This window comes from Hyperolius riggenbachi, chromosome 1, assembly GCF_040937935.1.
Source record: "Hyperolius riggenbachi isolate aHypRig1 chromosome 1, aHypRig1.pri, whole genome shotgun sequence".
In the NCBI taxonomy this organism is placed as follows: Eukaryota; Metazoa; Chordata; class Amphibia; order Anura; family Hyperoliidae; genus Hyperolius; species Hyperolius riggenbachi.
In genome coordinates this window covers 366500314-366561606 of record NC_090646.1, presented here as the reverse complement: position 1 = coordinate 366561606, position 61293 = coordinate 366500314, and the positions used below count along the sequence as shown (strand labels likewise).

General features: G+C 44.8%; 1 protein-coding gene across 1 annotated transcript; it reads right to left on the bottom strand.

The window, feature by feature from the left end:
* Window positions 1–762: 762 nt before the first annotated feature.
* LOC137551175 (uncharacterized) lies at window positions 763–52680 on the bottom strand. The gene is made up of 7 exons (XM_068271325.1): window positions 52633–52680; window positions 30840–30875; window positions 26588–26643; window positions 8396–8613; window positions 5414–5637; window positions 4065–4245; window positions 763–899 (listed from the first exon to the last, which is right to left on the bottom strand). The coding sequence occupies exons 1-7, from the start codon at window positions 52633–52635 to the stop codon at window positions 802–804; spliced, it is 816 nt and encodes a 271-aa protein (XP_068127426.1). The 5' UTR covers window positions 52636–52680; the 3' UTR covers window positions 763–801.
* Between the last annotated feature and the right edge of the window lie 8613 nt (window positions 52681–61293).

The following is a 61293-nucleotide window of genomic DNA, read 5'->3' as shown; positions in this document are numbered from 1 at the left end:
CAGAAGTCGGCCAAAATGGGAAATAGCTGGCCATTTATCAAAATGTCCAATTTAGCTTACCGGCCAAAGTCCAACATTGGGTGCTAATGTGCAAAATGGTGTTTCTGCCATTTTATCATTTGCCTGGTGTTGTGTCACTTTCTTGGACGTGATAGAATCTGAAGAGGTGGGAAGGTTAGGGTTAGGCAGAGGAGAGGAGAAGGTTAGTTGTAGGCACAGAACAGCACAGGTTAATGTTAGGCTCAGGAGAGGGCAGGTACATTTTAAGAAAAGAAGAGTGAAGATTAGCGTTAGGCACTAAAGAGGTGAAGGCCTGTGTTAAGCATAGGCCTGCAGGTCGCACATTTGGAAGAAAGCACCTTTTTTCACCTCATCAGCCAAGGTTTGATGTATTCTCTTACATCTGACCTTTGCCACATCTCTTAGCAACTTCCTACATTGGCCAGCCAATTTGAGAACTAACCATATTACTGGCTTTGGCCATAACACAGATACTGTAGAGAGAAGATCCTCTTGTCAGCATACATTTTTAGGAAAGTGTCTTCCAGAAATAATGTGAGGTCTACCACTGCAAATAATTCTTAGGTGCCTAATGAGTTGGAAAGAAAATCTCTTTCCACTATAAACTACAGGTCAGGTCAATTCTGAGTCTCCTGTTACAGTCACAGAAAACTGTAAATCAAATAAGACTTTATTGAAATATTTGGTGATAGAATTGGGATTCAAACTGTAAAATAAAAATTCACCCAAAACGAATAAAAGTCTTATTCACTCATATCAAGTTTAATACAGAACACAGCATCAGAAGAGAGAAGTCCACTGAAATTTCTGATTCTGGTGCTTTCCCATGGCATCAAAGCTGTCTCTTCCCCATGTATTTCCTATAAGAAACATCTGGCCTGTTATAACGAAAAATAAAGTTCATTATAGTTAACAATGATATCTGTAATACAGTATATTATATTTATTATATTAATATAACAGTTTATAATTTACAAGTGGGCCTGTTTCATTAAAGTACAACTATCAATAAAAACAACGTTTATTTTTTTTTAATACTCTATATTAGGGTACGCATTACCACTAGTGCTAGGAGCAATTTATTTCTTCACATAGCTCTCTTTCTGTGCTTTAAAATCACCATTCACTCTTCACACAGCTCACAAATGCATTCCCCTTTAATCACTGTGACTGAACCATTTACTGCACTTGAAAAGGGGGAGGGGAGGTGGAGCCTGCCTGGCCATGGGTGGGGGTTGCCAAGCTGGAGGGGGTAGAAGCCAGGAAGGGGGAGCAGCAGGCACAGCGCTTTGAGGGGGGTCAGACCCCATCACCTGGGGCTCCCTCGACCACGCTCCCCCTCCAGCTATTTGCCCAGTATTTAAGTGGAAGAAGGAAGGTGAGTCATTGCTGTCCTCCCCGCTCGCTTCTGACTGGGCTTCTAAAACGCTGGGCAAATAGCTGGAGAGGGAGCGAGGTCGGGGAAGCTCCAGGTGAGGGGGGTCTGAGCCCCCTCCCCACAGCTGTGCCCGCTGCTCCCCTTTCTGGCTGCTACCCCCTCCAGGCTACTTATACTGGGGGGCAGTGTAAGGGGGAGGCATCCTCACAAGTTTGCTTTAGGTGGCAAAAAGTCTAGAACCGGCCCTGGGAGAAGGTAATAACCACACATTGCTGGAAACGTAACCCCTTCCCATAATCTGGAGAAATTGCTTTCAGCAAGGTGATTAGTAGACTATAAACTAATGCTGGGAATACACAATGAGATTTTTCAGCAGATTTACTGTAAGATTGTTTATCCGAATGGTTTTTTGATCGATTACCGTTCATTTCTATGACAAATCAATCAGAAAAACAATTGAAAAGCAGATCTGACTTGTCGGAAATTATCTATCGAGCCATCTATCTGCCCCCAAAAATCTCATGGTGTATTCCCAGTATAAGAAGTTAATAGCAACCCCTGTGCATAAATATGGTCCAGTCCCGTCAGTGCCATCAGAGTCTGTATCTGAAAATGTCAGAAGGATTTTTACAGCAGAGAGGCAGAGCTGTGTGAACAAGTAATTGCTCCTAGTACTTGTGGTAATGTGTACCCGAATACATAGCATTAAGGCTCCCTGCACACTGCATGCGATTTCGATTCAGACTCCGATTTTTAATTGTTTTTTACATCCAATTCCGGTTTTTAATCGTTACAGCATGCTGCGTTTTTTTCTCAGTTTTTCTGTTGATTGCATTCAGGGAAAATAGGAATTGCAAATCGGAAACGGAATCGCAAAACAGATTTGCAGTGTGCAGGGAGCCTAAAAAGGTTGTTTTCATCAATAGTTGTCTTTTAAAGATAGATAATTAGAGTTCATAATTGACTAACTAAGACAATTCTCACTAATGTTCACATGACAGCAATCACAAATCACTAGGTCACAAACCCTTCAGCAACCCTCATTATGTTGTGATGTAACACAGGTGAGCATTAGAAACCTTGTCACATAATAGAATGATAATAAATCCATGCCAGGTCTAACTGTGTAAGGCCCAGTGCACACCGTGCGGTTTTTGATGCGATCCGCGGGCCGCATCTGCCTGTCAAACCGTTTGTTTAATGTATCTCAATGAGATGGTGCACACCGGCAGTTTGAGGATTGTAGCAAACCGCAAACGTGCCTCCTGCTGCACGTTTGCGGTTTGCAGAAGCGTTTCTGCCTCAATGTAAAGGATAGGAAAAACGCAAACTGCTCTGAAAAACGCTACTTCAGAGCGGTTTGCCAGGCGTTTTTGTTACAGAAGCTGTAACAGTAACAGCTTTTACTGTAACAATTTGTGTAATCTGCTACACAAAAACGCAGCCAAAACCGCTAGGCATGTTTAGAAATCCGCTCTAAACATACCTAGAATCGCTCTGAAATCTGCTCCCAAAACCGCTAGCGTATTGCAGATGTGCTAGCGGTTTTGGTGTGCACTGGGCCTCAGAGTTACCTTAGTAAACCAGATTTTGTATTCTAGTAAAAATGTACATAATGGAAAATAGTAAAATCATACACAAACATAGGAAGTATCTTTATATTGCTTTATTTACGGAGTGTTTAATTTTCCACATTTGCAAAATTATTTAAATCATCTTGTTGCACCATCTTAGTTCCTCCTACTACTAGAGATGGGCAAATTCATGAGTGTGTGCGTGTGTGTGTGCATGCGTGTGTGCTGTGAGCGATGGGAGGATGGTGGATGTAATCATTATATATTCTATGGGGAGACACCACCAAGGAGTCACACACTCTAACTTTCAGCCAACATGAGGTTGATCCATTTTTATATCTCGTGACAGGTGTATTCCACCAGTGAGACTGGCTACATTCAGAATGAATCAGAAGGTCTGTGGACTGAAATGTCAAGTTTAGCAGTGTCAATACAATAATACAATTTGCTAAATTAGTTTATATTCATAGAAGCTGTCCGAAAAATTCAGATCTGAAGCAAATGATCTGAATTCCCAATTGCTATAGCTGATTGAGCTAAATTGATAAATACAGCAGACAGAGATTGATGTTTCATGAACGGATCAGTGGATCATGAGGATGTTTACTTCTATGCAGTCCCATCTCTATTGCTAATGTTGAGCTATTTTCATAAGCAGGTTGATAGTGATTTGAACAGTTAAAATTACCCTTTTTTAGTTTTGTGTTTTCTATAACAAAAGGACTTCTCACATGTTTACTTAGTAAAGTAAAATTTGCGGCAAATTAAGGAGTGGAAAGTATTATTGGCAATGAAGGGAAGTACTTGTACTCTTTGTGAACAATTTCTCTTTTGAGACAGTATAAATGGAACCCACGCACATTGCATACTGCGATCTAGTCATCTTTATACATTGTATACCTTCTCCTGTGACTCATACCTTTCTTGCCTGGCTATCTCATACTGAATGGATCTTGGAAGTACCCTAAATAAACCGTACTTTTATAGATTATGAAGTCAAATGTTAAAACTGTGAAGCCTGAACCAAGGACAGGTAATTAACCCTTAGGTAATCAGAGTATATGGATTGAATATATACAGTAAAATAATACCTGGTATATATCCAGCATAGTTAGGAAGAAGACCACCATTAGTCCTGTAAATGATTTTCCCTTGTCTTCTTTGGAAATAATCCTCTTTGGTACATAAGCTTGTAGGACGTTCTTTTCCTGTGAATTCATTTCTGATGCTTTTTGTCATCTTTTCATTTCTGAATGTAGCAGGTTTATCGAGCTATACAAAAATATATAGATTATTAGATTTTTAGGAAAACAACCATCCTCAATAATAAAACCCTACTGTCTCTTCGTCCCGTTTTAAACGGGCTTAGGTCCACTAGTTATATAATAATATACAGCCACTTAAAGGAAACCAGAGACAAGAGACACTTACCTTTTTATACCTACCAGGGGCCTACTCCAGCCCCATGAGTATGGATAGCTCCCACGCCGCTGTCCTCCGCTGCATGCAGCTCCGGTCTCGGGTCCCATAACTTCCTCTAGTCGTGGCCAGTCTGCACAGGAGGAAGTGCACTCTTTTCTTATCTCTCCAGTGGCTGCTGGAGAGATACATAAATAGCGCACTTCACTTGCGTCAGACTGGCCGCGACTGGAGAAAGTTATGGGGCCCGGTATCGGATCTGCGGGAAGACTGAGGACGGCGGCATAGGAGCGATCCATACCCATGGGGCTGGAGGAAGCCCCAGGTATGTATAAAAAGGTATGCTTCTCTTGTCTCCGGTACATTTTAAGGTGTCTATAGATGACTCAACTTGGCGGCCGGTCAACCATAGAATTTGATAATTATAATCGAAATGGATGAAAATCAGTGCTGCCAAGAGTATGCCCAATTGATGATGCTGGAAAATGCTCAATCAGGTGTGCAGCGGTAATAGTGTGTGATAACTGCCAATGACGGAAACCACTGGCCGCTGTCCCCCCCCCCCCCCCCCCTCAGGTTTTATGTCCCCCAGGATCCCTTGCCCTTCCATAGTGGAGCTGTGCCATTCATTGAATCTGCTGCTTGTAAAAATGCACACAGTTTTTCACAACAGACACAAATGAAACAGGTCACTGGGAAGTGGTCCATAGTCCTTGGCCTCTCTGTTTTGAGTCCGCTGCCCAGTTTGACTAACTTCAGAACAGAGGCCATAGTGTGAACCTGCCCCTTGTTTCAGCAATTTTTAGTGCTGAACAGAAGGGATCACTCGTTTCTCAACAAAGGAGCAATTTCACATAGTATATAAAAAACTCAATGGCTCAAAGGGCATAGCCTCCCACTTTTAATTCAGTTTCTGCTGTACAAGCAACTACAGGGACAGCTTTCAGTTAGTTTTAGTAGCAGTAAGGAAATAAAAGTAAGACATTTTGGCAGTTGAATGTGAAGAGCAGGAGTGACAAACCTGCTGAGCTCCTGTGACACATTGTGATGGCTGACCTGCAGTTCTCAAGCCTTTTCTTAATGAATCACATCTGTCGATTCCTGACGGCATCTGCACTGATGGCTTGCGCAGTTCATATTTTATTTCCTCAATTGCATTTATTGCTTTTGTGGTCTCAGGATCACCATCCAGAATATGCCTCATCTGGGTAATATGATACTTTCCACTTGCTGGATTGAAATATCCTAGTTTGAATGGAAAGAAAATACACAATTTTCAATATGTTTAGTTGTGAAAGGAACATAATTTAATTTGCTTTCTTTAGCATACCTGCATCAGATCACTGTCAGTTCTTCAATTGCATGCAAACCCTCAAGCCCTAGTTCAGGCAGATGGGTTTTGTAATGCATATTGTATGGAATATGTCCAGTAATTACTTTTCATGGTATTGTGAGATGCATATTGGTTATACTGGATAGCAGACTGTGTTCCGTCCAGACTCCTCCCCTATCTCATTATTACCCATATGAGGTAGTCAGGGAGGAGTTAAAAAGAGGCACAAGTCAATCTTTTCTTCTGAGCTGATCCTGCCTACCTAATCTCTGTGTCCTACAGGAGGAGATGGGTGGAGTCTGGTAATGGCTCTGTACAGAAGAACAAACTCCCACTCTGTTTGCAGCTCTATATTGTGTCATCACTGCAGCCCACTTACTCTGCTGTCGGACTATGACAGTAGAACCATGCACTGGTCAGGACAGGAGCCAATTTCCTTGGCTTCTGACCCCATGATTACTGTGAGCCAATCACAGTAATCACTGTTTACAAAAGTGTCCTGGACACTGCATTAGTCATTTGCTGTCAGCTAAAACAAAGTGGATCCCTTCTACCTACAAATCCTGCTTGTTTCCTTTCCTGTTGGCTTTTTGAAGTCATCCAAACTTTGCCAGTAAGAGGATTTACCGACACCCTATTAACCTTAGCTTATTTTTAACCTTTTCCGTACCAGTAATGTTCTTACTGCTTCATTTTTTGATAATTTTTAAACTCTATTTTGTATCCATTTTCTCTAAGGTGCACCTTTAATTAGTGGACGCCATATAAAATGACTTGCAAAATACCTGGTTAGCAGCCCTGGCAATGCCTACTTGCTACTTCTTGCTATTTCCTGCACCACTAACTGTGGCAGCCCTCTTGCAGTATGAACAGGGGAAACGATGCAATCCAGATACCAAGAGAAGCCACAAAGAGAATCCTTAAACGTGGTTTACTCTTACAACAGCTTGATTTCTAGACAAGATTTTTTGCTCTTGAAAACGCCAATTGCTAAACTATTAGATGTTGTTTTTAGATCTGTACCTAGAGTAGTTTTTACTGAACAAATATAAAAAAGAAAGATGAATTGTAAAACACTGTTATGCAAATAGGGAAACATTGGTAGCTTGTAGGCATCAGGTTCCCCAGTACTCTATGCTATCCATAACTTTGTGACTATCGCACAAGCCCCCAGTGAACCAGGTGTGGAACTTAGTCTCCAAAACACCCATCACTTAGACCACAGCAACATTAAACCTAATTTTACAGCATAAAAGGAATATAAAACTGAAATATCTTACCAGAATTAATAACCTTTTTAAATTACAGACATAGGTAGAACATAGTAGAGAGAATGCAAGAAATTAAAAAAGAAACACAGAAGAGAAGAAGAGAATGAATTTGAAGAAAGAAACATAGCAGCAATTGCGCTTATTTTTGCTTTATGCTCCTTATACTCAACTTTTCCTCTTCTAAGTTCTTATAAATATTATAACTTGCCCAGGTCTCTATGACATGGTATCCCTGTCCTGCCATTTTTTCTTCCATCTCATGATTACATGTAGATTTAACTAACCATTCTGTAGTGCAAAGTCCCAACCTGAACCATTTTTCCAGACATGTGGATTTGTTTTCCATAGAAGCGTATGGTGGAAACACATCTGCCTCCAGACTCCAGTGGACCACTGAAGCAGATACTGCACTGTCTGCAGTTGAAGATCTGTCTCAAATGTGAACTGAGCCTTAAGATAGGACCACTTCTGTCCCCTCTGTGTTACATACAGATATTATTTCACATTTTATATTTTGTTCCCTGCAGTAGCCAGTCATTAGAAAGAGTAATACGTTTACCTTGCATATTACATTTAAAACATAGCTGAAATGCATAGGACCTCTCACCCATCTGCATATAAAGCAAGCACTCCCAGTCTAACCTGATTTTAGCTAACAGATTTTAGGTGATTTCACAATTGAAACTGAAATATGATTTGGTACATCTGAAGAGATACACAAAGGAACTACAGAGTTGTGCTCTTTTTGTTTAAACCTGTTTGTATTTAATTTTCCTCATTTTATCACCAGATTTAGTAGTAATTGCTTCATAGATGCTAACTAAATAATCCTGTCATTGAGTTAGTCTGTCAATCCAGTTCGTTTACGTCTTCACTTACCTTTACAACAAATATGGATAATGTTTTTAAAGGATACCTGAGGTGACATGTGTCATGATGAAACAGACATGTGCATGTACAGTGCCTAGCACACAAACAACTCTCCTTTTTTTCTTTCTCTGCCTGAAAAAGTTAAATATCAGGTATGTAAGTGGCTGACTCAATCCTGACTCAGACAGGAAGCGACTACGGTGTGACCCTCACTGATAAGAAATTCCAACGATAAAACACTTTCCTCGCAGAAAATGGCTTCTGAGAGCAAGAAAGAGATAAAAAGGGGAATTTCTTATCAGTGAGGGTCACACTGTAGTCACTTCCTGTCTGAGTCAAGACTGAGTCAGCCACTTACATACCTGATATTTAACTCTTTCAGGCAGAGAAAGGAAAAAAAAAAGGAGCACAGCATAGTTATTTGTGTGCTAGGCACTGTGCATACACATGTCTATCTCATCATGTCACATGTCACTTCGGGTATCCTTTAATGTTATAGTTTACTGAAGGACATATTGCTCATGATTACCATTCTTATTATTCCAGTTTTCAGCATTTTCTCTGGCCACATTAGAGATGGTCCCTCCGAGATGTAAGGGTAATGCAGTGCTGTAGTTTTCTCTCCAAGCAGACCCAGGCAAGTGTGCAGATCTTTGGCGGCCAGGCTCATAGTCACGTGGTTGCAAAGTCGCATTGCCATATACTGATCCTCTATCGCATCGGAATTTTGGGAGGTAAGCTGTGTAACTTAAAATAATAAAAAAAAAAAAACATTTTATGTCATTTATATACTATAGTTAGAATTTATATTAAGCTACTTTAGAGTGCTTAACAGTAAGGAGTAAAATTATGTTGGCAGTGTTGTGGCATTCATGGGTATTATTTAGTTGAAATTGCTGCAGTCTGGCACCTCAGTGTGTCTTTTATTTGCTTCATGTCAGGGTTGTAGCAATAGCCATAGCAATTGCTGTGGGGCCCTGGAGACGAGAAGAGAGGGGGCATATGGTATTCGATGTGCACACTATTAACTCTCCTGGTTCTCCACTCTCTGACTTTGCCTCAATGCCCATGGACTATACACAGTGTACAATGCATGGGAATGTAAATTGCCCAATCAACTCATATCCATAGGGTAGCATTACTCAAGTGTGCCTAGATCTGATGGCCCCATGGAAATATTGCTATGGTGCCCCATAATCTCTAGCTACGCCACTGCTTCATGTGATACCACTGTGTACTCGGATCATCATGTTTCATGCAAGTTGCCATTTGTACAGGTGCCACAGATAACTGCAAATGCAGCATGATGATTTCATCAGACTACATCTCTGAGTATGTCATTGTGCATGCATTACCACGCAGCACAATATACGCCATAAATAATTGCAACAATGTAAGTAAAGATTCATTGTTTCATGATTTCACTTCTAGTACTATTCTGTTTTGGAAATATAAAATGTAGCTATTTTTATGAATGTAAATGGATATTTGAAATGAACACAATCAAAAGAGAAACAATCTTGCCTTCAGTGAGTTTGCTTCAGTTTGCTTTTTAACCACTTAAGGACCGCAGTCTTTTCACCCCTTAAGGACCAGAGCCTTTTTTCCATTCAGACCACTGCAGCTTTAATGGTTTATTGCTCAGTCATACAAGCTACCATCTAAATGAATTTTACCTCCTTTTCTTGTCACTAATACAGCTTTCTTTTGGTGCTATTTGATTGCTGCAGCGATTTTTACTTTTTATTATATTCATCAAAAAAGACATGAATTTTGGCAAAAAAATGATTTTTTTAACTTTCTGTGCTGACATTTTTCAAATAAAGTAAAATTTCTGTATACATGCAGCGCGAAAAATGTGGACAAACATGTTTTTGATTAAAAAAAACCCATTCAGTGTATATTTATTGGTTTGGGTAAAAGTTATAGCGTTTACAAACTATGGTGCAAAAATTGAATTTTCCCATTTTGAAGCATCTCTCTCATTTCTGAGCACCTGTCAGGTTTCATGAGGTGCTAGAATTCCAGGATAGTATAAACACCCCCCAAATGACCCCATTTTGGAAAGAAGACACCCCAAAGTATTCACTAAGAGGCATGGTGAGTTCATAGAAGATTTTATCTTTTGTCACAAGTTAGCGGAAAATGACACTTTGTGACAAAAAAAATAAATTAAAAAAAGTTTCCATTTCGCTAACTGGTGACAAAAAAAAATGAAATCTGCCACGGACTCACCATGCCCCTCTCTGAATACCTTGAAGTGTCTAGTTTCCAAAATGGGGTCATTTGTGGGGTGTGTTTACTGTCCTGGCATTTTGGGGGGTGCTAAATTGTAAGCACCCCTGTAAAGCCTAAAGGTGCTCATAGGACTTTGGGCCCCTTAGCGCACCTAGGCTGCAAAAGAAATGTCACACATGTGGTATCGCCTTACTCAGGAGAAATAGTATAATGTGTTTTGGGGTGTATTTTTACACATACCCATGATGGGTGGGAGAAATATCTCTGTAAATGAGATTTCTTTTGATTTTTTTTACACACAATTGTCCATTTACAGAGATATTTCTCCCACCCAGCATGGGTATGTGTAAAAATACACCCCAAAACACATTATACTATTTCTCCTGAGTACGGCGATACCACATGTGTGACACTTTTTTGCACCCTAACTGCGCTAAGGGGCCCAAAGTCCTATGAGTACCTTTAGGATTTTCACAGGTCATTTTAAGGCATTTATTTTCTAGACTACTCCTCACGGTTTAGGGCCCCTAAAATGCCAGGACAGTATAGGAACCCTACAAGTGACCCCATTTTAGAAAGAAGACACCCCAAGGTATTCCGTTAGTAGTATGGGGAGTTCATAGAAGATTTCATTTTTTTTTCACAAGTTAGCGGAAATTGATTTTTATTGTTTTTTTCACAAAGTGTCATTTTCCACTAACTTGTGACAAAAAATAAAATCTTCTATGAATTCCCCATACACCTAATTGAATACCTTGGGGTGTCTTCTTTCTAAAATGGGGTCACTTGTGGGGTTCCTATAATGCCCTGGCATTTTAGGGGCCCTAAACCGTGAGGAGTAGTCTAGAAACCAAATGCCTCAAAATGACCTGTGAAATTCTAAAGGTACTCATAGGACGTTGGGCCTCTTAGCGCACCTAGGTTGCAAAAAAGTGTCACACATGTGGTATCGCCGTACTCAGGAGAAGTAGTATAATGTGTTTTGGGGTGTATTTTTACACATACCCATGCTGGGTGGGAGAAATATCTCTGTAAATTAAAATGTTTTGATTTTTTTTACACACAATTGTCCCTTTACAGAGATATTTCTCCCACCCAGCATGGGTATGTGTAAAAATACACCCCAAAACACATTATACTACTTCTCCTGAGTACGGCGATATCACATGTGTGACACTTTTTTGCAGCCTAGGTGCGCTAAGGGGCCCAACGTCCTATTCACAGGTCATTTTGAGGCATTTGGTTTCTAGACTACTCCTTACGGTTTAGGGCCCCTAAAATGCCAGGGCAGTATAGAAACCCCACAAGTGACCCCATTTTAGAAAGAAGACACCCCAAGGTATTCCGTTAGGTGTATCGTGAGTTCATAGAAGATTTTATTTTTTGTCACAAGTTAGTGGAAAATGACACTTTGTGAAAAAAAAACAATACAAATCAATTTCCGCTAACTTTTGACAAAAAATAAAATCTTCTATGAACTCGTCATACACCTAACGGAATACCTTGGGGTGTCTTCTTTCTAAAATGGGGTCACTTGTGGGGTTCCTATACTGCCCTGGCATTTTAGGGGCCCAAAACCTTGAGGAGTAGTCTGGAAACCTAATGCCTCAAAATGACTGTTCAGGGGTATAAGCATCTGCAAATTTTGATGACAGGTGGTCTATGAGGGGCCGAATTTTGTGGAACCGGTCATAAGCAGGGTGGCTTCTTAGATGACAGGTTGTATTGGCACTGAAGTGCAGGAATGTTCTCAAATCGTGACCTGGACATGGCAATTAAGTCGTACCAGCAGTGATCAGAAAAAAAAATTCTGTCACTGCGGTGGGGCGGGTGAGGGTTTGGCCGGGTGATCAGAAGCCCGCAGGGGCATATTAGGGCCTTATCTGATGGGTAGCAGTGACAGGGGGTGACGGGGTGGTTGATAGGTGATCAGTAGGTGATTACAGAGGAGAATATATGCAAGCAATGCACTGGCGAGTTGATCAGAGGGGGTCTGGGGGGCTAATTGAGGGTGTGGGCGGGTGATTGGGTGCCCGCAAGGGGCAGATTAGTGTCTGATCTGATGGGTAGCAAAGACAGTTGGTGACGGGGTGATTGATGGGTGATCAGTGGATGATTAGAGGGGAGAACAGATGTAAACGATGCACTTTCGGAGGTGATTTGAGGGTGGGTCTGCACGCAATCTGAGGGTGTGGGTGGGTGATCAGGTGCCCACAAAAGGCAGGTTAGGGTCTGATCTGATGGGTGGCAGTGACAGGTGGTGACAGGGGGTGATTGATGGGTGATTGACAGGTGATCAGTGGGTGATTATAGGGAAGAATAGATGTATACAGTACACAGGGGGGAGGGTCTAGGGAGGATCTGAGGGTGTGTGTGGGGGGGGGTGTTCAGGAGCCCCCAGGGGGCAGTTTAGGACCTAATCTAAAAAATAGTGTTGAGATAGTGACAGGGAGTGATTAATGGGTGATTAGGGGGGTGATTGGGTGCAAACAGGTGTCTGAGGGGTGGGCAGGGGGGGTCTGATGGGTGCAGTGGGTGATCAGGGGGCAGGATCAGTGTGCTTGGGTACTTACTAGGAGGGCTGCAACCTGCCCTGGTGGTCCCTCAATCACTGGGACCACCAGGGCAGGAGGCAGCCTGTATAGTACGCTTTGTATACATTACAAAGCGTATTATCCGCTTTACTTGCGGCAGATCAGGGGTTAACAACCCGCCGCCGCTGCTAATTGGCTGGAGGGTTGACGTCGCGGGTGGGCACATCCAGCGTGCGATCCCCGGCCAGCTAGCCCGCATGAGCCGCCGCCGATCGGCGTATTGCGGTCGTTGCGGGCTCCACTTTGCCGCCGCCCCTAGGTAGGGGCGGTCGGCAAGTGGTTAAAATCACAATCCAGTAAAATATATACAGATCTATATATATATATATATATATATATATATATAGATCTATATATATATATATATATATATATATATATATATATATATATAGATATATATATATATATATAGATATATATAGATATATATATATATATATATATATATATATATATATATATATATAGATCTTCATATATATATATATAGATCTATATATATATATATATATAGATCTATATATATATATATATATATATATATAGATCTATATATATATATATATATATATAGATCTATATATATATATATATAGATCTATATATATAGATCTATATATAGATCTATATATATCTATATATAGGTGGTTGGGAGGGGATCAAGGGATACATGGGGGGGAGATCTGGATTTTTTTACACTAAAATCGCACAGCCTGTCACGGCTGCAGGCTGTGCGTCTCTCCCTGTCACACAAGATCCACAGTGACAGGGAGAGGGAGGCGGAGAGGAAGGCGGAACGGCAACTATGTTGCCTTTCGGAGGGTGATCGCTGTGATTGGCTCACAGCGATCACACGGCAGGGAGCCAATCAGTGACGGCTCCTGCCGATACCCGGAAGCCTTAGCTGTCATAAGACAGCTAAGTGCAGCCGGTTCGGTGCGCGCGATCGCGGCGGGGAGCGGCGGCGCCGGTGATAGAGATCTACGCCCTGCCAGCCAGGAGCCCATCAAAACAGGGCGTAGATCTCTATCACCTCGGTCCTTAAGTGGTTAAAGGGAACGTAAACTGAGAAGGACATGCATTTTTCCTTTTAAAATAATACCAGTTGCCTGACTCTCCTGCTGATCCTGTGTCTCTAATACTTTCAGCCACAGCCCCTCAACAAGCATGCAGATCAGGTGCTCTGACTTAAGTCAGACTGGATTAGCTGCATGCTTGTTTCAGGTGTGTGATTCAGCCACTGTTGCAGCAAAGAGATCAGCAGGACTAGCAGGCAACTGGTGTTGTTTAAAAGGAAACATCCATTTCCTTCTCAGTTCTCAGTTCCCTTTAACCTCCTTGGCGGTAAGCCGCGCAGGAGGTTTTCTCCGACCCTGCTGGGCCGATTTGTTTAATTTCTTTTTTGCTGCGCGCACCTAGCACTTTGCTAGCTGCGTCAGCACACCGATCGCCGCCGCCCAACGCTCGATCGCCACTATCTGTCGCGCCGCGCCCCCCCCCAGACCCAGTGCGCTGCCTGGCCAACCAGTGCCAGGCAGCGCTGAGGGGTGGTTCGGGACTCCCAATGACGTCCCGACGTCGGTGACGTCACTCTGCCCCGTCGCCATGGTGATGGGGGAAGCCCTCCAGGAAATCCCGTTCTTTGAATGGGATTTCCTCATTGGAGATCGCCGAAGGCGATCGAAGCGGGCGGGGGGATGCCGCTGAGCAGCGGCTATCATGTAGCGAGCCCTGGGCTCGCTACATGATATAAGAAAAAAAAAACAAAAAACTGCTGCGCTGCCTCCTGGCGGAATTTTTTATACTGCCAGGAGGGTTAAGATTCAAATATGGCTTTATTTTCACAATATAGACTAGAGAGGATCTAGATGATTAGAGAGAATCACTTTATCTGCAGGATTTAGCCTTGAGAGGAATTCACAGAGAAGCAGTATTATTAGGTGACTATGACTAAGGTGAAATGGCTGCATCTAATAATGTTGTCACGGCTTTGTTCTGCTTTCATTGTGGAATAAAACAGCAAGACAGAAAATGAGGACTATTCACATGAGTGTGACCTGACATTCAGAGTATGGCCACCACACACTGACAGATATGTTTAGTAGATTAGATTTCATAAAAATCCATGAAATCTTTTAAAAAATCAAGCCCTTTTTGACCAACATTTGATTGATTTGTTGATTAATCATTCATTGGGAAAGGCTGTTCATTGGAAGATTGATATGGCCAGGAATGTTGGGTGGCCGTGGGCAGATGTGGTGCTTGAACAACATTCCCATAGCTTTTTTTATGCACTGAGCAGTACAAAACTAAGAGTGGCAAGATCAACATTACATCCTATGTCTGGCGACATCTAAGGGTGGCCATTAACAGTGCAACTTTTAGCAAACAATCATATTTTTGATAAGATCTTTCAGCTTGAAATATTATTGTATTAAATAGATCCACAGCATTACCTAATTCAACTTGCAGCCATATCTGAACCAGTTGCAATCTTATATGTGGAAACCAATCTGGCATGCCAATTCACCAGTCCTTTAGAGGAAACCTGAGGTGCTCAGTTTGTCTACAATCTTGCCTGGCAATAGGCTCCAGTTGCGCTGCACCGCACAGGTGTGGCCTGACTGCACACGCTCCCCATCGCGCTCCCGGCGGCAGGAGTGCGATTCTGTTCTGATACCTTTACAAAGGGGACCTGCTGTGGCCCTGAAACTGTCGTTGGTTTGTTTTGAATAGACTGTTGTATTGGAATAAACAAAACTTTATTCTGCAAGATTGAGTGTGCAGACCTTTTAAATTGTTAGGTGTGTGATGGGAGCGCGTGCACGCCCAGGCCACGCATGCCCAGAGCAATGCGACTGACAGGACTGAAGCCTATTATTGGGGAAGATCGTAGATGAATTGAACCACCCGGGAAGACAGTGAGGGAATCCATGGACGAAGCCCCAGGTAAGTATAAATGCTTCCATATAGAACAGCTCTGGGACACTTTAAGGAAACAATCAATAATGTGATTATTTAGGATTTATTGGGCCCACCAGCCTTTCTGGTTTTATAGAATATCACTGACTGAAACTGTTTATATTAGTCCTCCTATATATGTAACTGTGTATGTTTGATTTTTAAATAGGCCTTACATAGAGGATTAAGCAACCTGTGAATCCGTAGGGTGGGAGTACAAGGGAGTGTAGGGATCATCAGGTCACCTTATCTTGTTGGCAGGTGAGGATGGTGTTGTTGTAAAGGACTGCCCACATGTAACAGTAACCCCAGTGGTGTGGTCAGACCATCACATAATACAGTTTACTATTGAACATCACCCTATCAAGCAGCTCCCTAAAGAAACAATCAAAACCCGTCCCCTGAGTAAATTAACACCGGAGAGGATAACTGCCAACCTGGATTTTACAAATCTGCTCCACAGTCAAATGGACCCAAACTCTCTAGTAACCCAGTACAACAACACGATATATGAAACACTTGACAGTATTGCCCCATGGCGCACCAAATCAGCAACCAAAAAGCAGAAAGCTAATTGGTTTGACAAAACCATCATGGATCTAAAAAAGAAAGGGCGCAGACTAGAAAGACAGTGGCGTAAATCAGGGTCTGGGGAGCACAAATCTAGCCTAGTTCAACACCTCAGACAATACCAACAAGCAATAACCAAGAAAAAATCAGACTTTATCTCACACAAAATATCTGCAGCCAACAACAGAGCTGCTCAACTCTTCCACACAGTGGAATCACTCTGCAATCCTTCCTGCCTAAAAGCCCCAACCACATACTCCAGGGAAAGGTGTGAAGAATTCTCTGCCTTCTTCTCAAACAAGGTGTCTACCATCCGTGCCAGCATTACACCAACAACATCAATTGACCACTGGACGTTGCATATGCCTACTACCGTACCACCATGGCAAGTCTTTGACACTCTGAGTGTAGAAGATTTTGGAATTCTCATTCAAAGTCTCCGCCCCACTACCTGCGACCTGGATCCTGGCCCAACTGGATCCTTAATGCAGTGCCCAGCGCTGTTCAGGCCAGCACTTCACAAAATCACTCAGTGCTCCTTGCAAAGTGGACTTTTCCTAGAAGAACTAAAGAAAGCAATCATAAAACCCCTCCTGAAGAAACCATCACTAGATCCTGATTCTGTAACCAACTACAGACCTGTGGCGAACTTACCATTCCTATCAAAAGTTATCGAGAAAGCAGTCGCCAACCAGCTAGAAGCCAGGCTTACAGATAACAACATCTTTGATACTTTTCAGTCAGGATTCAGGAAAAGGCACAGCACTGAAACAGCATTAGTCCGAGTAATGAATGATCTACTTACTGCAAGGGACAAGGGTGATTGCTCAATTCTGATTCTTCTTGACTTGTCAGCAGCATTTGATACTGTGGACCATGAAATACTAATCCAGCGACTGAAGAATTACTGTGGCCTAAGGGGTACTGTTCTTAGCTGGTTTCAGACCTTCCTATCTGGCAGGACACAGCAAGTATGTCTGGGCACACACTACTCTAATCCAGTGCCACTTGCCTATGGAGTTCCACAGGGTTCTGTACTATCACCATTACTCTTTGCAGTCTACATGCTCCCACTGGGCAAAATAATCCAGAACTATGGTTTAGGATACCATTGTTATGCAGATGACACACAACTGTATCTGTCCTTCAAGCCTGGCACCCAAGACCCATCAGCATCCATAAATGTGTGTCTAGTGGATTTACAAAATTGGATGAACACCAGCTGGCTGAGGCTGAACTCTCACAAAACAGAGGTGTTGGTGGTAGGTGGTCCACACATGATGGATAAAGTTCAAAACGCTCACCACCTCAAACTAGCAATTGGGGGAGATACTGTACAGTATAAAGACTCTGTGCGAAACCTTGGGGTGATCCTGGATGGAAATCTAAAACTCAGACAGCAGGTATCAGGTGTCGTCAAGTCTTCCTTCTTCCATCTAAGAAATATAGCGAAAATAAAACACCTTATCCCAGCTGAAGACCTACCTGCCCTGGTTCACGCATTTGTATCCTCCCGCCTAGACTACTGCAACACCCTGTTAATCGGATCTACAGATAAGGTTCTGCGCCCCTTACAGCTAGTACAGAATGCTGCAGCCAGACTCCTAGCCAATGCCCCCCGCAGCTCACACATCACCCCAGTACTGCAAACTCTTCACTGGTTGCCAGTAAAATGGAGAATCAATTTTAAGATCTGCCTGCTGACATTCAAGGCTCTACACCACATGGGACCCAAATACATAGCGGATCTATTGGAACTTTATGCCCCTCCACGCACCCTCCGCTCTGCCAACAAGATGAAGCTGGTTATTCCCAGGATACACTTAACATTTGGTGCTCGGGCCTTTTCCTATGCAGCCCCTACTCTATGGAACTCACTTCCACAATCAGTACGAGAGGCTCCTTCTCTGGACAGCTTTAAAAAAAGGCTAAAAACTCACCTCTTTTCCCTAGCCTTTGAGACTGCATAATGCAGGGTCACAGCGCTTTGAGTCCCCAGGGAGAAAAGCGCTATATAAATATTATTGTTATTGTTATTGTTATTGTTACTGAAGTAGATATCAGCAGGCAAGGAAGGTTATTGTTGTATGGCAATTAGGATAGATTACCATTCTGTATAGTCCCATGCCCAGTGCCATGCATATACTGCAGCGCAGCTGCTTCATGCAGCTCTGAAATTGCATAAGGAAGGAACAGATGGAAAGTAGAATTATACTATAACCATAACCAAGGATTGAACTTCATCCCAATCAGTAGCTGATACCCCCTTTCCCATGAGAAATCTATTCCTTTTCTCAAAAGGATCATCAGGGAGCTCTGTATGGCTGATTTGTGGTGAAACCCCTCCCACAATGTAATGTAATGTAGATACCCAGCATAGTGGCATAGTGCAGGGCTTCCCAACCCTGTCCTCAAGGCTCACCAACAGTGCATGTTTTGCAGAAAACCACAAACATGCACCAGTGAGGTAATTAGTATCTCAGCAGAGCTGATTGACTACCTGTGTGGATTTCCACAAAACATGCACTGTTGGTGCTTCTTGAGGACAGGGTTGAAAAGCCCTGGCATAGCAGTTTGCACTCTCGCCTTGCAAAGCTGGGTCTCCAGTTCAAATCCCAGCCAGGGGAGTTTGTATGTTCATCTCGTGCACATAATGTGTATGTTCTCACCGCGTCTGTGTGAGTTTCCTCCAGGCACCTCAATTTCCTCCCACATCCCAAAAACATACAGATAAGTTAATTGGCTTCCCCCTAAATTGGCCCTAGACTATGATACATACACGACTACATGATGCATACATAGACATATGATTATGGTAGGGATTAGATTGTGAGCCCCTCTAAAGGACAGTTAGTGACAAGACTATATACTTCATACAGCACTGTGGACGATGTTGTCACTATATGAATACTAAATAATACATAAAATAAATGCTGTTCAGATTGCTTCAAACACAGGTACATACAGAAGGTGCACACAAACTGTGTAAATGTGTGCATATCCTTAGGTGCCCATTAACCGTACAATTTTTTCACCAACTGCGATTTGCAATTTGCAGTTTATGAAGGCAATCGATACTGAAAGATTCTTTGGTCGACTGCTTTATTGGATATAGAAATCGATCCGAAAGCTGGAAAATATGATTGCATTTGAAGAAAGAATCGTTCAGTAAATGTGAACATTCGATAATTGCCTTCAGATTACTTACGATCATTCAAATCGCATCGAAAGATTGCATTTAGTGCAAAATTGTACCGTTAATGGGCACCTACTTATTACATAGCTCTAAACATCTTCTTGAATACCCCTATGAAATCCTCCTATTATTTTACAATGAACTAATTAGTCCTAATTAATGACACATCAGACGCCTGCAACTATTCCCTCGTTGTTTTCAGTTGCTGTCTTCAAAGCAAGTGAAACAGGAAGTAAGTACAGTCTATAAATAAAGCGTATACTTACCCTGGTTCATATTTTGGGTCATAACTAGAAAACATGCAGTCAGGAGGCTGTGGTAAAATGACAGGCATCTTGAGAGACAGTGCAGTCCCCAGCAGCACAGAGCTCCCAGCACACTCTGCACACAGGCACTGTTCTCTGCCTAGTAACAGTAGCTGCACACACAAAAGTGTTTGTTATCACAACAACCATACACTCTAATAACCAGCCTGTCTACAACAGCAGCAATGAACAATCCCAATATCAACCAGCACTATTCATTTAGCAGTTTTCATCCATTTCACATATTTCAAACTAGAATACTGATTGCTCAGTTACACAATTCTTCTAGAATCAAACGCACCTGACATTAATCTGAACATAAAGAGAATTGCCAATTCCATTATCAACCTGATGATGGTATTTTTATACTCTGCTGTAATTGAATTGTGTATTTTGGAACAAGAGTTATTTTGATTTTATACTGTTTACTCTCTGTATTTGTAGTTGCCATGGAGACACAATTTTACAGACGAAACAACGCAAAATCACTGCCCTCTAGTGGCCGAAAGCCATATAAACATTTTTTTTTCCAACTTTCACAAGAACATTTTCCACTCTTTCCTCTTGCCAACAGTACTTTTATATCACATATAAGACAAAACATTTTATGTGATATGTGCAGATTGCTAGTATTTAGCTTTTAGATACGTTTATTTTAGAATATTACTTTGTATGTTGTCCCCCTCCACATGGATACTTTGCAATAAATCAATTAAAAAAAAACAAAAAAAACCCAGCTTATTTTGTACAATATTCATTTTTAAATGATTTAGTCAGTTTTTGCCCAGTGTTCTCCCCAGAATTTTTTTTTCCAGCCAGGTGGCATGAAATAGTAGCCTGGTGGGGCGAGATGAGGGAATGCAGGGCTGATGCTTCTGTGAGCAACTCTGCTTACAGCATAGGAGGAGGTGAGCCGATGACAGCTGGGTGCTCACCAAAACTAGCCGGGTGGAGCACCCAGCTAAAAGAGCCTGGGGAGAACACTGTTGCCCATAGTAAAATTTTACTTCCCCTTGACTTAAAGGGATACTTAAGTCAAGGGGCAAAAATGAGTTTAACTCACCTGGGGCTTTCCATCAGGGCCCTCGCAGCCCCGCTCTGATGCTCCTGGACCAGCCGGCGACGACTTCCGGTTTCGCCGTCACCGGCCGACAGGCATGGGAACGCGAGTGATTTTCCGTGTTCCCAACCATAATATCGCCCCCTATGCTGCTATTGCGGCCTCCATGCCTGTCGGCCGGTGACGGCGAAACCGGAAGTCGTCACCAGCGGGTCCAGGAGCATCAGAGCGGGGCTGCGAGGGCACCGATCGGCTGCAGGGGGCTAAGGAAAGCACCAGGTGAGTTAAAGTGACTCCGAGCTCAGAGTAAAAATAAAATTTGAACTTACCCGGGGCTTTCTCCATCCCAGCCCTGGTCGGGACGTCCCACGCCGGCCTCCTGGCTCTTCTCCCGGTGGCTGTCCGCATAGCGCGGACAGGCCGGTCCCCTGGGCGACACTGGCGAGTGTCGGGCCTTCTCCTTCCGTATACGTCACAAATGACGTCACAAGCCAGCCGCCGCGCGTCATGACGGCGGCCGGCGTGACAGCACGGCGCATGTGCGATTAAACCGCGCATGCGCCGTGCTGTCACGCCGGCCGCCGTCATGACGCGCGGCGGCCGGCGTGTGACGTCATTCGTGACGTATACGGAAGGAGAAGGCCCGACACTTGCCAGTGTCGCCCAGGGGACCGGCCTGTCCGCCCTATGCGGACAGCCGCCGAGAGAAGAGCCAGGAGGCTGGCGTGGGACGTCCTGACCAGAGCTGGGATGGAGAAAGCCCCGGGTAAGTTCAAATTTTATTTTTACTCTGAGCTTGGAGTCCCTTTCCTCATTTTTGCTCCTTGACTTAAGTATCCCTTTAAGGGAAATCAGGAAATTTGGGCGCCTGGGGCTAATGGACTATTTGGGTGTCCCATAGGCACTAATGCAAAATATCAGCTATTGGGTGCCAAAGAAGAAATTTGGGCAACCGATAAATAGCGGGCACCGGGCCCATCCAAACAAAAATTTTCATTTGAGAATTAGTGTCAATAAATATCGTTTTGAATTTTATTTTGAGAAGTATAATATCATAAATTATCATTTTGAACTTTATTATCTTAGAAATGTATCGCTTTTTGTATTGTATTTTGTATTTGCAGCGAAGAAAGAGGGTTTTAGGGTTAGACATCAGGAAGGGGGGTTTTAAGGTTAGGCCACTAATGGTCCAATTTCTAGTGAAAAATTGTTAGAGCGATCAGAAATTCTGATCGGATTGGTTGTAATTAATCTCCGTTGATGGGCACAATCGATTAAGAACGATGATTAAAATAGTCGTCTAATTGGATTTTTGTCAAATCAAAATTTGGATTTTCTGGTTGGTTGTGATAGATAGTAAGGTTTGCTGATGGTGTAGTCAACGATTGCACTTCTGATCAGAATTACTGATCGCTCAAATGATTTTTTGCTAGAAATTGGATCGTTAGTGGCCACCTTTAGGGTTAGGCAGCACCAATCGACTATAGACTCGTTTCACAACGATTTTCTTCACATACTGTGGTTTTCTGTTCAAATCGGTTGTATAAATCTTATGCAATTAGAAAATATTGTATGGTGCAGTTTCAACAAGGATATTAAATTCTTCATGCATTTTTCCATATGCAATTTTTCATGTTATGTATGGAAATTATTATGCAAATGTTTGTATGCCTCTAGCATAATTGACAATCATTACATAGGAAATGGAGGTGCTAAAATCTGCAGAAAGCTGTCCAATTTTGTTTTTAAGAACGGACTACAAAAAACACATTCAATAGAAGTGATTCCATTGAAATTGCATCAGTTTTAGTACTAATGAAAATGTTCACAATGCCAATTCGCACTCGCAGTGTAAATGGGCCCCACCATTAATGGGCACCTTAACAAACAATCCTTAAAATATCCCTGACCCCGACCTTGGCCCGATGTTTTTTTAATATCGTCTTTTTACTAGTGCTGTGTGACTAGCACACAGCACCATCCTCCCACCTACAGCGCCCCTTGCGGCCCCGTTCTGCAATCAAACATGGGCGGGGAGGAATTGGCAGCTCTTCTTCCCCTCTGCCCTCCTTAGTCCTGCCCCCTCCTCTAACCTCTATAGCTCCCCTTATGATCTACTGCACACAGTGCGCAGGGAAGCTGCGCTATGTAAGGGCTGGTGATTGAGGTCGGAAGGCTATCCATTCTCAGTTATCACAAGCTTGCACACAGCGCAGCTCCTCGGCACGCTGTTTGCAGGGAATCATCATAAGAACTATAGTGGTGAGTGGAGGGGGCTGAATTATGGACACGCAGAGGAGAGGAAGAACTGCCACTTCCTCCCCGCCCATATTCAATGTTCTCCTCAGTCCAAGATTACGACTGAGCAGAACAGGGGCTACAGGTGCCACTAGAGGGGGGAGGATGGTGTTGTGCGCTAGTCGCAGGCTCGCAGCACCAGTAATTAAGCAATATTAACCAGGTCAGGGGTACTTTAATTTATCACAGGTGCTGGCATCTTTACTGCAGGCAAGGTGTATAGATGCTGACTATTATTTTTACTCCCTCCGATTGTTGAGCAGAAAAATAATTTGATCTCCCAGAGTGTTCTGGGGAAGAAGGGCAAATAATGTCATTGGCATGGCAGAACATCACTTAGAGGGCATGGCTGCATGCTACTGTCTTGCTATACATAGTTGGTGCTGAAACTAGGATAACTAAGGTGAAAATTAGAATCCCCCAAAATTTGTTATGATCTGCTATGTGTCATCAAAGTGTTCCTTTAAGCCTTCAACTCAGAGTTGTAGAAGTGGTTGAGTATTAATGTGCAATAATGTCACATGCAAACACTAAATGGGTTGTTGCTTGTTCATTCACAAGGCTGTTTACATCTCTACCTCGTAATGCAAGATCATATTTAAAAGTGCTTAGAAATAGACTCTAAATTACTAACAGTTAATGATGATCTAACTCCTTAATGTTCAACCTGTGGCCCAGGGAACCCATGATGTTTTTATAACCTCTGATTCTGTGGGTGCTTGGTAGAGGCACAGAGAATTCAGCAGAGGGGTAGCAGTACTTCAGTGGAAAAGGTATGTATTAAAAAATGACTACCTTTACGTATTTATATAAGACCCAAGGTCACCCAGATCCCACCATAATCCTCCTTCAGTGCTTACTTCCACATGCAAAGGGTAGTAACCCCCACTTCCTTCTGAGTACCATCGCTGTGACGTAGATGGGGCTGTGCAGGAGAGGAGAAGAATTGCTGCCCCTTTCCTGTAGTTTCCTCTCCATGGTGGAGCCCAACACTGTCTGGCTCAGCCATCCTGGCTATACCAACTGGCATGGGGAAAAAGGGTTAATGGGACTGGTGAAAGGGGGGGGGGGGGGAGGGGCTACCTCATTTTCTTTTTGAATTTAACACAAACAGTGCAAAACAAGAAAAATGGGAAAAGCAGGTGATGAGCCTGTTGCCCATCTGCCCTCAATTATGCCATGAAACCTACCCACTTCCCCACATCTAAAATTAATAATTGAATCAGTCAAGGATGAGAATGAGAAAAACAATTTCTAATCGAGTTCTTTCTCGAACTACTGGGCAAGCTAACATTTGCTCAGCAGTGCAATGTTAATTGAATCATACAGTAGTACTGTCTAACAAGAAAAACTGCCCTTCTGTTATTTAAAGAGGAACTCCAGTGAAAATAATGTAATAAAAAATGCTTCATTTTTACAAAAATTATGTATAAATGATGTAGTCAGTGTTTTCCCATTGTAAAAGCTTTCCTCTCCCTGATTTACATTCTGACATTTATCACATGGTGACATTTTTACTGCTGGCAGGTTATGTCAGTGGAAGGAAATGCTGCTTGCTTTTTTTGGCAGTTGGAAACAGCTGTAAACAGCTGTCATTTCCCACAATTCCCACAAAAGGAAAAGATTTCTCATGGAGTATCAGCTACTTATTGGGATGAAGTTCAATTCTTGTTTACGGTTTCTCTTTAAGTGGACTGTAGTGGTGCACTAATAGCCTTTAACATAAGAATACATACTAGGATAAACAGCCTCAGCTTGGTAAATATAGCCAAGAGTACCCCAAATAGATACAGAAATGTAGAAATAGTTCAGTAACAGTACTGGATAGTGTAATGGTTAAGGGCTCTGCCTCTGACACAGGAGACCAGGGTTTGAATCTCGGCTCTGCCTGTTCAGTAAGCCAGCACCTATTCAGTAAGGAGTTCCTTGGGCGAGACTCCCTAACACTGCTACTGCCTACTGAGTGCGCTCTAGTGGCTGCCTCACAAGCGCTTTGAGTCCGACAGGAGAAAAGCGCTATACAAAAAAAGGAATTATTAAAGGAATTATTATTACTATACAAACAAAGACTAGTGAGGGAGAAGCCGATTCTGAGCTAGCCTCCATTTGTGGCTAAAGTGCTGATTTTAATGTGAATGTGAGTGCAGGAGTGTGCAAGGGACCAATGTAACTACTGTTTTTGGTGGAGGTAAGACACTCTGGGCCTGATCCAATTCACTTTTTCTCCAAGTTTTCTACTAGGTGATAATTTCACATCTTATTAATAAAATGCCAAGCAAGAAAAATGCTCAGAATAATTGTGACAGTACTTTTTCACCAACTTTTTGGTATTTTTTGCAGAGTGCCAAAAACTTATTTTAAAGAGAAGATGAAAAATTATCTACTAAAAGAAATTTAGGAGAAAAAGTGAATTGGATCGGGCCTTCTGTTTGGAGGGAACACGTTATACAGGTAAATCCACAACAATGGGATAAACCTACATGGATAAGGAACCACAAAGCAGTGTAACAGAGTGATAATAACGTGTACACAATGCACATTGCTATTCCCCATTATAGTGGGGCATGCTTATATGGTCAACAGATTGTTGCTCTAAAAGATCACGGAGGAAGATTTTATAAACATTTAAAACACACACAGTGTCATCGCAATAGGGGGTGCAGAGGTAGCGACCGCATCAGGGCCCTTGGGCTAGGAGGGGCCCCATGGGGCCCACCTTCAACCACAGTATTAGCTCTTTGTTGGTCCTGTGCTTGTAATAATCCCTTCTATATATGCTCCCTTGCAGGATTAGTTAGATGCACTATCTGTCCCAGGGAGGACGTTGAGGATATGTGCTCCTATTCCATAGATAGGTTTTGATGTGCTGAATGCGTGCATGTTTGTGCTATGCATGTTACAGGGCCAGAGTTAGGACACATACGACACTGGGCTACCTCTACGCGGTGTATGTGACTACGCAAGAGACTTTATTCTTGTAACGAAGATCCCAGCTTTTAACTTATTGCTTTATGATTTTTGTGAATGGATTCGCTTGAGGATTTGCATGAGTGTGCGGAAGTTCATTTTGACTTTTCTGTACAAGAAGAGCTCTGTCTTATTCATAGAGAGCCAAGATTCTTCACACAAGACAATTTAAACTACCTGTGTTTCCACCTCAGACAAGTGCCAGACAGAACACCAGACATGATTGGGGGGCTAGGGAACAGGGGAGGATTGGTTCAGGGGCAGGGAAGCATTTCTCCACTGAGCCACTGTCTTCTTTAATAGAGGCAATTTGGGGACCAACTGTAAATGCTAATAAGATCACACTGTTAGTTACTAATCCGGCCATTGCATCTGTGTGGGCTCTATTGTCTGCCAGCAATCATAGATTGATTTCATTATTTGCCAGCAGTCATAAATAGCCACAAATTTCTGTGACACTTGACTCCATCAGTGGTTAGCAAGTACTATAAAACTGTCCTTCCTGGCCAGAGAACTCATCTACTCTTACCTGGCCAACTTCAGGACTCTGTTTTTCAAAGCCTTCGTTTTTAGGTGGAAATATTCCTGGACACGGCACATAAACACAATCCAGCATTATAGATAGATAGATAGATAGATAGATAGATAGATAGATAGATAGATAGATAGATAGATAGATAGATAGATAGATAGATGCATAATCACATATCTAGTTATATATAACTGAGACATACTGTAGGTTGTCACAGTCATATATCAAGAAATGGTTCCTGTGAAAGTTTAAATGCTATAGTGACAAAGGGTAAACAACAGAGTGCAATATACTTCAAGTCCACCAGAGGGCAGCAGTTGGCAATAATTACTTTGAAAATAAGCGTTCAGATACATTTTTATTTATACAATATAATACAATACAATAACATTTCTATAGCGCTTTTCTCCAATAGGACTCAAAGCGCTTAGGCTCTCTCAGATTCAGTAATTCGTAGTAGGATGAAGTATTCACACAACAAAAGTTATATTTCTGCAAATGCCAAACTGAACAGGTGGGTATTCAGTATTTTTCCTTCTTGTGTTGCAATTGCAACTTTGCAAGTAACTTTGCAGATTTCTCTGGGTAAGCTGCTCTCCCTGATTTCAAAACAGTTCTGAAGTTTTAAAATGTGTCTATTGGAATATGTTTAGTCTCTGGTACCAACCAATTATTTATACTCTAAAGGCTGGGCGGGTTTTCAGCAGACAGTACAGCGTGTGTACAGTCTGTCGGATAGTTCAGAAACAGCCTTATCAGTCCGCCAACAGACTGTACACACGCTGTACTGTCTGCTGAAAACCCGCCCAGCGGGAGGTGGCGACGGACCCGTCGTTGGCTTCAGTCAGACGTGTGTTCGAGCCTTTACTCTTTACCAGTCTGTCTTTCTGTCTACCTGCTGTACCTATTTGTATGAGTCTTAAAATTACACTGAAGCAAAAAAATAAAAAACTGTGTAGTACAGATAATTAATAGAATATTACTAGCAAAGAAAAGAATCTTATATTTTAATTTTCAGATATATAGTTTTTTTATGACATTGCAACAGTGTATGGTATTTGCAATTATAAGCCACACTCTGTATTTTAAACTATAAAACAGAACAGAGCTAATGACCATTTGAACCTTCCTGCCGTAAAATCTTATCTGAAGCTGTCACTCACTGTTTCTTTAATGTATAAGTGCCTCAGAAAACAGCACTGTCTTCGACCCAAGTTGGGTCAGAGTGGTCAGAAAAGCTCTTTTGCATAGATAACAAGTGAAGTTTCTTAACTCTTCCTGTACTGGAAACAATACCAGACTTTTTCCTTTGCCACTAATGTTCTATTTCTTAGCTGTACTACACGTACAATTCATTATATCATAAGTTTATTTTCACTTCAGATTCCCGTTAAATCACATAAGGATCAGGTTTCAACTGTTTTTCATTTTACATAATTTAACATGTATTTAACCATTTCTGCCGCCCGGACTTGAAGCTCATGTCCGGGGCGGCTGCTCTGCTGCGGTGCCGCGCTTTGGCGAGATCGCGGGCACGCCCACAGAGGGAAGCCTCAATAGGATCCTGAGATTTCCCTCCCATCAGGTTAATATTTGAGCTTCGGCTCAGGATTGCTTTAACCCCCCCCCCCCCCCTGGTGCCTAAGCTTAATCTCCCTAGTGGTGCCTAACCTTAACCCCCCCCCCCCCCCCCCCGCCCCTGGTGGTGTCTACCCTTAGCCCCCCCATCCTGGTAGAGCCTAACCTTACTGTATCCTCCCTGGTGGTGCCTAACCTTAAAGTGTACCAGAGACCTGCAGATGCAAAGATTTTTTACTTACCTGTGGCTTCCTCCAGTCCCATAAGCATGGATGTGTCCTTCACTGTCTTCCCATGGTCCTCCTTACGTCCGCAATGATCCTTGGTAACTGGCTCAGTCGGGTCCAGTCTGGGTCTTCTGCGCATGTGCAGTAGACCCGGATGCGACTGAGCCAGTTTCCGGGGATGATTGGCGCTATACGGAGGACTGCGGGAGGATGGCGAGAGACGCATCTGTGCTTATAGGGCTGGAGGAAGCCCCGGGTAAGTAAAAAAAATCTTTGCATCTGCAGGTCTCTGGTTTACTTTAACCCCCCCGGGTGGTGCGTAACCTTAACCCCCTTGGTGGTGTCTAAACTTAAACCCCAGTGCAATTGTCAGACTCGCCAGCCTTAAACGCTGGTGAGTCCGATAATCAGGCGACAATAAAGTTGCCTGATCCAACTGCATTTAGCCCTAGGCAGGGTGGTAAAAAAAAACTCGCTTGGGTGATATTATCGCCCAGCAAGTTCCTTACACCCTATCCTATTACATGATGCTTCCCGGCAGCCATGAGCATTAGCTTAGACCTGCAAAAAGCATGCCAACATGCTAACGCACATCATCGCCGCTGCATCTGGGGGTGACCCCCAGAGCTCCCCGCCGGGTGCCGCTAGTCTGTGTAACCCCCCCCCCCCCCACGTAGTTGCAAAGATACTTGGAAGCAATTTCCCTACCGCCGCTTAACACTCGCCGGCCGCCGCATCTCGCCGCAAGTTCTGCCCTGTAATTACAGTGTATGAGTCATTGTAATTACTCTATAGCAAGGTTCCGGAAAAGCATCTTTGAATCAGCCGCCGGGGCTCCCCATTGGTTCACAGTCTGAGCCATTTTCATTGGTCCAGCCTGTGAACCAATGGGGAGCCCCAGCAGCTGATTTAAAGATCCTTTGCCGGAACTCTGCTATAGAGTAATTACAGTGACTCATAAACTGTATTTACACGGGGAACTTGCGGCGAGATGCGGCGGCCGGCGGGTGTTAAGCGACGGTAGGGAAATTGCTTTCAAGTATCTTTGCAGCTATGTGGGGGGGTTACACAGACTAGCAGCAGCCGGCGGGGAGCTCTGGGGGTCTCCTTACTAAAGGAGACCCCCAGATGCAGCAGCGGATGTTCGGCGGGTGTGCGTATGTGTGGGGTGCGAGGCCGTGGTGCTGATGGACAGCACCACAGGGTAAAACCTCGCTCCCCATCGCCCGTGACAAGGGAGCATCGCTCAGGTTTTCGCCTGAGTAATGCTCCCTAACGATTAGCCATCGCACGGGTGAAACTGGCAATAGGATTTGCCGGTAATCCTTGTGCGATGGCAAGGTGATAAGTAGCTCATATCTGCAAGCTACTTATCACCTTGAATAGCATCAGGCCCAATGTTTGTTTAATATAAATTAGTATTAGATTTTTTTATGGTTTTAATGTAATATAGAATAAGAAAAAACTATATTTGAGGAGTTAAAACGTAAAAATAAACTTTTTTATACAGTATATGTAAGTTTAGTAAGTTTGTTGAAAAATGATAGTTTGTAACATAGGTGAGAATCACAGAAGCTGCTCCTTGTGGTGCAAAAAAGTTGAAATAAACAATTTGTTTCTGAGAAAGCATAGGGAAAAGATATAGAAACAATCAAACCATTTTAAAAATGTTTTTTTGTTAAATAATGGCTTATTGTAATCAATAAAGTTGGTGTGCAAATAAAAGAAAAATTACAAGTGATATACCGCGGTTGTTTTATATTTACGCAGCACCCTTTTTATACACTTGGCGCCAGTACAAAAAGAGATTTGCATTGATGTGAATGGGGCGCCCTTTTTAACAGGCACCGCTATTACATTCTTCCAGTTAAATGAGTGAAATTAGTTAAAGAGAAAGTAAAACTGAATACAAACACTAGGCTAAAGCAGGTAAGTCAAAAACCGTGCTGAAAATGTGGGCGCACCAGGTGCCGCCATAGACCGTAATGGGGATTACGGCTATAGCGGCACTCAGGCCAAGAGACAGTGCCCAAATTACGATAAAAACAGTGTAATTAGGCTGCGAGCAATAGCTGCCAGCCGAACAGCAATAGCTAACAGATGAATTGCGTCTTAACCCATAGTCCACGGTGGCCTAGAGGGAGAATAGTACTTAGCGCTGCTGGGACTTTTGCAGGAGCATGGGGAGCTGTTTTTCAGCTTCACCCTGCACCCAGATTTCTCGGCGACTTAATTACATGTGCACAGGCTAAAGCTGTTTCCAGTGATGTTAACTGCATCTTTAAATTCCAGTCTAACAAAAAATATGCTATAAACATGGATCAGTGCTAGATAAATCTTTTTGTATCTTAAAATTATTAAAATTGAACTTACTATCTCAATTTGCTGCTGTCTATCAATTAAAAAACAACAACCATGAACTCAAATTGTGCTTATATTCTTACCCTGTAATCAGTGCACAGCCCTGGAACTTTCTTTTCCTGCATGAGTAATCATGAATATACTTGGTTAAGCCTTTACTGATGACATAGGCTGGCAATATGCATTTACTGGTACACAATACTGATAATAGGAATTTACTGACACTACAGCATGGCATTTTGCATTTGCTGACATTGAAGACTGATGTAAGGCATGTACTGGCACTAGTGTTTTTTATTCTGTATCTACCTAAATCCAAGATGTATAGTAGACACTTGCGTAAATTAGACAACTTGCATTATATATTTAGAGACAGTGAAAACTAACACTGAGGGCATATTTATTGAAGATGAAAAATTCTCAAGGTCTTTTATACACATTGCTCCTAATATTTCCTACTCTGTTACGCAGGCTATTATTTGTATTTATCAATGTCACTTTTTCTGTGTGTGACGTCCAAGGTGAACTCAATAGACGTGGTAGTCAGGCGTAATGATACATTAATTTTGCATGAAGGCCTTTGACATCTACAGGGGACAAGTTGTATTGTAAATTTGTACAACGGTAGAATGCTGCTAGGCAATGATTTGTCTCTACATTAGAATACGGGTTAAACAACTGTGGAGGACATATGCTAATGAGAGAAAATGCAGTCGTAAGAGTGGGCAATCAACCAGTCACCCAGACTGGTGGGTAACGGGTGAAGGACCAACCAGCTAGCTACATGTCTATGGTCATTAGGTTGTGTTTTGCAAAGGTGCAGGCGAATCCCCCTTCCCCTTTCCGTCCGCAAAGTACTGTTGTCAGGTGTTTATAGACTAGAGGAACTTTACCAAAAGATAGTAGTAGGGAACATATAAATCTAGACATTGCAAAGTGAAAAGTACAAAAATAGAAGATAGATCAAGAAACAATTGCTACTCGCTGTGTAATTTTTTTTTTTTACTTTGAGCCTGCAGATCAGCATCTTTACTAATGGCAGGCATGAAAAATCCAGACAGCAACAACTCCTTATCTATAAACATACCCACTAACAATAGGATTTGCTAAAAGGTTCTATCTATCTGTCTATCTATCTATCTATCTATCTATCTATCTATCTATTTATATATCCATTATTTCCCACAATGCAACACAGTTCACAGGCTGGAAACTGTCTGAGATCACACTGTGGGAGAGGAATAACCATGATATCAGTCATATAGACGTTCCTATTGCACTATTAGAAAAAAAAGGTAAAGATTTCTGGTGAGAAAGGGGTTCTTTGGCCAATCCCTGCCTTGTTGAAGATGGCCTGTAATTGGGAGTGTTGTTTAGTTGCCCAGTGGGTCAACCCCTGAATGAGTAAATACGTAAAAGGGGTGTTTTGCAGACCCATTGCCTAGTCACAAAAGGTCAAAATGAAAAATATACATCTGGAATTATGGGACTTTGTAGTCTTATATCTCTATCTGAAAACGTGTATCTTGATTGCAGGCTTTGTTGGAAAGTGGTAGTGTTGGCTGATATGTCCTGATTCTGAAATGTCCCAAGAAAAATTGATGTAACTCCTTGTGTTAGGTTATATGAATGTGGCACTGGCACCAAGAATCTGAGGATGACATCATTGATCATGAGTCACTGTGCTAAGTTCATATAGCCTTGTTGTGTTGGGATTATCTCAGTTTCTGGAGTTAGGAGGTGGAAGGCTGGAGCTGCTATTGCTACAGGGACCTCCAATCAAAATGCAAAAAACAAGAAGATAAAAGTTTACAGAAGAATTTACAAGATCTCAGGATGTATTTGAAATAGGTGCAAATTACAGAGGGACAAATAAATACATTTAGATTTTTTTTAGATTTGGATTTAACCACTTTAGCCTTCAGTCGTTTTCACTTTATGCATCCGAGCAATGTTCACCTCCCATTCATTAGCCTATAACCTTATCACTACTTATCACAATGAACTTATCTATATCTTGTTTTTTCCGCCACCAATTAGGCTTTCTTTGGGTGGTACATTTTGCTAAGAGCCACTTTACTGTAAATGCATTTTCACAGGAAGAGTAAAAAAAAAACGGAAAAAAATCATTATTTCTCAGTTTTCAGCCATTATAGTTTTAAAATAATACATGCCTCCATAATTAAAACTCACGTATTGTATTTGCCCATATGTCCCGGTTATTACACCGTTAAAATTATGTCCCTATAACAATGTGTGGCGACAATATTTTATTTGGAAATAAAGGTGCATTTTTTCCGTTTTGCATCTATCACTATTTACAAGATTAGAATAAAAAAAATATAGAAATATTTCATCTTTACATTGATATTTAAAAAGTTTAGACCCTTAGGTAAATATTTACATGTTTTTTTTTATTATTGTAATTTTTTTTTTATATTAAACATTTTATTTAGGTATTTTTTGGGAGGGTGGGATGTAAACAGTACTTTTATAATGTAAATGTGTTAAGCTTTATTTTTTTAACTTTTAGTTGTAGTTTTACTTTTTGGCCACAAGATGGCGGTCATGAGTTTGTTTACATGACGTCACTCTAAGCGTAACATACGCTTAGAGGGACGCATGGGGGATGCAACAGCCAGAAAAAGCGGAGCTTCTGAGAGAAGCTGTCGCTTTTTCTGCGGGGGAGAGGAATCAGTGATCGGGCACCATAGCCCGATTCACTGATTCGTGGGCTAATGATCCACGGCCGGGAGCGCGCGGGCACACGTGCGATCAGCCGCGGGAGTGCGCAGACGCGCACATGGCCTCCTGGGTGTAGCTAGTACGTCCAGGAGGCCAAAGTAGTTAAACAAAGCTGTCAGATGAGAATGGTTGCATATAAAGCCTCTTTGGTTGTGAAAGAGAGCCAGTCTGCACAGCGAAAATCAGGTAAGTCTTTTAAGGCTACTTTCCCACCAAGACGTTGCAATTTAGGGGACGTTATGGTCGCATAACGTGCCCCTAACGCAACTTATGGTGATGTTGAAGTTGGACGTCAGATTGAGCTGCGTTATGCAGCTCTCAAAGCAGCCGCTCCAGGTTAGTGATAGGAAGTCCGGATCTTTTTAAGGATTCGGATCATTTGAATCGGATCATTGAAAAGATCCGGATCTTTGAACCAAATCATTTAAATCATTTTACTAGGGAAGCAGACTGGGTGAAATGACTAGCAGGACAGGACTTTCCCTGCACTGTACATTCTGTATGTTCTGGTTTCCTACAGACAGACATCCACTGTGAACCGAATCTTTCATTGTGATGATCCAGATGATTCAACTCACAAAAAATATCCGAATCAAATGAACGATTCGTTCATGATCCGGACAACACTACAGTCCCACCACTAGTCTCTGCAGTGCAGTGAATATTAATTAGCCATGTGGCTGGCTGCTGAGGAGGAGGGGAGACCTCCTCCTCCAACATTACTGAGCATGTGCAAACAGTCTAACGCTGCTTAGCCCAGTATAGCGTACAGCATGCAGCACTTTGTTTAAACATGCAGCGTTACAATGTAACGCAACGTGGGCACTGTACATGAGCACATTGATTTTACAGTGCTGTAAGTTAGGCAACGTGGGCACTGTGAACAGCCCATTGATTTTGAATTGCTGTGAGTTGGGCTTCGTTACAGGCTGCTGTAACGTGGGACTTTAACGTCCCACTGTGAAACCAGCCTAAATGTAAATAGTGGCTTTGCTAATACAGTGTGTGCCACCAACATAGTCTGCAAGAAAAAAATGCTTGCATATGGGAAGAGTCATGGATGATTTAAAAAAGTATGTGTAGATATCAGAGTCAGAGATAGCTTTCACTTGAAAGCTGTTACTGATATTTTTGGTCACTGCTGAGCCATTGTCTTCTAGCACAAATACAAAATTGCAACATTTCTCATTATGCAAGACAGCAGCCAGGGTGCTTTGGATCCAAAACTGAGTTCTAGTAACACCTCTGGCTAAAACTACCAGATCCCAAGGCATCGTTCCAGCCAGGGGTTCAGGCAGATGTGAACAGTGTAACGAAAAATCTGCAACGCCGGATGGATTGCGGAAATATGGTCGCATCCAGTCCGGCAAGCGGACCTTCCAACGCGGGATGCGGAAATTCGTCCGCATCCGCTGCGCACACCCGTCCGAGCACTCTGCTCCAAACTCACCAACATGCTGTTCACCAGGGTTCTGCCATCTTGCCTCTAGGGGGTGCGGCCGCACACCAGACACGCCTTTATACTCTTAGAAAGCGTGTCAGCTGACCTGGAGGTCAGCTGACATTTTAGCCTGCTCTGATTGGTTGCTGCCTGGGGTGGAGACTTCTCTCCCAGGCAGTATATAAGGAAGTGCTTTTCAGTCACACTTTGTCTGTGTTTGCGATACCCTGTGTCAGCACTCAGACCTTAGACTAGATCCCAGGTGTTGAAACCAAGGACTTCACACCTAGACTAGGAGATTATTATTATTGTTATTGATTCTCTGTGTATGATTCTGTGCCTGTCTTGACTTCTCTTCTGCTTCCTGATTCTGTACTCTGCCAGCCCGTACCGTTAACGACTATTGGCTTGGTTCCTGACTATTCTCTCGTCTCACGTCTCTGTACTGTTGCCGCCTGTACTGTTGCCGAACCTCTTTCTGTCTGACCTTGCTCCCTTCAGTGGAACGTCTCCTACTGTTGGGTTATTATCTGAGGCTTGCCTCCCTGAGACGCCGGCCCTAGCAGACCGTTACTGCCAGAGGCCGAGATTCCTCCACTGCCACTTTGGGGGATCTCACACACGGGGTTCCCATTCAGAGGTAACCACACCTCTGAGGAATTGCCGTGTGGTGGATATTTCCACAACTTTGTGAATATTTACTGCTTTGTATATTTTCATGTTGTTCGTGTGTCCACTGCTTTACATCTACCCGCATTATTAGCAATTCCGCAGATTGCTATATAATCGGGTCTATCCTTGTATTATTGGCGATACTGCGGATCCCCAATAATCAAGGTTCGGGGTGTGACACTGGTCTGAGTAGATCATTTCAGGCACTTACCGTGTTAGTGAGCCTTCCGCTGATTTACCATCAGGAAGATACTTACTATTTCACTCTAACATATCTGCATTAGTGGTGATTCTGTATATCACCACTTAATCAGATATTTGTGCCTCTTGCTGACACCAATCGTTACAGAAACACAGACCATAAAGAAGTAAGATGGAGGGGGTGATAAACCAGCTTCAGACTGTAAGGGCAGAGTTAGAACAGCTGAAGATTACTGTAACTGCACAGCAGGCTCAGATTACTCAGTTAAATGAGACTGTCCAAAGGTTGCAATCACCACTTAACGTTCTACCTCCCCCGGCTCTTAGCGAGCCTAAAATGAACATTCCTGAGAAATTTTCAGGCACAAGGTCAGATTTCCAGAATTTCCGTCACAGAGTGCTGTCTTACTTTGAGATGAAACCTGTGTCCTCGGGAACCGAGGCTCAGAAGGTCACTCTTATCAAGACTCTATTGCATGCAGATTCCCAGACGTGGGCTTATGGCTTACCTGATGAGCATCCTGCTCTGTCTTCTGTCCAGGAGTTTTTTAAGGCCATGGCGGTCATCTACGATGATCCAGATAGTGCCGCCACGGCCGAACGTAAGCTCAAAAACCTTAGACAAGGACGCAGTACTGCTGAGGAGTATGCGTCAGAGTTTAGGAAGTGGGCTGTGTCCTCTAGATGGGAGCGATATGCACTCTTGGATAGATACCTAGATGGGTTGTCAGAAGCAGTAACTGACGTGATGGTTAGTCATCCGGAACCCAAAGATCTAGATGAGGCTATTACGCTGTCTATTAAAATAGATAGGCGTCTGAGGTACAACAAGAAGGGCAGGTACCCCATGTACTCTAGGACTTCTGGGGCCAGTAGCTCGGCAGCAGTTGAGACTGAGGAGCCGATGCAGTTAGGCCACGGGCGCCTCACGGAGGCGGAAAGGTCAAGAAGACGCAGAGAGGGTCTTTGCATGTACTGCGGGGAAAAGGGCCACATTGCACAAAACTGTGGTAGGAAGTCGGGAAACTCCTCGGCTTAGGTGTGGTAGGGGGTACCACCCTAAGCGGAATTGTTTTACCTCCAAAACAAGAAAAAATTTTATTGCCCTGTTCCCTAAATTGGGAAGGGAAGAACTTTCCTACCACAGCATTTGTAGATTCCGGGTCAACAGCTAACTTTTTAGATTTAAGCTTTGCTTTAAGTTTAAATATCCCTGTACTTCCGGTAGGAAGACATTTATATGTTACAGCGATTGATGACACTCCTTTGCAAGGAAAGTCCCCACTGTGTCAGACACCTCCCCTCTCGCTGCAAGTGGGAGCTCTGCACAGGGAGGTCATACAGTTTTTCGTTTTAAAGATGTCTACCTCTACGGTGATACTAGGGTTGCCCTGGTTACGATTACATTCTCCTCAGTTTGATTGGGGGAATGGGCAGTTGACTACTTGGTCGCCTTATTGTACACAACATTGTTTACAGAATGTAGTTTTGTGTTCTACTAAGATTCAAGTGGAAGGAGTACCTCCACAATATCAGGAATATGCTGATGTCTTTTGTCCTAGGGCAGCAGATCAATTACCCCCCCATAGACCTTTTGATTGCCCAATAGATTTGAAACCAGGAACCATGCCACCCAGGGGCCACCTATACAACCTCTCGTCCCCGGAAAAATTGGCCATGGACGAGTACATTCAGGAGAATTTGCAGAAGGGTTTCATCCGCCCTTCAAGATCTCCTGCAGGAGCGGGATTCTTTTTCGTTCAGAAAAAAGATGGTGGTTTGCGCCCCTGTATTGACTACAGGGGTCTAAATAAGATCACGATTAAGAATCGGTATCCACTACCGCTAATCGACGATTTATTTACACAGGTTCCCGGGGCTTCTGTTTTCACTAAGTTGGATCTAAGGGGGGCCTACAATTTGATCCGTATCAGGGAGGAAGATGAATGGAAGACGGCATTCAACACTCCCAAGGGGCATTACGAATACTTGGTGATGCCCTTTGGGTTGTGTAACGCTCCTGCAGTTTTTCAGGAGTTCGTCAACGAGATTTTTAGGGAGGTACTGGGTCGCTTTGTAATCGTCTACTTAGATGATATCTTAATATTTTCTAAAAATATCACGGAACACCGCCAACATGTGAAGTATGTGTTACAAAGACTCAGGGAGAATCAATTGTTTGCGAAATTAGAGAAATGTGTTTTTGAGGTAAAGGAGATTGCCTTTCTTGGTTACATTATCTCTACATCAGGGTTGTCCATGGATCCCAAAAAGGTCTCTGCTGTAAGGGATTGGCCACAACCATCTGGGCTTAAAGCACTACAGAGATTCTTGGGATTCGCAAATTATTATAGAAAATTTATCAAGGGGTTCTCTTCGGTGGTGTCTCCGCTTACTAATTTGACAAAAAAAGGGGCTGATGCCACTCATTGGTCAGAAGAAGCAGTTGTGGCATTTTCCTCTCTGAAAGAGGCATTCTGTTCTGCTCCCATATTACGTCATGTAGATGTTGCTTACCCATTTATAGTGGAGGTGGATGCCTCGGAGGTTGGAGTAGGAGCAGTATTGTCTCAACGTTCAGGACTTCAGGGCAAGCTTCATCCCTGTGCTTTTTTTTCCAGAAAATTCTCTCCTGCCCAGAGAAATTATGATGTTGGAAACAGGGAATTATTAGCCATCAAGCTTGCTTTTGAGGAGTGGCGCCACTGGTTAGAGGGGGCGGAGCATGTAATTACTGTGTACACGGATCATAAAAATTTACAGTACATTGAAAAAGCTAAAAGACTCACCCCCAGACAGGCTAGATGGGCTCTCTTTTTCTGCCGTTTTAATTTTATAATTACATTCACACCAGGGAGTAAGAACGTTAAAGCGGACGCCCTTTCTCGTTGTTTTGAACCTGAAACTGCTCCATCTCCTTCCTCAGAAAGTATTCTGTCGAAAGAGATCATCCTGGCAGCCACTGAGATAGTTGAAGACCTTCCTAGCCTCTTAAGTCCTTTTCAATTAGAAGTGCCAGAAGGGAAACCAAGAGGGGTTCTTTATGTCCCTTGTACTTTACGTCCCAAAGTGCTGCAGTTGTTTCATGGACACAAGAATGCTGGACACCCTGGCATTACCCGAACCCAAGAATTGTTGTGTAGATCTGTCTGGTGGCCATCTCTACAACAAGATTGCAAGGAATTTGTTAAGACCTGTACCGTCTGTGCCAGGAGCAAACCCTCCCGACTGGCTCCAGTTGGAACTTTGCAGTCTCTGCCCTCCCCTCAGGAGCCATGGACACATATTTCCATGGACTTCGTGGGAGAACTTCCAGATTCCAATGGAAAGACTGTCATATGGGTGGTCACAGACAGATTCAGTAAGATGGCCCACTTTGTGCCTTTGAGTGGTTTCCCTACTGCTCAAAAATTAGCAGATCTTTTTATTCAAAATATCTTTAAATTACACGGCATTCCAGAGAATGTTGTCTCAGACAGAGGGGTCCAGTTTGTCTCTAGGTTCTGGCGGGCCTTCTGTAGGGGGATGGGTATGTCGTTGTCCTTTTCATCAGGATCCCATCCACAGACCAACGGCCAGACAGAGAGGACCAATCAATCTTTGGAACAGTTCCTGAGATGTTATGTGGCGGACGCCCAACACCAGTGGGCGGAGTTTCTACCATTTGCTGAGTTCGCACATAACAATCTCAGGAATGAGTCCTCTGGTTATGCGCCTTTTCAAATTGTCAATGGGAAATCTCCCAAATTTTCTCCTTTGCCAGTGTCGACCTCTCCATTCCCTGTCCTGGAGGAGTGGCAGGAATCTTTCAAGAGGATTTGGGCTAATGTCGGAGAAAATTTAAAAAAGGCTTTCATCATACAGAAGAGGCAGGCAGATAAGAGACGGTCTGCGGAGTGGGAGTTTAAACCAGGAGACAGAGTTTGGATATCAACTCGTCATATAGCTCTGAGGCAGCCATCCGCGAAACTGGGGCCCAGGTATATTGGACCATATCCAATTTCCGAAAGGGTTAATCGTGTTACTTACAGAGTCAGGTTACCGCAGTCTCTAAAGGTGGGGAAAGCCTTTCATGTGTCACTCCTGAAACCAGCTGTTCAGGTGGATTCCCCCCCTCCTCACCCTGTCATGGTTGATGGTGAGCCTGAATGGGAGGTTGAGGAGATCTTGGACTCCAGACGAGTTCAGGGTTCAGTGCAGTATTTGGTGCATTGGAGAGGGTACGGTCTAGAGGAAAGATCCTGGGTCAAAGCAGGTGATTTACATGCTGATAAACTTAGGAGACGGTTCCATGAGCTCCATCCTGACAGGCCAGGTGGGACGTGTCCGGAGTCCACGCCTAGAGGGAGGGGTACTGTAACGAAAAATCTGCAACGCCGGATGGATTGCGGAAATATGGTCGCATCCAGTCCGGCAAGCGGACCTTCCAACGCGGGATGCGGAAATTCGTCCGCATCCGCTGCGCACACCCGTCCGAGCACTCTGCTCCAAACTCACCAACATGCTGTTCACCAGGGTTCTGCCATCTTGCCTCTAGGGGGTGCGGCCGCACACCAGACACGCCTTTATACTCTTAGAAAGCGTGTCAGCTGACCTGGAGGTCAGCTGACATTTTAGCCTGCTCTGATTGGTTGCTGCCTGGGGTGGAGACTTCTCTCCCAGGCAGTATATAAGGAAGTGCTTTTCAGTCACACTTTGTCTGTGTTTGCGATACCCTGTGTCAGCACTCAGACCTTAGACTAGATCCCAGGTGTTGAAACCAAGGACTTCACACCTAGACTAGGAGATTATTATTATTGTTATTGATTCTCTGTGTATGATTCTGTGCCTGTCTTGACTTCTCTTCTGCTTCCTGATTCTGTACTCTGCCAGCCCGTACCGTTAACGACTATTGGCTTGGTTCCTGACTATTCTCTCGTCTCACGTCTCTGTACTGTTGCCGCCTGTACTGTTGCCGAACCTCTTTCTGTCTGACCTTGCTCCCTTCAGTGGAACGTCTCCTACTGTTGGGTTATTATCTGAGGCTTGCCTCCCTGAGACGCCGGCCCTAGCAGACCGTTACTGCCAGAGGCCGAGATTCCTCCACTGCCACTTTGGGGGATCTCACACACGGGGTTCCCATTCAGAGGTAACCACACCTCTGAGGAATTGCCGTGTGGTGGATATTTCCACAACTTTGTGAATATTTACTGCTTTGTATATTTTCATGTTGTTCGTGTGTCCACTGCTTTACATCTACCCGCATTATTAGCAATTCCGCAGATTGCTATATAATCGGGTCTATCCTTGTATTATTGGCGATACTGCGGATCCCCAATAATCAAGGTTCGGGGTGTGACACTGGTCTGAGTAGATCATTTCAGGCACTTACCGTGTTAGTGAGCCTTCCGCTGATTTACCATCAGGAAGATACTTACTATTTCACTCTAACATATCTGCATTAGTGGTGATTCTGTATATCACCACTTAATCAGATATTTGTGCCTCTTGCTGACACCAATCGTTACAAACAGTTTTTAATGATCAGAATGCTTCAAGCAGGAGATAAAGACGAATAGCCTCTTTTTGCACCAATGTAGAGATTAGAATTGATTGAATATAGGTAAATGACTATGCTGTGCTAAACTTTATATTCAAGTCCAACCTCTAAATTATGCATACATACGTTGTTGCTTCTTATTTTGACACTTCATTGGCAAAACATTTTAACCCATCCCCTTCCTTCCCCACCATTGCTGCTGTTTGGACAGCTTAATCGGCACGTCAAATGGAAATTGGTAACATGGTTGCCAGGCACTTGACTTTCTCCAAGCAGTATTCCCCAATTGTTGACAAAAGATCAGGTCCCCAGCACTTTATGATATATTAAACAAAAATAAAGCAATTGCTCAAGGGTTACCCAATTAGTTTAGCCTTTATTAAGTAACAAAATCCAATGCCAAAAGTTATCCTAACACCATAAAACCACATAAAAACAACCTGTGGTGCGCTCCTCACACATGACACAGCACACGTCACCCAATCTCACCCACACTGTTACCGGTACCACTTACTCCGGATTTTCTTCAGAGTGGTGGGGAGGAGACTAATGCTGATGTCAATTAAGGTGGTATGCTGATATTACAACGATGAGAGTCCCGGTTAATCACAAACATATATAGCTGAACAAGCCGGAGTTACACCGATAACAGCGCTGTATCCAGTATCTCACCAATCCCTGGGCGCACAGTGTTTTTCCTCAGCTCTCTGTTCCAGCTGGATGCCCAAGATGCTGCTTGCACTCGCTAAGCTCTACCACGCTGCGGGCAACAGCGGGGAGCGTCAACTCAGCGTCTACCCGGTCCTCCCAACAGAGATCAGCATGGAGTGAGGTGCTCAGTACACAGGATGGGACATGACCCCGCCCATCGATGCGTTGTGCCCACCCACTGCGAGCTTCGTCGGGATCATTGGTAATTGGTAACATGGTTGCCAGGCACTTGACTTTCTCTAAGCAGTATGCCCCAATTGTTGACAAAAGATCAGGTCCCCAGCACTTCATGGCCACAAAATTATATTGTGGCCTATGGGGTAGCTGAGAAATGACAGGCGTGGTTCAACAAGAAGGATTGCTTTGCAAATTATTGTATTATTTTTACATTCTAATATAAGAAAGCCTTATAGAAAGAAAGAACCAGTGTGATGTGAAAAGTAAAAATCTGACTTTTACTCATGAATTCCTAATAGCATTCATGACTGGGGATGTGGTGGGGAGTGGGTGGATGTGTGCTGAGGATGCACATGGAATGCTTTCCACCCAATTTGACCACGTTGCTCATATCTATCAAACATCTATTGCACCCAACATATTGGATCAATTCACTTTTGATCTATTTCAGGCAATCGAAGTGTGTAATTGAAAGTATTATTACCATAATTTGGTCCTGCAGTTTGAATGCTCATATTGTGCCTTTAATTTGCTGTCGGGCTTCTGTAGAGTATTTATAAGGCAGATGCTGCTTTGAAGTCAGTTCCTACCTATTCTGTGTTTTTATTTTTACCCCTACATTCAGTGCAAATAAAAATGCCATTATGTTTGGTTAGTGCTACGTTTGTGCCCATTTGAGCTGCAAACATTAAGATTTGCGCTGCTTTCGTTTTGAAGATAATAGCATTTTTTCTCCAGACAATAACATCACTCAGCCCCCGTACAACAGCCTACAGGCTTGAAACTTGTATTGTGCTGTGTTTGTGCTCATGTGTGCTGCAAAAATCCTTCTTTTATCTTTTCAAGTTTTTGAGATATTCAGGTATTCTTTCAAGGTCAAAAGTTCACTCAGCCTCATGTTGTAAAGGGGCAGGGGGAGTAGGTTCTGAGTGAACTTTTGACCTTTATAGCATAAATTAGAAGAAACACAGCGAGAGCAGCACAAATCTTAATTTTTTGCTGCACAAATGAGCACAAACTTACCACTAACCAAACATGAAGGAATTTTTGTAGGTGAGCCAGTTTCACAGGGCCAGATTTATCAAAGCATTACCGACAGTTTTTTCTTCTTAAACTGTTCTAACCAGCAGTGAGAACAGTTCTGCATGATAATAAGAACCTTCTTAAATCCTAGGTAATAGCGGCAGTTTAGCGTGAATTTCTAAAGCTGCACTACAGTTAAGAAAAGTTCAAATCCATTCCTAAACTGCTGCAGATTAAGAAGTGCTTAATAGCAGTTCTGCAGAGTGCAGACTAGACATGATTTATGAAGTGCTCCTCCCCCTACTGAATTCCTCCTCAGAGCCTGCTGGTATCAATACAGCAATTATATTGGTTACCTCAGCAACAGCAATTCCCATCATACACTGCACTGTCTGAGAAACCTTCCTAGCTCCTCCTATCTTACAACAGTTTAAACTCCTTGGCGGTAGTCCCGAGCTGAGCTCAGGCTATGCCGCCGCGGAGGATTGCTCTGGCCCTGCTGGGCCGATTTAAATAATTTTTTTTTCAAACACGCAGCTAGCACTTTGCTAGCTGCATGTTTGTTCCGATCGCCGCCGATCGCCGCCGATCCGCCGCTACCTGGCGTGAAAGAGGGCCCCCCCAGACCCCTTGCGCAGCCTGGCCAATCACCGCCAGGCTGCGCCATGGGGTGGATCGGGACTCCCTGTGATGTCATGACGTCAATGACGTTGATGATGTCAGTCCGATCATCACCACGGCGACGGGGGAAGCCCATACAGGAAATCCCGTTCAGAACGTGATTTCCTGTTGGGTATTTGCGCCGGCGGGGATCGGAGGGGTGGGTGGGATAGCGAAGGGAGGGGGGAAGCATGTAGCTAGCGCTAGGCTAGCTACATGCTAAAAAAAAAAAATAGCGAAAAAAAAAACACCCGCAGCTGTGCGCCGCAATAAATCATAATGGCAGGGAGGTTAAGAAGGGATCTGCACTATCTAGTGATTTCTTAAGATACCTGAGACAGTTCTGCACCGATTTCTAAAAACCTACCAATATTTTGTCTCAGACACTGTTGATAAATGTCCCCCACAGAGCTCACAGAAAACTGGACCAAAAGTAAGCTGTTGTCCAGGGCAACAAAAAAGTTGCAAGAAAGGAGCTGTTGAAAGAAAGGAGAATTCTCCCTGGTTGCTCTTGGCAGCTGCTACACTTCTGCTGCAGTCTTGATAAATTAAGCCCAGAGGATTTACACACAACATCCTTGGATACTTATAATGCTTACCTGAGGAAAATGTATGCGTGCTCTAACACCAAGTTTTAACCCTAGCAAGTCTGGCTCTGCAAATCTGGCTCAATTGGCTATTCATGAGGCAATGCTCATGCAAATATGCATTGGCTTTCGCACACCAAACTATGCAAGGTCAAAAAACGAATACCGCAAAGCGGTCGCCCTGCGGGAATTAGTTGATGCCACATTAGCATTATCCAGGAGCGCCACGGGGAGGCTTCCCAATGGTGCCTCCAAAGGATACAACTACAAAAAATGCTTACCTGAGGAAAATGTATGCGTGCTCTAACACCAAGTTACTTGGATACTTATGTCAAAGATCTATTAGTAAAAACCAAGTGGTTTCATGGAAAGCTTTGCCTGTCATCCATATCTGTTGACCTGCAAGCTAATCCTATGAAAAATAATGCTGTTTGTGGTCACACTAGAATGACTGGAGACCTGAGATAATAGTGTATTTTTAAACATATTTGGATAGCATCTACCTTTGTATAGTCTGAACATTTTGCCTGTTTGTCTATGAATATACAGTTACCTTTATTTGCAACTTATTTCCTGTTCTGGTAGCTTATAGCATTTTATTTTGAGCAACACAGTGTGGCAAATTATTCTGAAGCATTTTCTATTATTTTTTATTTGCCATATCATGTTAACATCTGCAGAATGTGCCCTGCTTAAATAGTAATCTATATCCCAAGGGACACATAGCTGGTTAGGAAATAGGAAAATATGTCATGAACAGTATCATAACTAGATTCTGCTCTAAAATAGTCACAGCCCCCATAGCGCCCTTTGATAATTGGCTACTGTTATTCCGCAGGAAAAACAGCAAACCGTTTGAAATCAACTGAAACTAGGAAGAGTGAGAGAAGATGAGCACCACTAAATAAACGAATGCATAATTTTAAATAGAGGTACCGTAATCACATTATTTCTTCTCATTTATTTAGACCAATTTTAAGTCAAATTAACACTGCATATGTTGAGGCGTATGTGCAGTGATTAACCTTATGACAATGCATGCTTGGGTGAGTTGAGAACACCTTTCTCTAAAACTCCTGACAATATAAAAGTACTTCTCAGGGACATGAATCATCAATATTCAACATCTCACTCTCAAATTGTAAGGAGAAGAGAGGCACCAACATATATCTAAAAACTTTAAACAAATGTATTTATATACACAGCACTGTATGTTGGAGTATATAAATAAATTTGTTTGTACTAAAACCGACAGTATCATGTCTGCTTCGGGGAGATGAGTAGAGATGGCCCGGACGGTTCGCATGCAAACTTATTCGCGCGAACTTTATGGCGGTTCGACCCGCTCCCTATATTCCATCATTAGGGTCAACTTTGACCCTCTACATCACAGTCAGCAGGCACAGGGTAGCCAATCAGGCTACACTCCCTCCTGGAGTTCCCCCCCCCCCCTTATAAAACGTATAAAACGCAGGCAGCTTCAGCCATTTTACTCACTCGTGTGGCTGCAGTAATTCGAGAAGGGAGAAAACCTTGCTGCTGCTGACATAGGGAAAGCTTAGTTAGGCTCTTGTGTTAGGCTTGTTAGGTTGCTCCTTCTTGCTGATCTTATTGCAAAAAGTCACTCCTCATCCTCAACAGCTCTTTTGAGAACTAATGTTGTTCTTGTGATCTATTTTGTGTGTGTGTGTGTGTGTGTGTGTCTGTGTCCCACAGACACTTGTGTTGCATATACAGCCTTGGTAATTCCTACTGTGCCACTGCCAGGCCCAGCACATTCAGTGACCACCTGTGTGTGTGACAGGCAGCTGCACATTTGTAATAACAATCACTGCATACCCACCTGTTGTTGTTCAGTGCACCTACCTACCTACGTGACCGCACCTGTTCAGGGTACCTATGTGTGTGACAGGCAGCTTCACATTCGTAATAACAATCACTGTATACCCACCTGTTGTTGTTCAGTGCACCTACCTACCTACCTACGTGAGCGCACGCAGTGTCACTGCACCTGTTCAGGGTACCTGTATGTGTGTGTGACAGGTGCACATTTGTAATACCAATCACTGCATACCCACCTGTTGTTGTTCAGTGCACCTACCTACCTACCTACGTGAGCGCACGCAGTGTTAAATACCACAAGTCACTGCACCTGTTCATGGTACCAGTGTGTGTGACAACTGCAAATTTGTAATACCAGTCATTGCATAATTGTTCACAGTACCTGTGTGACCACACACTGTGTAATATACCAGTCCGTGCATACCTGTCAACTGTTAGACAGCTGCACATTGTATTGTAATACCAGTCACTGCATACCTTTCACTGCACCTGTGTGACTGCACATTGTATTAGTCAAGTCAGTGCATACCTTTCACTTCACCCCCCCCCCCCCCCTGATATGGACAAAACAGGTAGAGGCAGAGGCAGGGGCAGACCCAGAGGCAGGCCACCCGGCAGGTCTGTTCGAGGTCGTGCTGATGTAATTTAGTGCGGCCCTGGACCAAAATACAGTGCTCAGGAGAAGGCACGTCTCATCAACTCCCAAGATTGTCAGGACGTGGTTGACTATTTAACACAGAACCCCTCATCTTCCGCAGCCACGAGCGATACTACAAGCACCAGATCCGCTGCATTTGACACTTCACAGGAGTTATTTGGTGGGGAATTAACTGATTCACAGACATTATTATTACAACCAGATGAAGGCGCTAAGCAAGTAACACCACCTCATATGTCTGAGTTAGGTGACACTATGGACGTAACGTGTGAGGAAGAGGATGATGAAGTACCTGCTGTTGGTGCAGTTTATGAGGTGTCTGAGGCAAGCGAAGCAGGGGAGGATGGTTATGATGATTATGATGATACAGATGCCACGTGGGATCCTAAGAGACAAGATGATCAAGGGGACAGTTCAGAGGGGAAGTCAGAGAGGAGTAGGAGGAGACGAGTTGCTGAAAGAAGAAGGGGGAGCTTGTCATCAGAAACAGCTGGAGGCAGTGTCCAGCGCCATGTATCACCAGCTATGGACAGCCAGCCAACATGCCCTTCAACGTCAGCTGCTGATGTCACCATAGTGCCATCACCCTAGGGGGGCTCAGCGGTTTGTAAATTTTAGTGTGTCTGCCGTACATCAGAGAAATGCCATCTGTTCTCTCTGCCTCCAAAAATAGAGCCGTGGAAAGGCCAACAGCCGCATAGGTCAATTACCTTACGAAGGCACATGGAGAAAAGGCACAATGGGAAAAGCAGCACACAAAAGCAAAGCCACCCTCCTCCTCCTCTTCCTCCTTCTGGTGCATCATCTTTAGCCGCTTTCTCCCTTGCACCTTCACAATCACAGCCACCCTCCTCCACTCCGCCTCTCACCTTGAGCGGTTCCTGTTCACAGCAGCAGCCAGGTTTCCGTGAGGGCAATCTTTGAGAAGGAAGATGCCAATGTCTGCCAGTCACCCCCTTGCCCAGCGTCTGACAGCTGGCTTGACGGAACTGTTAGCTCGCCAGCTGTTACCATACCAGCTGCTGGACTTTGAGGCCTTCCAAAAATGTATGGCCATTGGGACACCTCAGTGGAAGATACCAGGTCGCAATTATTTCTCAAAAAAGGTGATACCCAAACTGTACCGTGAAGTTGAAAGGCAAGTGGTGTCATCTCTGGCACACAGCGTTGGGTCAAGGGTCCATCTGATCATGGATGCCTGGTCTGCCAAGCATGGTCAGGGCAGGTACATTATTTACACAGCCCATTGGGTCAACCTGGTGACCACTGGCAAGCAGGGAGTAGGTGGCTGTGCAGCAGACCTACTTGTGACACCTCCACGGTTTGCAGGCAGGCCTCTTGCCACCTCCTCTCCTTCTACTCCTACTCCTCCTGCTACATCCTCTTCACTGCTGTCATCCTCCTCCTCCTTGGCTGAGTGGCAGTTCAACTCTATGGTGCTGCGATCTCCTCTCCAGCTACACAGCCCTAGCTCCCCAGGGCCTATGCTGCATGTCAGGTACGACGGTGTCACGCCATCTTAGACATGTTTTGCCTCAAAGCGGAGAGTCACACTGGAGCAGCTCTCCTGGCTGCTCTTAACAAACAGGTGGTTCAGTGGCTGACCCCGCACCAACTGGAGATCGGCAACGTGGTATGTGACAACGGCAGCAATCTCATTTCGGCTTTGAATTTGGGAAAGTTGACACATCTACCCTGCATGGCACATGTGCTGAATCTCATAATTCAGAGATTTGTGTCTAAGTACCCAGGCTTACAGGACGTCCTGAAGCAGGCAAGGAAGTTGTGTGGGCATTTCAGGCGGTCTTACACGGCCATGGCACGCTTTGCCGATATTCAGCGGAGAAACAACTTGCCGGTGAGACGCTTGATTTGCGATAGCCCAACTAGCTGGAATTCGACCCTCCTGATGTTCGACAGCCTGCTACAACAGGAGAAAGCCATCACCCAGTATCTCTACAACTACAGTAGAAGGACACACTCTGAGGAGATGGGGATGTTCTGGCCGAAGAACTGGACACTCATGCAAAATTCCTGCAGGCTCATGCGGCCATTTGAGGAGGTGACAAACATGGTGAGTCGCAGTGAAGGCACCATCAGCGACTTGATCCCGTATGCTTTCTTCCTGCAGTGTGCTGTGCATAGAGTGGTGGATCAAGCTGTGGATGTGGAGGAGCGTGAACAGGAACGATTACAGGAGGAACAGTTGTGGAATCAATTCTCATCAGAACCAGATGTTTCCTCAACACCTGCAGCAGCACAGAGGGGGGAGGAGGAGGAAGAGTCGTGTGGGGAAGAGGAGTCAGATGAGGATGAGGAAGGTGTTTTTTTTTTTTTTTGGCAGAGGAGGCGGCAGAAGAACAACCGCAGCAGGCGTCGCAGGGGGCTAGTGCTGCTCAACGTTCCCGTGGTATTGTTCATGGCTGGGGGGAGGAGGAGAAATTACCTGACGTCACTGAGGAAGAGCAAGGGGAGATGGATAGTACGTCTGGATCCAAATTTGTGCAGATGGCATCTTTCATGCTGTCCAGCCTGTTGAGGAACTCCCATATAAAAAAACGCAAGGGGAATGAGCTGTACTGGGTGGCCACCCTACTAGACCCTCGGTATAGGCACAAAGTGGCGGAGATGTTACCAACTCACCTGAAGGCAGAAAGGATGCTGCACATACAGAACAAGCTGGCAACTATGCTTTACAGTGCGTTTAAGGGTGATGTCACAGCACAATGGAATAAAGGTACCACTGCCAGTAACCCTTCTCCCATGTCCACGCAGGCAAGGACAGGACACTCTAGCGATCTCATGGTGATGTCGGACATTCTTTAGTCCAATGCCTCGCCTTAGCCCTTCTGGATCCACCCACCACCAACGCCTCGACCGGCAGGTAGCCAACTACCTGGCCTTAAGTGTGGATGTAGTCACTGTGAGCAGCGATGAACTCTTGGACTACTGGGTGCGCAGGCTTGACCTGTGGCCAGAGCTGTCACAATTTGACATCCAACTTCTGTCTTGCCCTGCCTCAAGCGTCCTGTCAGAAAGGACCTTCAGCGCAGCTGGAGGCATTGTCACTGAGAAGAGAAGTTGCCTAAGTCACAAAAGTGTTCAGTACCTCACCTTTATCAAAATGAATGAGGCATGGATCCCGGAGGGCTACTGCCCGCCCGAAGACTAAGTCAGTCCCCACACACAGCATCTCTGCCTGCACGCCGTGTGACTGCCTGCCCCAAGACTAAGTCAGTTCCCACACAGCATCGCTGCCTGCAGGCCACTTGACTGCCTTCTCCGCCACCACCAACAGGGTCTAGGACTCCAGGTGGATTCCTGAATTTTTTTAAGGCCGCTGCTAGCAGCGGCCGCTATAATAATTTTTCTGGTGCGTGTACATGCCTGCCTAATTTTTCTGGCTGCAGCTGCAACAACAAAACAAAAGGCATGTACATGTGTCATTTCCCCTTCGTGACCGTTACCTTGCTGCGGTGAAGGGGCTTGCGTATCACAATGAAGCAATGACCACCGGCTAAATGAGTGTCTCGGGTGTGTGTGTGTGGGGGGGGGGGGGGGGGGGCACACCCAAGATAATAAGGTCATTGCTTCATTGTGGACAGACCAAATTCGATCAGCTGGACAGTCACTGTTGTTCTGTCATTGAGCTACCTGAGCCCGGCGACCATATTGGCTTGAAAACCGCCATGGCCTGCATTCTCGCCAAAGTGCACACCAGTCCAGCACAGCCGTCACTACACAAACAGCTGTGTGCGGTGCATTACACAGTGAGCTTGGTGTGTCAGTGTGAAGCAGTACTCTAATTACACTCACTGATTGATGTATACACAAGCAAGATTTTTTAAAGCACTTTAGGCCTCCAATTTAGCATGCAATGTGATTTCTGCCCTTAAAGCGCTGCTTTGCGTCAAATCCAGATTTTCCCCCAGGACTTTTGCCGTGTATCCCACTCATCCATGCAAAAACTCAGATGTTAGACCCCTTGAAACATCATTTCCATCACTTTTCTGGCCAGCATAAATGTTTCTAGTTTTCAAAGTTCGCATCCCCATTGAAGTCTATTGCGGTTTGCGAAAGTTCGTGCGAACCGAACTTTTGCGGAAGTTCGCGTTTGAGGTTCGCGAACCGTAAATTGGAGTTTGCCTGACTCTCCTGCTGATCCTGTGTCTCTAATACTTTTAGCCACAGCCCCTCAACAAGCATGCAGATCAGGTGCTCTGACAGAAGTCAGACTGGATTAGCTGCATGCTGGTTTCAGGTGTGTGATTCAGCTACTACTGCAGTCAAAGAGATCAGCAGGACTGCCAGGCAACTGGTATTGTTTAAAAGGAAACATCTATATCCCTCTCAGTTAAGGTTCCTTTTAACCTAATTATTGATTTGGAAGTCCCTAAAGAGCTTGGGACCCTGTACCCAAGGGTTTATATACATCTAGTCCCCCACAACCTACATAACTTCAATAGGCCATGCTTTTAGAAATAAATAATGGTCATTTACATTTTTGTAGCCCTTGAAATTATTGCATAGTGTATGTGTTTGTTTGCTAAAGTCCTTCAGGTCAAGGTTGGATTTATACTTTTTCCTCCCGTAGGCCAACTTTCTGGTGTCTCTATATGCAGCCCCCTACCGTATATAGCAACCATGCCTTGCATCAGAAGAAGCTCTCCTCTTCCATATGTAAAATCCATGTATAGCAACCCCACTTTTGTATATGCAGCTCCCTTGGGCAGCAGCTCTCTTCTTCCATGCTTTGTTCCTCATTTGCAGTCCCTCTTGTTCTATTTGCTGCCTCCTTACGTCAACCCTTCTGCTCACCGGTGGAACTTAACCGCAATGGCCAGGAGAGGGGCCCAGGAGCTAAGATGGCCCTTCTCTTTCTCTCCCCATACGATCATGCAGAGAAGCGATTTGGAAGACAAATATCGGATCTGAGTGGTGCCAGGTCCTCTTGGCTCTTCTTCAATGCAGCCTATAAAGGTGCGGCAGTGTTCCTCCTTACGGCTCCCAATTTCATGTGACATGCATTTAGGAGCCTACAGGGGCACCCTGCTGTGCAATCAAAGGCTGCACTGAAGAGGAGTCAAAAGGTTCTGATGCCACTGGATCAGGTACTTATTCTCCACTAGGATGGAGGGGAGAGAGAGAGATGCCTCCTCCCCACCCCATGAATGATTAAGCTGCTCACACTTTAGAGAAGGGGGAATATTGTTAAATTAATCACACTTATTGGGGGGAGGAGGGGCTTAAGGGTGTTATTATCCCTCTAGCAGCACTTACTGTATTTAGGATAGAGAAGGGGAGGGGGGTTGCAATTACTATACTGACCACAATTCATGGGGGAGGGGCATTTGTGGGGATTACTAGCAATTGCCCGCATTTGCTGGGGGTTACTGAAAGAGAGAGGGTTAAGGTGGTCAATATGGGGTAAAGGATGAAACTTAGGTGGGGGCCCAATTATTATTTTGCTGCATGGGGACCCCCTGGTTTGTAATTACACCCCTGGCTCTCCTCTTTATCTAGCTATCCTCCTAGGCAGTAGCATCCCTCGGCCGCAACCTATGAGGCCTTTGCAGAAATCAAGCTAAACTTCAGATAAGTTCACTGTATCACTGATTACCATCTCCAGCCTTCTGGCTGTTTCTTTCCTCCTTGTGGAGTTGTGGACATTCCAGGGCGGCAGCTAGTATGAAAGAAAGAAGACATATGCATATTTGACTTGTCCAAGTTCCTTTAAGACTGCAAATTTGAATACAATGGTTAGTGGATTAGTGTAAAGGTAGCCATACACTGGTCGATTTGTCATCAGATTCGACTAACAGATAGATCCCTCTCTGATCGAATCTGATCAGAGAGGGATCGTATGGCTACCTTTACTGCAAACAGATTGTGAACCGATTTCAGCCTGAAACCGTTCACAATCTGTTGTGGTGGTGGTGCTGCCGCCGCTCCCCCCGCCCGCATACACGCATACATTACCTGCTCCGCCGGCGCGACTCCAGTCCCCAGGTCTCCGCTGTCTTCTCCGCTCTGGTCTCCAGGTCCAGCATGCTTTACTTCTTCCTGCCCGGCAGGAAGTTTAAACAGCAGAGCGCCCTCTACTGTTTAAACTTCCTGCCGGGCAGGAGGAACTGAAGCATGTCGGAGACCAGCGCGGACACGGAGCAGCGGTGACCGGGGGTAGTCGTGCTGGCGGAGCAGGTAATGTATGCGGCTCTATTGCGTCGGTCGTCGGGTACTCGAGCGCCGCTAGCGACGCGCTCCCTACCCGCGGGCGATCGACGGTAATTTTCCGCACGGAGCGATCGACGGGATCGGACGAAATGGATCAAAATTCGGCGTGTAGCGCGAACGATTGGCAGCAGATTCGATCCCAGTGATCGAATCTGCTGTTGAAATGGCGGCAAATCGGGCCAGTGTATGGCCAGCTTAAGGCTCAATACACACCGTACAATCTTGTTTGTTCAATCTTATCACTTTCATGTAGTATAAAGGTGAGTACACACGCACTACGGCCGCCAACGATGGGTCCGTCAGACCCTCCCGCTGGGCGGACTTTCAGGCAACAGTCATCAGTCATTGAAGGTATTTTCAATCTGTTGGCCCTTATACTTCATAGATTTGGTAAATCTGTACAACCAAGATTGTATGGTGTGTGTTGAGCTTTAGGATAACTAAAAACTTAGATTCATTATTAACACATCAGATGGGAATCAATTCCCTCAAGATGGCTGAGCGAACAAATTTTGATTGATTTCTAGCAACATTCTATCTAAATTGTCAATCGGATAGGCCAATCGGGGCAGGAGTGGTAGTCTATATTTTGGCTATAGCGTTGCACTGCTGGAATCTATTAAAAAGCAATGTGCTGTTCACGCTGCATTCTAGTACCAAATCCTTTCTGTATTACATCAGTGCTCCCCATTCCTGTGTGTTATTGCACCTGGCCTTTGGAAGGGATTTGGGGCAGGATCACCACTACTACAAGGTTGAACATGACCACATCTAATTAACCAGCTCCCGACCGCCTTACACCCATGAGTGGTGGTAGCGTGGCTGCCTGGGGACCGCCTAAAGCCAATTTGCATCAAAGTGCGGTGGGTGGGATTAGCAGGAAATGCGCACATGCTCGCTCACACGCGCATTTCCTGCATGTAAACAAAACAGGGATTGGTTAACCTGCCAGCTGCGACCAGGATCAAAGCGCTGCCTGTACCATTTTTTGGGCGATTTGTCTCAATGGAAGATATAGGGAAATCGCAAAATGCTTGAAAAAGCACTTTGTATTGCAATTTGCCCAGTGCTTTTAAGAATAAATACATTGTATTTATTCTTTTCCGGGTCAAAGAGTTCACTTGCGTCAGGAAGTGAAAAAACAAATCGATCTGCAAAAGCGCTTAGAAGGGCGATTTACAAAAGATTATAGCACGCATGTAAGCGCCGGGAGGCGCAAAAAAAATGCTCCCAGAATGCTGGCCTCAGCAGTTGCGATTTTAGATGTGACCAAGGCCTTAAAGCTGCGAAAAGCTGAATTGTAAAAAATCGCCAGGTTACTAGAGGGGTATAAACCACTGGTCCTCAAGAGGTTAATACACTCACCTAAAGGATTATTAGGAACACCTGTTCAATTTCTCATTAATGCAGTTATCTAATCAACCAATCACATGGCAGTTGCTTCAATGCATTTAGGGGTGTGGTCCTGGTCAAGACAATTTCATAAACTCCAAACTGAATGTCAGAATGGGAAAGAAAGGTGATTAACCTCTTGCCGACTGCCTAACGCCGATTGGCGTAAAGTCCTGGGGCTCTGTGTTGCAGGAGATCACGCGCAGGCTGCGCACGCATCTCCTGTCTGGGGGTACGGAGCTCCGCCCCGCCTTCAGTCTCCGAGCGGCGATTGCCACTCGGGAGACCGTTAGACGGCGTGATCGTCGTCTATTTACATGTACAGCGCTGCGATCGGCAGCAGCGCTGTACTGGGGGCAGCTGTGTGACACGGCTGTCCCCCTGGGGGACAAGAGAGCGATCGGCTGTCATAGGCAGAAGCCTATGACAGGCGTCCGCCATGATTGGCCGGCTGGAGGGAGGGAGGGAGGAAGGGAGGGAGGAAGGGAGGGATAAAATTTAAAGGAATAGCAATTTTTATAAAAAAAAAACAAAAAACAGCAAAAAGATTTGTAAAAAAAAAATAAACACAGGGGGAGCGATCAGACTGTTGGGGCTCTTTGTTGGTGGGGAGAAAAGGGGGGGATAATCACTTGTGTGCTGTGTTGTGCGGCCCTGCAGCTTGGCCTTAAAGCTGCAGTGGCCAATTTCACTAAAAATGGCCTGGTCACTAGGGGGGTTTAGCACTGCAGTCATCAAGAGGTTAAAGGATACCACAATCGAAAAAAAGTTTGCAGCAGTGTGTGGGGGGTTAAAATTACATACCATTAGCCAGTCCTGCCCTCTCCGTCTGCCGCCGTTAGTCTCCTATAAGTCCCGGTGCCTGGCGACTTGATTGACCCCCCACCCGGACATACTGCGCCCTGTGCACGCAGTATGTCCTCCCCTCTTCACTTCTGGCTGGCGCATAGCGATCGGCTCAGAAGCACGTTCATTCCTCTGCCTCCCCTGCGCTGCGTATGCGGTCCATTACACTTAGCGTCACATGATTAGCATGTGACGCTAAGTGTAATGGATCGCACACGCAGCGCAGGGGAGGCAGAGGAATGAACGTGCTTCTGAGCCGATCGCTATGCGCCGGCCAGAAGTGAAGGGGGGAGGACATACTGCGTGCACAGGGTGCAGTATGTCCGGGTGGGGGGTCAATCAAGTCGCCGGGCACCGGGACTTATAGGAGACTAACGGCGGCAGACGGAGGGGGCAGGACTGGCTAATGGTATGTAATTTTAGCCCCCCACACACTGCTGCAAACTTTTTTTTCCGACTGTGGTATCCTTTAAGCAATTTTGAGCGTGGCATAGTTGTTGGTGCCAGACAGGCCGGTCTGAGTATTTCACAATCTGCTCAGTTACTGGAATTTTCACGCACAACCATTTCTAGGGTTTACAAACAATGGTGTGAAAAGGGAAAAAAGGAAAAACATCCAGTATGCAGCAGTCCTGTGGGCGAAAATGCCTTGCTGATGCTAGAGGTCAGAGGAAAATGGGCCGTCTTATTCAAGCTGATAGAAGAGCAACGTTGACTGAAATAACCACTCATTACAACCAAGGTATGCAGCAGAGCATTTGTGAAGCCACAACACACACAACCTTGAGGCGGATGGGCTACAACAGCAGAAGATCCCACCGGGTACAACTCATCTCCACTACAAATAGGAAATAGAGGCTACAATTTGCAGGAGCTCACCAAAATTGGACAGTTGAAGACTGGAAAAATGTTGCCTGGTCTGATGAGTCTCGATAGAGTCAGAAGTTGGCATAAACAGCATGAGAACATGGATCCATCATGCCTTGTTATCACTGTGCAGCCTGGTGGTGGTGGTGTAATGGTGTGGTAGATGTTTTCTTGGCACACTTTAGGCCCCTTAGTGCCAATTGGGCATCGTTTAAATGCCACGGGCTACCTGAGCATTGTTTCTGACCATGTCCATCCCTTCATGACCACCATATACCCATCCTCTGATGGCTACTTCCAGCAGGATAATGCACCATGTCACAAAGCTCGAATCATTTCAAATTGGTTTCTTGAACATGACAATGAGTTCACTGTACTAAAATGGCCCCCACAGTCACCAGATCTCAACCCAATAGAGCATCTTTGGGATGTGATGGAATGGGAGCTTCATGCCCTGGATGTGCATCCCACAAATCTCCATCAACTGCAAGATGCTATCCTATCAATATGGGCCAACATTTCTAAAGAATGCTTTCAGCACCTTGTTGAATCAATGCCACGTAGAATTAAGGCAGTTCTGAAGGCGAAAGGGGGTCAAACGCCGTATTAGTATGGTGTTCCAAATAATCCTTTAGGTGAGTGTATAGAGACCGCACAACGCATGGTCCAGAGTGCCAGAGCTGACTTTTGTGTGCATTTGGAACGGACATACCCTGTCTGGAAAACAGGGTTATAACGGTAAGGTGCTCAAGGGGATTGCAAAGGCAGTTGACAAACCAGCCCAACTGTTCTGCACAGTGGAAAATCTCTGAAACCCGGCATGTCAAAACCTAATATCCAGTCTTCAAAGGATCTCTGTGACCAATTTGCACATTTCTTCTCAAAGTCTCTGCTATAAGGTCCGCTATCCAACTTACAGCATCTGTACCTAATATAGGGCAGAAGACCATTAGCAGAGACAACGTAACACCTTGGTCAAACTTCAAAGAAATTGATGAAGAAATCACATCAAGCATCCTCCTTCACCTCCACCAAACTACCTGTGACCTGGATCCTGGCCCAACACAGTTTATGTTGAACTGCCCGACCTGTTTGTACCGGTATTCCTCAAAATTGGAAACTGTTCCTTACAATCAGGGATATTTCCTGCTTTACTGAAGGAAGCAATCATCAGACCTCTCCTCAAAAAATCCTCCCTGGACCCAGATGAAATGACCAGCTACAGACCTGTCTCTAACCTTCCCTTTCTGGGTAAGCTAATTGAAAAAGCTGTATACCTCCAGCTAGAATCCAAAATCCTACAAAACAACAGTTCTGACCCATTCCAGTCTGGCTTTAGTGTTGGGCGAACATCTAGATGTTCGGGTTCGGGCCGAACAGGCCGAACATGGCCGCGATGTTCGGGTGTTCGACCCGAACTCCGAACATAATGGAAGTCAATGGGGACCCGAACTTTTGTGGTTTGTAAAGCCTCCTTGCATGCTACATACCCCAAATTTACAGGGTATGTGCACCTTGGGAGTGGGTACAAGAGGAAAAAAAAATTAGCAAAAAGAGCTTATAGTTTTTGAGAAAATCGATTTTAAAGTTTCAAAGGGAAAACTGTCTTTTAAATGCGGGAAATGTCTGTTTTCTTTGCACAGGTAACATGTTTTTTGTCGGCATGCAGTCATAAATGTAATACATATAAGAGGTTCCAGGAAAAGGGACCGGTAACGCTAACCCAGCAGCAGCACACGTGATGGAACAGGAGGAGGGTGGCGCAGGAGGAGAAGAAGGCCACGCTTTGTGAGACACAACAACCCCGGCCTTGCATGAGGGCAAGAAGCGTGCGGATAGCAGGCTTTGTACCGCCATGCAGTCATAAATGTAATAAAGATAAGTGGTTCAATAAACAGGGACCACGCGGCAACGCTAACCCAGCAGCAGCAGACGTGATGGAACAGGAGCAGGCGCAGGAGGAGAAGGCCACGCTTTGTGAGACACAACAACCCAGGCCTTGCATGAGGGCAAGAAGCGTGCGGATAGCATGCTTTGTACCGCCATGCAGTCATAAATGTAATAAAGATAAGTGGTTCAATAAACAGGGACCACGCGGCAACGCTAACCCAGCAGCAGCAGACGTGATGGAACAGGAGGAGGCGCAGGAGGAGAAGGCCACGCTTTGTGAGACACAACAACCCCGGCCTTGCATGAGGGCAAGAAGCGTGCGGATAGCATGCTTTGTACCGCCATGCAGTCATAAATGTAATAAAGATAAGTGGTTCAATAAACAGGGACCACGCGGCAACGCTAACCCAGCAGCAGCAGACGTGATGGAACAGGAGCAGGCGCAGGAGGAGAAGGCCACGCTTTGTGAGACACAACAACCCAGGCCTTGCATGAGGGCAAGAAGCGTGCGGATAGCATGCTTTGTACCGCCATGCAGTCATAAATGTAATAAAGATAAGTGGTTCAATAAACAGGGACCACGCGGCAACGCTAACCCAGCAGCAGCAGACGTGATGGAACAGGAGGAGGCGCAGGAGGAGAAGGCCACGCTTTGTGAGACACAACAACCCAGGCCTTGCATGAGGGCAAGAAGCGTGCGGATAGCATGCTTTGTACCGCCATGCAGTCATAAATGTAATAAAGATAAGTGGTTCAATAAACAGGGACCACGCGGCAACGCTAACCCAGCAGCAGCAGACGTGATGGAACAGGAGCAGGCGCAGGAGGAGAAGGCCACGCTTTGTGAGACACAACAACCCAGGCCTTGCATGAGGGCAAGAAGCGTGCGGATAGCATGCTTTGTACCGCCATGCAGTCATAAATGTAATAAAGATAAGTGGTTCAATAAACAGGGACCACGCGGCAACGCTAACCCAGCAGCAGCAGACGTGATGGAACAGGAGCAGGCGCAGGAGGAGAAGGCCACGCTTTGTGAGACACAACAACCCAGGCCTTGCATGTGGACAAAAAGCGTGCGGATATAGCAGCAATGCTTTTTGCCGCCATGCAGTCATAAATGTAATACAGATGAGAGGTTCAATAAACAGGGCCCGGAAACGCAACACCATCCCAGATGTTCATTGGTCATGTTACTTGGTTGGGGTCCTGGAGTGTTGCGTAGTCATTTCCAATCCAGGATTGATTCATTTTAATTTGAGTCAGACGGTCTGCATTTTCTGTAGAGAGGCGGATACGCCGATCTGTGACGATGCCTCCGGCAGCACTGAAACAGCGTTCCGACATAACGCTGGCTGCCGGGCAAGCCAGCACCTCTATTGCGTACATTGCCAGTTCGTGCCAGGTGTCTAGCTTCGATACCCAATAGTTGAAGGGTGCAGATGGATGGTTCGACACAGCTACGCCATCTGACATGTAGTCCTTGACCATCTTCTCCAGGCGATCGGTGTTGGAGGTGGATCTGCACGCTTGCTGTTCAGTGGGCTGCGGCTGCATGGGTGTCAGAAAATTTTCCCACTCCAAGGACACTGCCGATACCATTCCCTTTTGGGTACTAGCTGCGGCTTGCGTTGTTTGCTGCCCTCCTGGTCGTCCTGGGTTTGCGGAAGTCAGTCTGTCTGCGTACAACTGGCTAGAGGAGGGGGAGGATGTCAATCTCCTCTCTAAAGTCTCCACAAGGGCCTGCTGGTATTCTTCCATTTTGACCTGTCTGACTCTTTCTTCAAGCAGTTTTGGAACATTGTGTTTGTACCGTGGATCCAGAAGGGTATAAACCCAGTAATTGGTGTTGTCCAGAATGCGCACAATGCGTGGGTCACGTTCAATGCAGTCTAGCATGAATTGAGCCATGTGTGCCAGAGTCCTACCAGAATCCTCATCATCCTCTTGTGAGCGTTGTGATAGTTGTTGTGATGCATCATAGTCGTCACCTTCCTCCTGGTCTGCTTCTGCTGACCATTCGCGTTGAATTGTGGAAGTCCAACGTGCACCGCTCTGGCCCTCGTCAGTGGTGGCATGAAATTCCTGCTCCAACTCCAGCTGTTCCTCCTCCTCTTCTTCGTCATAGCTGCTGGGGCCAGCGTTCCCTGAGGCGGATGGCCTGATGTTGGTACCATCACGCTGATCGTTTTCTCCTTCAGATTCCCCCAGTTGCATCATGACAGCTGTTTCCTTGATTTTTAACATCGACCTCTTCAGTAAACACAGCAGTGGTATGGTAATGCTGACTGAAGAGTTGTCACTGCTCACAAGCAACGTGGATTGCTCAAAATTTTGGAGGACTTGGCAGAGGTCCAACATGTTGGCCCAATCGGATCCACAGAAGCTTGGCAGCTGGCCGGATGCGCCTCGGTACTGCGCCGTCATGTACTGGACCACTGCACTCTTCTGCTCGCAAAAGCGGGCTAGCATGTGCAGCGTAGAATTCCAGCGCGTAGGGACATCACACAGCAAGCGATGGTGGGGGAGATTGAAGCGCTCCTGCATCTTGGCGAGTGCCCCCGAAGCAGTACTGGAATTTCTACAATGTTTGGACACTCGACGCACCTTCAACAGCAGATCGGGCACGCCTGGGTATGTCCTCAGGAACCGCTGAACTACTAGGTTCATCACGTGCGCCAGGCAAGGGATGTGTGTCAGCTTAGCCAACCTTAAAGCGCGAATGAGATTATTCCCATTATCACACACAACCATGCCCGGTTTCAGGTCCAGCGGTGCCAGCCACAAATCCGTCTGTTCCTTTATTCCCCTCCAAATTTCCTCCCCTGTGTGCTGCTTATCCCCAAGGCAGATTAGCTTCAGCAACGCTTGCTGACGCATGCCAACAGCTGTGCTGCACTGCTTCCACGATCCTACTGCTGCTGGGTTAGCGTTTCCGGATGAGGTACAGCTTTGAGATGCGTTGGAGGAGAAGGAGTCAGAGAGGTAGGTGCTGCTGTTATCCAGTGGGAGGGACGGCGGTGCAGCTGTTTGTGGCGTGGGCAACACCCGTGCC

Bases quoted from the DNA above. Each gene is read 5' to 3' on its own strand.
- LOC137551175 (XM_068271325.1), bottom strand. The intron at 5,638-8,395 runs GTAATCATGAGC...CATTCAAACTAG, and splicing joins AAACTGGAATAATAAGAATG to GATATTTCAATCCAGCAAGT. The intron at 4,246-5,413 runs GTTTGTCACTCC...ATTTTTGTATAG, and splicing joins GTGTCACAGGAGCTCAGCAG to CTCGATAAACCTGCTACATT.